Consider the following 72,089-nt stretch of genomic DNA (forward strand, 5'->3'; position numbering starts at 1 on the left):
AAAATTTTCCATTCCATGCTTTCTCGGGAATCATAGTCTTTTCTGTTTTATTATGTATTGTTTCAATTTTGTCTTGCTGTATTTATTTAGAGATGGTTGAAATCCTTTAGATGTTTTAGTGACCACTTTCTCTTTCATTTTAATATCTTTCCTGGTTTAATATCTGCTTGTGCTATAGGTTTTAAACTAACTTTTCTTCCTCCTGATATACACATCTAAGTGTGTACCCTCTTTACCCTTAACACATCATACCTTTTGACTTAGGGAATGCTTGATACACTGTCCCCTCTCCAAAAAGGAGGATTGCTCAGGCTCAGTGGTGCCCAATGTGGGTCATAAGAAGCATAAGAATTACAAGAAGAATCAGCAGCATTCCAGAGCTGTTCATGAGAAGGATCCTTCCAGAGCTCCTTTGGTATCCCGAAGGGCAGGAAAGAAAAAGAGTCTGGTAAGACTTCTTTAGTTGGGGTAATTAAATGGGCCGACACATCAAAGGGCCAAGCCAGGAGACTGATGAGAGACATAAATATCTGTTCTGACTATAGTCCTCTTTTCCATTTGAAAGTTTGCCTCCACCTGTATGTGCAAGAATGTTTGTGGCAGCCCTCTTTGTAGTGGCCAGAAACTGGAAACAGAGTGGATGCCCCTCAGTTGGGGAATGGCTGAATAAATTATGGTATCTGAATATTATGGAATATTATTGTTCTGTAAGAAATGACCAGCAGGATGAATACAGAGAGTCTTGGAGAGACTTACATGAACTGATGCTGAGTGAAATGAGCAGAACCAAGAGATCATTATATACTTCAACAACAAGACTATGTGATGATCAATTCTGATGGGCGTGGCCCTCTTCAACAATGAGATGAACCAAATCCATTCCAATAGAGCAGTAATGAACTGAACCATCTACATCCAGTGAAAGAACTCTGGGAGATGACTATGAACCACTACATAGAATTCCCAATCCCTCTAATTTTGTCCGCCTGAATTTTTTATTTCCTTCAGAGGCTAATTGTACACTATTTCAAAGTCCGATACTTTTTGTACAGCAAAACAACTGTTTGGACAAGTATACATAAATTGTACTTAATTTATACTTTAACATATTTAGCATGTATTGGTCAACCTACCATCGGGGGAGGGGGGGAAGGAAGAAGGGGAAAAGTTGGAACAAAAGGTTTGGCAATTGTCAATGCTGTACCCATACATATATCTGGTAAATACAAACTGTAATTAAATTTAAAGAAAGAAAAAGAAAGTTTGCCTCCATAATAAGATCAATACCTGCTACAACCATCCAGAAGTGATAGTGCTGCCTGCATTCCTCAATGTGCAGACCATGCTAAGGGATGAAAATAACAGCAAAAAACAAAAAATGGAGAGTTGTTAAGGGACAGGTCAGTTATCCTAGAGCCTCCACAGCTGGAGATCATAACATCTGAAGGAGTTGCAGGAAAGCCTTTGCTGACACAGGTGTTGTGAATTGGGAATGAGATAAATTGGAGGCAGAGGGAAGAGGAGAGAGGTCAGAGACCAGCAACTACCTCTCAGTCTCCTTGTATCATCCTCTCACAAGAGGAGATCCATTCTGCATGTCTGGGTTGGATCTCCAGCAGCCACTGTCAGGTGGCTCCCGTGTATTCCAACAGCTCCCATATACAACATAAGTGAATAGTTTAGATGACTTGCCCAGGGTCACATAACTAGTAAAAAAATCTAAGACTGGATTTGAATACAGGTCTTCCTGATTCCAGGCTCACTGATGTCTCTAAAGCACGAGTATTGACACTAATTGAATCATTTAATAATAGATTTCCCTTCTAAGTTTCCTTCAGGATAGTTGGCTTTTCATTCTGACCTTTGGATAATGTGAGATTGTAATTGATATTCCTCTGGATTTCAATTCCTTTTATAGGGATTGGGGCAGGGGAATTTTTGAGTGATAAGACCTAGAGAAAATGTTTAATCTTCTATCTGATTGGTCATATAACCATATGGTCATAAGACCAGAAATCTTAGTCTATCTTTATTGTATAACATATGAATGGATGAATAAGAGAAAAAGCATTTATTGAGTGCCATATAGTCAAAGTGTTTAATCACTTTTCAGTTATGTCTGACCCTTTATGACTCCATTTAGGCTTTTCTTGGCAAGTATACTGGAGGAATTTGCCATTTCCAGATGAAACTTAACCCTGTTAAGTGACTTGCCCAAGGTCACACAGTTAATAAATGTCTGAGGCCATATTTGAACCCAGGAAGATGAATCTTCCTGACTCATGATGAGCATTCTTTATTTCATTACCTCAATGTTCCTAATGAAGCTAGTGGTGGTCAGGAAGCTACCAGAATAGTAAATGGAGCCGTAGAATTGATTGAGAATGCTCAGCCAGGAACAGTGGCTGAGGTGATTTGATTTTGGTTCTTGATTGGGATGAGAGGGGGAAGGAGAAGAGAAGAAAAGGAAGAAAAAGTAATAACAGCTAGGTGAAATGCTCCAGGAAGTCACTAATAAGAAGTTTTCCTAGAGTAATTGGGATAAGATTGGGATTTTCAGGAAATTGTCTTCTGGAATGGACAGTCATTGATCAGTGGGGCCCCAGAGAAGAATTTTTCTCCCAGGGAGGCAGCTAAAATAGGAGAGTTTTGCCAAATTTTCTTTGCTAGTATTTATATCTTAAAAATCAGTAAATCCTAACTGCAGACTTTGATTTATTCTTTTGTTGATTGTTTAGACATTGTTTAGAGAAAATGATAGGAAATTTTTAAATAATTAAATTGAAAAGTGTTTTCAAAAATTGATAAATGGTCAAAGAATATGAATAGACAACATTCCGATGAAGAAATTAAAGCCAGTTATAGTCATATGAAGAAATGTTCTAAATCATTATTGATTAGAGAAATGCAAATTAAAACAACTTTGAGGTACCACCTCACATCTATCAGGTTGGCTAAGATGATAGAAAAAGTAATGATAAATCTTGGATAGAATGTAGGAAAAGTGAGACACTAATACACTGTTGGTGGAGTTGTAAAATGATCCAATCATTCTGAAGAGCATTTTGGAGCCAAAAGACCATAAAACTGCATATCTTTTGATCCAACAATGTCACTGAGCCTGTATCACAATGAGATCATTAAAAAGGGAAAAGGACTCACATGTGCAAAAAGGTTTGTAGTAGCTCTTTTTGTAGTGGCAAGGAATTGGAAATTAAATGAATGACTATCAATTGGGGAATGGCTGAATGAGTTATGGTATATGAATGTAATGGAATAGTATTGTTCAATAAAATATAGTATACTATAAACATTGATAAGCAGGCAGATTTCAGAAAAGTTTGGAAGGACTTAAATGAATTGATGAACAAAGTGAGCAGAACCAGAACATCATACATGGAAACAGCAAGATTATATGATGATTAACTTTGATAGACTTAACTCTTCTCAACAATACAGTGATCTAAGACAATCCTAATAGATTTGTCATAGAAAATATCATCTTCATCCAAAGAGAAAACTATGGAAACTGAATATGGATTTAAATATATGATTTTCACCCTTGTGTGGTTGCTTAATTGATTTATCTTTTTTGTTTGTTTGTTTGTTTTCTCCATTTTGGTCAGATTTTTCTTCCACAAAATGACAAATATGGAAATATATTTTAAAGGATTGTATATATCAGATTGTTAGCTGTCTTGGGGAGGAGCAGAAAAGGGAGAAAGGACAAAAAATGTGAAACTCAAAATCTTACAAAAATAAGTTGAAAACTATCTTTACATGTATCTGGAAAAAATAAAATACTATTGAGAAAATAAAAGCATAATTGTAGGTACTTCATTTAAGCAATTAGCACCCTTACTAAAGGCAGTAAAATCTTTGATTTTAGAGAAGACGTCAGTGAAGTCAGAACATGTCAAAAAATATTTAGTAAGCAACTACTATGTGCCAAGTGGTATGCTAAGCACTAAAATAAAAGGATAAGCAGAAAATAGTCCCTACTCTCAAGGAACTTACAGTTTAATGAGATAGATAATGGCTAGATAGCCATAACTAAATAACCAAGATAAATATAGAATAAATTGGAGATAATCAACAGGGGTAAGGCACTAGCATTAATGAGTGTCAGAAAAGGATTCTCAAAGAAGATAGAATTTTAATTTGGACCTGAAAGAAGCCAGAGAAACCAGGAGGTAGAGATGAGGAGGGAACAAATTCCAAGCCTGGAGGAGTAGCCAGAAAAAGATGACCAGTCAGTAGATAAAGTGGAATAGCAAGGAGGCCAGAGTCAGTGGATCATAGAATTGATCACTATACCACTCTGTGGAATTAAGAGATTGTTAAAATTGAGAAAAGTCAGATTATGAAGGACTTTGAAATCCAGATAATTGTATTTTTGATGGAGTACTAGAATTTATTGAATAAGGAAGTGATGCAGTCAGATCTGTACTTTTAGGAAGACTAATTTGACAGCTGAATGGAGGATGGACTAGAGTGAATATAGACTTGTAGAATGGAAATCAACCAGTAAGGTATTGTAAAGGCTAGATATGAGATATAAGAGCTCAAACTAGTGTAGTGGCAATATCAAAGGAGGGAAAAAAGCATATAGGCAGATATGCAAAGACAGATTCAACAGGAGTAGACAACTGATTGGATTAGGGGTGGGTGAAGAATAAGTATTTAAGGGATGATACTTAGTTTAAAAGGATGGTAGTTCCCTTGATAGTAACAGGGAAAAGTTAGAATAAGTTTCAGATATATTGATCTGAAGATGTCTACAAGATATTTAGTCCAAGATGTCTATGTATTTGGAGATATAAAACTGGAAGTCAAGAAGTAGGCAAACAAATCCAAGGATCATTTGCATAGAGATGTTAAGATACTGGCAAGATTTCCAAATGAAATAATATTGTAGGAAAAGAGAAAAAGTCCCAGAAGGAATACTTGCAGTTGGAGGAGGCATGGAGAACCTGGATAAAAATCCAACCAAGGAGATAGGAGAGACGTGGTCAGATAGATAAGAAAACACAGAGAGAGCAGTGTCACAATATCTAGAGAAGAAAATATAAAAAGAAGAGGGAGATGGACTACATTAAAGATCACACAGATAGGATTAGGATTGTGAAAAGATTATTAAACCTGTCAGTTAAAAGACTACTGGCAACTTTGGAAAGAGCAGTTTTAGTTGAATGAGGAGGTTAGAAGTCAGACAGCAAAGAGTTAAGAAGAGAAGAAAGGAAGTGATAGCATTAATTATAGATGTCCTTGCTAATTAGCTATAAAATAAAAAGGGATATTGGATAATTACTAGCAGGGATTAACAGATCAAATTTTTTGAGGGCTTTTTGAAAATGGAAGAGATAGGATGAATAACAGCCTTAGAGGTCATAAGAGAAAGGGAAAGATGGAACGATAAAAGATTATAATCAGATAAAGGCATTTTGAAAATCATGAACATGAATATTGAACACATGGATGATGGTAAGAAGATCAAGGTTAGAACTATCTTTGTGTGTAATTAACATGGGATAGAGGAGTAAGTTGTAGGAAATAAATAAGTTGAGGAACTGTGAGGGTTGGATGTTTAAGGGAGAGTCAATATATATTTATTGAATTCCCCTAGTATATATAAAGGAATTAGGGAGTAGAGAAAGACTGTGAACCAGGTATTGAACTCATCGAGGAAGGAAGAAGTGTGTCCTGGAGGTCTAGTAGACAATAACCAACAGAAACTTAATGGAGTAATAAATATAGATTGCATAAACCTCAAGAGATGTTGGTGAATAAAGATGCTAGAAGGAGAATCCAGACATGGAAATGGGAAGTAAGGAGTATCGCAATCCTCATTCCCCCTCCAAGACCAATAAGTGGGTTGAGATATATGAATGAAAGTGTTATCAGTACTAGAAAAGGTAGCCAAGGAAATTGTTCATCTGCTGGGCAGTCAAGTCATAATGAGTCCATGTTATGGGAGCAATCTGCTAGTGGCTGCTGGGGATTTAATTCTGATCATTAGAATTGATCCCTTCATATCAGAGGATGGTAATGATATAAGGAGACTGAGAGGCAGGTCCAGAAGATGATAGAGTAGAAGTAAGTGAATCATTGAGTAATAGGTTGAAGTTTATCATCATCCCTAAAGGTCTGGTTTCAGAGTGGAGTCCTCCAAGGGCATCAGGAACAATGTGTGGATGAGGATGTTTGTGAGGGTGTTGGTGGAGGGGTAGGGAGACAAAGGAGCTAATGGGGAGCTGTTGGAGGCCAGAAAGGTTGCCTGTAGTATCATGGGATGACTGATCCAGAGAATAATAAAGTGAAGAATGTCTGCAGCTTTCCTTTTTTAAAAAAATCTATTATTCTCTTGGAAAAGAAAAATAATATAAATTGAATATGCTTGTGAGAATTAATTGAAATTCCCACATAATCTCTAAAGTGAATTACATAACAAAATAGAACATTTATAATTTTAGGATCTAGAGCTAGAAAGGTGCTTAGAAATCATGTTGTCTGATACCTGGAACTTAGGATATACTTTATAAATAAAATATTTGTTGACTGACATAAGTTATATGTAGCAGACCTATGGATTCTAACTTCTGACTTCAAATACAGGACTCATTCCACATAATCCATAATTTTGGATTATCTATGCCTTAGCTTTCTCATCTCCAGAATAAAAGAGGCTAGATTAGGTCTCAAAAGTTCCTTCCAAATGGAATCCCTAAAATCCTATGATTGTGTTTTAGAACCTGATGGTGCCGTGTATGCTAATTTCAAGTATACCACTAGATGTCAGACTTGCTCAATCCACAGTATGGCATTCTTTTCGATTCTAAATTGAGAAATCATTTTACAAAATCACAGAATATTAGTTAGAAAAGATTTTGGAGAACATCTCTTTCTACATGTATGTGAACAAGACCCTCCTAAAATATATCTGAAAAGTGATCAATAAAAGTTTGCCTAAAGACTTCTAGTTACTGCCAACCCACATTATACTTTTTCATAGCTTACTTTTAGAAAGTTTTTTTCCTTGCAATGAATTAAAATTTATTTCTTCAACCCATTAGTTCTGGTGATGGAGTCAGAGTAGCAATTCTTACTTTGAAATATGAAGTTCAACTGGAAGTTGAATGGATGTCCATCAAATGGAGAATGGTTGGGTAAATTGTGGTATATGAAGGTTATGGAATATTATTGCTCTGTAAGAAAGGACCAGCAGGAGGAATACAGAGAGGCTTGGAGAGACTTAAATCAACTGATGCTGAGTGAAATGAGCAGAACCAGAAGATCACTATACACTTCAACAACAATACTGTATGAGGATGTATTCTGATGGAAGTGGATATCTTCAACATAAAGAAGATCCAACTCACTTCCAGTTGATCAATGATGGACAGAGGTAGCTACACCCAGAGAAGGAACACTGGGAAGCGAATGTAAATTGTTAGCACTACTGTCTATATACCCAGGTTACTTATACCTTCGGAATCTAATACTTAATGTGCAACAAGAAAATGGTATTTACACACATATATTGTATCTAGGTTATATTGTAACACATGTAAAATGTATGGGATTACCTGCCATGGCGGGGAGGGAGTGGAGGGAGGGCGGGGATAATTTGGAAAAATGAATAAAAAATAAATAAAAAATTAAAAAATTAAAAAAAAAAGAAATATGAAGTTCAAGACGCAAGGCATTTGTGACAAATTCAAATGACATTCTCTTTGCCAAAAGTTACCTTTATTTATGAGAAGAGGTTACAGACAAAATGAAGAGGTAAAATAGACAAGAGGTGGTAAATATGAAATAGTTTCAGAAGAGCAATAAAAAAGAATATTATAATTAGCAAGGAAAAGGGTTTTAACAATCAACAATAAAAAAGGCAGGTTCCACAAGTAAAATGTATGGGATTGCCATACATTTACATACATACATACATTTACATACATAGAGGAGGGAGTAGTGGGAGGGAAGGGAAAATTTGGAAAAATGAATACAAGGGATAATGTTATTTAAAAAATTGCTCATGCATATATACTGTCAAAAAATTTTATAATTATAAAATTTTTTTAAAAAAGAGAAAGAGACAGAAAAAAGGAAGAAAGAAAGAAAGAAAGAAAGAAAGAAAGAAAGAAAGAAAGAAAGAAAGAAAGAAAGAAAGAAAGAAAGAAAGAAAGAAAGAAAGAAAGAAAGAAAGAAAGAAAGAAAGAAAGAAAGAAAGAAAGAAACATAGAAAGACAAGTTCCCTAGTAGAACTCACAACTAACCAAGAGAAAAGAGAGTATGCCATGAGGTGGGAATATGCTATTGATTGGCAGACTAAATCCACAGAGTAATTTAGCAGACTAATCCTAAAAAAGGGAAGAAAATTACACATTGACTTGTGGACTAATCCTAAAAGAAATTTAGCACCCTAAAAGAGATATAACAAGGAAAAAGACATCATAAGGCATGGAAGGAGGAGGTGAAAAGAAAGGCACCATGAGGCAAGATGCCATGGCAAGCTAAAAAGGGATTTTAATAGACAGATTTGTAGGGGAAATTTAACTTTGGGGGTTTGACATGATACTTTGGGTTTCTCTTTAGATACAAAAAGATGGGGTTTCCAAAGACCTCCACTGGGGATGGAACTGTAATCCACTTGAACAAAAGATTTACTTAGAATAAAAGGTTTACTTAAAGCTGAGATGATCACTTCAATGCTCTTTCCTGCTTGCTCCAGGGAGTATTATAATTTTATCAGTACTTTAGGCTTTCTCTACTAATCTACCTAGCAGCTCAGGACTAGAATTTCCTCTCTGGCTCAAGCACCTCAAACCAAATCCTTTCTTCACAAGACAGTTATTAAAATACTTTAAAACAACCATAAAGTTCCACCTTACTTGAAAAGACTAAACATGAAGCTTAGGCATTTCTCTTGACAAATCTTCATTCAATTCAGCAAAAATTTACTAAGCATAAATGAGGCTAGAGATACATTCCTATAAATTCTTTTGCCTCCAGGAAATGACTTTACATCATCTAGCATGAAAATACAGATGTTGTGACGTATTCTTTTATTTCCTTACATGTATACTTGTTGATTCCAGTTCCTTTCATTTAAAAACTTTTTTATTTTCCCTTGCATGAAGTATTGAAAAGTGAATTGGGCAAAACCAAGAAAAAGTTGTAACAGTAATATTACTCAAAGAATAATTGTATCAACTAAGTTATTCTAAAAACTATAAATACTTAAATCAACTACAAAGGACTTATGGAGGAAGCTGTTATTTGCCTCCAGAGAAAGAACTGATATATAGAAGTATCCATAGAATAATTTTACATATTTTATAAATTTATGTCAAATGATGGCCGCCTTTAGTGCAAGGTGATGAGGGAACCAGGGATACAATTTAGAACTTAAAATATAATCTCCCCTCAATATTAGTTTCATTAAACACACACACACACACACACACACACACACACACAACTTTATATCCCTACTGCCTAACCCAAGCCCTAGAATATAATAGATGCTTAGTAAATGTTTGTCATATTGGATTGAGCTCTGACCTTGGTAACTATCTGGTATTCCACTCCTTCAACAAAACCTAAGATGTAATGTTCTTCTCTAAAATATAATGTTCTCTGTGAGCAGGTTTCTTGGGGGGCTTCTGGAGGCAGCCTTTGTTTCAATTCAGAGTCATAATCACCTCAAATTCAGCCAGGAGTCCAAATCCTTTATTTTTTCCTTTTAAGTCTTGTCTCCTTCCTTGGGCTCAGGTAGTTTTAATAGAGGCCTATCTCTTCCTTGATTCTGAGAGCTCCTGCCGCTAGTCCTTGGCCTCTGCCAGCTTCTGTCTCCAACCAGAAAAAAAGTGGAAGTTGGAATGAATCTGAGTCCGCCTCTGAGAGTGGGCCCATGGGTCTGGCCCTGAGAGCTTCTTGCTTATATGCCCCACACTGAGCATACTCCAATCATTACATCACTAGGAAACCATTATTTGTTGTAGGATTAAATCAATGCTAAATTAGATTTAATCATCGTCTCCTCAACTCCACTTAGTACCTTGTTTCAAGTTCTGGCCCATAACATCTCCTTGTAGGGTCAGATCAATCCTACTGAACCACGCTAAATTAGATAATTATTGTCTCTATCCATTCCACTGTTTCATTTTGCAACTGATATTCGGAAATGAGTGAATTCTTTCACTCCTAGAACCTGTGGCTGGTTTTAAGGGATTTTTGATAACTCTTATAGCCACTAACCACTACATCACCAGGAATCTAGACCACTCCATACCTCATCACTTCCATGGATAATCGATGATCACTGCAAACTCTACTTGCAGTGTAGTCAGTTAACAGTCTGCTGATCTGTGTTCCTTAAGGAAGATAAATTGATTGAGGAGTAAGATGTTAGTGAAAGAATCAGCCAAAAAAATCTTTTGGATCTGGACTCTCAGCCTGGACTAGAAGTAAAGCCTGCTCCAAAGTCAATCAAAGTTGCCCCACCTGGAGCAAGACCTATTTTACTTTGAGCAATAGCTACATTCCTGAAGAAGAAAAGATCTTGGAAATTACATTTTAGTGAATTAAACCTGATGTTAAAAATACCAGAGAAGCTTGTTACCTAATGAAAATACCCGAGTGATGAGTCTTTTTGTCAAGCAAAAAATTATTGCATTTAGTGAAAAGAGTTAATTTGAGAGAATTAAAATAGCCATCGAGTGGCTGGCTTCTGATTCTTATTAGTGATCAATGAGAAAATATTTGCAATAAAGATTGGAAACGAGACGGCTAGGCTGGGCGAGTGCGCAGGCGCAATCCGGGCGACCTCCCTGAGGAGGGGGGACGACATGTTCTCTTGGGCCCCGTGTCACCTCGGTGGATTCGGGAAAGAAGTGGAGGATGTAAAAGATGACTCTCGGGAGAGTAACACTGGGCCGAGGTCCGAAGAGGCTGCTCCCAGTGAGGGGTGGAGAACCCTGAGCGCTCAAGGAGGTGGGGGTGGGGGAAGGGAGCAGCCAAGGCACTTCCGGGATCTCGGAGGGGACCCTGTGACGGCCACAGCGAGGGGATTCTGCTCTCTACCATGCCTGACGGTCAGCCGACCAGCCTTCCTCTGGAGTGATGTACCGGGCGGTCATCCGACCTTCCCTTGGAGACCTCTACTGATGAAGAGCTAATTATTTCCCTACGTTAACCATTCCACATGATAAGATTGACTGGCTAAGAGCTGGACGGGATCTCCGAAGCTTTGAGTTTTCCACCTCAGAAGAACTTTCCTCAGTTTTCTGGCAAGTAAAAGTCTGAGGTGGGACTTGAACCCAGGCCTTCCCAAATCCAAGTCAAGTGCTCTATATACTATATCATGCTACTTACCAAAAAAAAAAAAAAAAAAAAGTGTTTTTTGGGTTTCTTTGTTTTTTCTTCAGATTTTTAAGCCATAAGTTACCTCTTTTCAACTTCTGCCCATTGCTCGGGATTCAGCCCTTTAGAAGGTCAAACAGGAAGAGGCTGCTCTCCATTCCCTGAGAAAGCCTGGCAAGTGTTAAAAACTTCTGTGTCTCTTGACACTTTAAGATGGCTGTCAGTCACACTGAAAAATCTGGCCGAAGGAATCCTGAGTGGACTGATTTCGGGGGTATGATATCTGAAGAAACTTCCCTGTCTCTCTACAACTTATTGTCTTAGAGCTGCTCAGAGTACTGAGATCGCGGAGTGATTTATCTAGGCCAGTGGTCCTCAAACTTTTTAAATAGTGGCCAGTTCCCTGTCCCTCAGACTGTGAGAGGGGCAGACTATAGTAAAAACAAAAGCTCACACTCTGTCTCCGCCCCTCAGCCATAACCCGGCGGGCCACATAAGCATCCTCAGCGGGCCGCAGTTTGAGAACCCCTGCTCCAGGGTCACACAGTCAGTGAGTGCAGGAAGAAACAGAAGATCTGAAAAAGCCCCGCTGTCTTAGCAAAGTCTGGGAAGCAGAGGGGCAAGAGAGCTGGATTTCCATGAAAGTGCTTGAGGAAAAACATCAGGCCCAGACCTCAGTCAGAGAATAGTGGCTGATATTTCATTTGATTCTTAGAACTTGGCTTGGTACAGACTCGTTCCCTTTTTAGATATAATGTAACCTGATGAAGTGATGTAACCCGTGTGCTTCAGTGACTTTCTCACAGTCACTCCGCAACTAAGTTTCGGAGGCAGATATTGAATGCGAATTCTTCTGTGCTCTGTGGTTCTTCCCAGGATGATAACTTCAGTCTTAGGATGACCTCAAATCAATCTTTAATGTTCCAGGATGCCAACGTGAAACTTACCAGGTTAGTTCAATTATGAGGCTCTGTCTCTGATACCGTTTTGTGACCGGTTACTAGAAACAAGGTACAAAACCAACTAGCCCAGGTTGTTTCAGTATGTAGATGTCAATTGGTAAGATGCAAGAACATCTGTAACTCTGGGATTTCCCTAAGACCGGTATAAGGTGTACAGTTGCGCTGTTGTGCAACAATAGTTCTGAGAATTCCTGGCAAACTTGAGTATAATTTTGGACAACTCAGGTGTCAATAATCCTTCCCCTCCACAGTGAATCATCGTTGCAGATCCACCCTCTTTCAAGTAAATTTAGAATAAAAAGTTTTTCAGCACTATAGGAAGAACTTTGTAGCATGAATATACAAGAGGGCTTGGGTAAGGAGGGAATACACAGTGTGATTAAGATGAGAGTGTAGATAAGGATGGGCTTGTAATGAGAATAGTAGACACTGAGGAATGGGGGAGATTGGATGGAGGTGTAGATTACACCTAGGAGAATGCTCTGGGAACCAGGATGCTGGAATCTTACTGAGGAGGAGCAGATGACCTTTCATACACACACAGATGCCCTTGTCCCAACACAAAAGACATGCATGCACAGCATCCAGGTCTGAATCGTGCCCCACTTGAGAATGTGGTTTAACAAATTTCAGTTTTTCATAATTATGGGAATTGTTCAGCTTTTTTGAACAGATCATTGTGCTGGGGGAGAGGACCCTAATTTCAGACCATCACCATAAGCAGAGCCCCACCACCCAGCAAAACAGAACTAGGAGGATGAAAAAGCAGGGGGAGGGGAGGTGACACCTCTCATTTATCCCATGGGGTTTAGATTATTTAGCATTATAGAGTGAGAGCTGGGAAGGACTTCAGAGATTATTTTAGTCCAACAACTTCAAACTGACCACCAGAGAGGTGAAAGGAATTGTCCAAGACCACACAGGCAGTAGGTTTGGATGTGAGATTTGAACCTAGGCCTTCAGCTCCAGAGCTAGTGCTCTTTCTGCGTCAGGAATGTGATTTCTAATAATTTGGCCACTCTGGAGAGTTTAAAAAAAAAAGAAGAAGAAGGATTCGATCTGCATTTTTCTGTAGAATGTGCTTAATTGCTCCCATTATTCTAGAAGCCCAATGAGAGCAAACAGTGTATTTCCTGTTAATATCAACTTTAATAGTTCCAAATAAAACTTAACTGTGGAAAATAAGGGAAGAGCAGCCTAGTTTGGAGGAGAGACTCCAAATGTCAGTTACTCAAGTGTGCTAGTAAGGGAAAGAGGCAGCCATCATTCTTGCTTCCTTGGAACTTGAAGATGTTAAGATTCTTTGGTCTTGTTTCATCTTGTCCAGAGAAGAGAGTGGCTGTCAAAAGGATGGGCCAGATGACTCACTGTAGGCGAGGAAGAATGTGGTTTGAATGTTTACGCTGCAACAGATTCCGCTTGGACACTGGGTGCTTTACATAAGACAAATTGTAAACGCTGTTCATGAGGTCAGACCTAGTAGGCTTTTCCCATTTCTTCAAGAGACTCTCAAAGAGGCCATAGTTGGTGGGGGGAGCTGCAACAGAAAGCAGCGTCAGCTGGTGAAATCATGAATGAACAACTGGCCCCAACCCATGAGGGAGAGAAGGGAGAGGGAGGTGAATGCCTCCTTGTAGTTTTCTCAGGTTAAACTGATATAAACTTGTGACTGGAGTTTAAGAATATTTAAAAGGAAGGAATCAGGTCTGGGAGATACTGGAAGGAAAGTCATGGAAGACAGGGCTGGGCTGGTATTCCCGAAGAGTCCCCTAGAGACTATAGGGCATTTGTGCCCAAAGACTTGGGAGTAGAAAGCCTGCTGAATTGGAGGGTAGGAAACATCCATAGCCTTAGCTCTCAAATTCAGTCAGCATTTAAGTGCCTACTATGTGCAAGAAATGGTACATTCCTTGATCCTTGCCAGAGATGTATTCATTCTCTTCTTCACTAAAGTGTTACTAGGAAGGAGGAGCTAGTGTAATAAGGAAAGCTCCTTGCATTTCTGTGTAAGTAGTTGTATATCCCAATACACATTAACTGAGTGAGAGGTGATGTTCAGTTTGTTCACTGAATAAATAAAGCTGGAGAAAGCTGTCTTGGGTCTGTAGCTTCATGTAAGTATAAAGTTATTTTCCCTAGGAGCAGACCCATTTCTAAAGAAGAAATGTGACAGAACCCTGTATTCTGATTAGAGGGGTGGAGGTGGGTAGAGGTGGGTGGAGTATGGCAAAGAACCTGAGGTTAGGGTAGGAACACAGACCAGTCCCTGTCCAGCTAGGACAAAATACCGAGTAGTTAGAGATAGCCACTCAGCACTGTTCAGCGTAACCAGCAAAATACTTGTGAAATGGGGGAAAGGGGCAAAAAAGGGAGCATGGTATCCTCATGCCTCATAACACTGCCCCTGAATGTTATATTAAGTGAAATTATATAAAATACCAAGAAGGGGAAAGTCCGACTTCTCTGGCAGCCACATCTGCTTCTGCCCATTCCAGGTACGGATTGGTGGCAAGGCAGGGTTGTAGCCATGCCTGTTGAAATGGTCTTCATATGTGCTGATCAGATGCCGATGTTGCGGTTCATTATGATGGGTTATCAGGTTCTTATACGGCAGGCCCTGGAAGCACAGACATATCACAGCAATTTGGGGAGGGTGGGGCAAGGGGGATCATTAGGGAATCCCAAACAAGTAATTCTGGAAGGGGAAGAGGAGAGGGTATGGAGTTAGCACAATTATGAGGATGTTATCTTTAAGGATTAAAAAATTGTTGCAGTTTTTCCAACTAATTAAGACTCCAAACCAAGGAAAACTATGTACTAATCTAATTGGTTTCATTATCTAAAGTTTAGCTTAGGCCTTGCTAATACCATCTTTAATAAGCATTTTGTTCTTTGGAGGAAATTTTGATTTTTCCTCTTATAGACTAAGACAGAGTAGGTCTAAACATTACTGGAATTTTAGAGGATCAGATTTCATTATTTTATTTAGTAGCATAAATATACTTTGTCTTGATATGTATGCTTTTAAAGTTCTCTGTCTAAAAAATTAAATCTGATTCTAGAAATGGTTATGAAGCTTTACTTAGTGTTATAAGTGCCAATTTTTAAAATCCAAGTACTAGAACCATTTTTGAAAGTTGAGTCATGGCAAAAAAAAAAAAAATATATATATATATATATATATATATATATATATACACACACACACACACACACACACACACACACACACACACACACACATACACACACACATAAATTGCTGATAATTTGAAAATAGTTACAACAAGAAGGATGTGAATAGGTAGCATGAAGCCAAGAACAGATGATACCTAACTAACTTTCTGGACCTAAGAAGTGAGTGACCTCTTAGGCAGCTTCAAGACTCTGAGTCTGTTAAAAAAAAAAAAAAAAAAAAAGACTTGTCTCTTCTCTGTACTAATCTTCAAATATATGGTCTGAAATGACTTTCCGGAATTTGTTTTTCATGTGAATGAATTCCTATCTAATGAATGCCAAGTTAATTCTCAGTTTGGATGCAATTTTTGCATGATTAAAATAACAATTAGGACTGTCAGGTAAAGTGGACAGAGAGTTAACTTAGTACATGTCCATGTAAGCTGAAATTGTATCCCTTTTGCTATATTCTGATTTTTCCTTCAGAAAGGTGAAATAGTGAGTATCAAGCCTGACATTTATACCATGTTTTTCAACTTGTTACTATGGGAGGACACAGAGAGATCTCCATAAATTGTCTTCTGCCACAAAGGTTTTATAGGCTTCCTCAGCTGGAAACTGAGAGAATGTTTTCTTTGGTAGCAGTTATTTACTGGGGAAAGAAAACTATATTCTCTTTTCTTCCCTGGAGAGGAAGGTTTACTTAAGTTGGTGAGTTTCCTAAGAAATCCTTTTTGTCTCTGGGAAAGTGTCACAGAGAAATGGACTGATTTATCAGGAGGATAATCTTGATTTTCATGCTCTCCCTGATGGCTGGAGAAGACAGTAAAGTTTGTGTTTGCTATGGTCTGAAAATGCCAGCGAAGCCCTATATTTCAAACAGCAATTCCATAAATAAGTCTCCAGTACAATGTTAAAGAGAGAGGGGGTGATGGCGATGAACAATTAGACAAGGATTTCCAAGATCTACATCCTCAGTGCCACCTGATTCTTCATTTTTAAGGCCAGGGAAAATGAGCTATTGGAGCTCCCATTGATTAGAGAACAAATACGGATTAGGCCCAATAGTCCATCTTAGCTATGCTGAGAAAGCTCATGGGAAGGGAAGAAAATATGAACAAAAGGTTTCCTCACTGGGAAAGCGAAAAAAGATTCTCACCATCCCCTTGGTTGGGAGTAGTGGTGATGGTGTTGGTCTTCTGCCAAGAAAAAGGGAAGGGATGTTTCTATCTTAATGATTTTTATTTCTTTCCATCAGTAGTGTTTTAAGTGGGAGCTCAGGGAAATATTTGGGATAAATAAGCAAGCAAGAGACCTTGGAGACTGTCTGAGGAAAAGAAGGGAGATTAATGGGAACAAAAGGTCTAGGTTTTAAATCTACCTTAGGTTTAAGTGGATTTAGGTTTTGACTGAGGTCAGAGAGATCCATAGATTCAGCCTAGCTCAATTCAATTCAACAAAGATTAAACTCCTACTATATTTTAGATATTCAGGGCACCAAATACAAAGATAAGAAGAAAATGATCCCTGCCCTCCAGAAATTTACCTGCTAGGAAGAGTAGAAGAGAAAGAAGAAATATAGCAAATGTGCAAATTATATACAAAATAATTCAAGGAGGAAGAAAAAATGTCTTATGTAAAAGGTGGTATCTGAGCTCTGCTTTGGAAGGAAGGTCATACTGGGGAAAGTGTGCATTAGACTTATCAGTTTGGCAGTCTTACAGAGGATGGATTGGAAAGAGAAAAGACCAGAAGCAGAGAAAGCCAATTATGGGCTGGCATAATAGATCAGAGAAAAATCTCAGAATCATTATTTTGTCTTAACCTATGTCTAGTCAGGATATTTCAACATTCATGGTGAATCATCCAGCTTCCAAGACTTTGCAGTAAGGGGCAGCCTATCACCCCCTAAGGCAACCTATTCCACTTTTGGATGGCTCTAATTGTTGATACATTTTTAAAATATATCCAGCCCAAATTCACCTTCTTACAACTTCTTGTCTTTCCTCTTTCTTGTGCCCTCTGGGGCCAAACAGAACATGTTTATTGTTTTTTTTTCTGTATGAAAACCAGTTGGGCAATTGAAAATAACTCAAAAGTCTTCTGGGTTTTTTCTTTGTCAGCATTTCCCTCTACTGATCTTTATATGGGAGGAAAGTGAAGCTCTTTGCCCTTCGGGTTAGACTAGCATGATTTGGTCTTGCCAGAGCAGGCTGATTCTTTGTCATCGCTGCTTTTCCTAAATTTACAACGCATTAATAATACATTCTAGAACTTTTGGGGAATCACATTCACACTCTCTGGACTATAGGCTGAAGACCTCCTCTTCTCCTTATTTGAAAATGAGAACATTTGTCCTTCTCTAATCTTACCTCTTTCATTTGTTCACTACAATCTTTCTTTTTTAACATTACTATCAGAGACTCAGCAAGCACATTCCAAGAGTGTGCTAAGTACATGAGCAGGAATTATCTGGACCAGATGACTTGAATTTATCAAGGGCACTTCAGTGTTCTCTACCAATGTCTTATTTAGATTGGGTTTCAACTTTTTGTTCTGTTCTTTCTAATTCAAGGGGCATCCTTCTTGGATGAAAGTAGAAACGAAATTACTGGGCGGCTTTACCTTCTTTAAGATGTTAATTATCATTCTTTCTTGTTCTTTTCTCTCATTTTAAGCCAATACCTCTCACAGAGTGAGTCAGTCAATGTTTATTAAATGGCTACCATAAGCCAGGCACTGTGCTAAAAACAGGGGGTACAAAAAAAGAGGCAAAAGACAGTCCCTGTTCTCAAAGAGTTCATAATCTAATGAGACAAACAGGTACAAACAAGCTAAATGGAAGATGAATAGAGAATGATTAACAAAGAGATAGCACTAGGAATGAGGTTCGGAAAGACTGGAAGAAAACATACATGAGATGTTTACAGAAAAAATCCAACTCCATGATACCAAGGACAAAGACTTATCTCCAGTTTTATATCTCTCAGCACTTAGCAGTGTGCTGCACACAGAAGATCCTTAATAAAGAAGGTATGAGTTGCTTACAAGAGAATATTGTGAACATATTTTAATTGCATTTGACTGGGTTTCAAGAGAATAGTTGCTTTGCTGTTTTTAATAGGATTTTCTTTCCTTCAACTTATTTTGAATATATAATCGAAATCATAGTCAATTAGTTTTAGATTGAGTATTGCAATGTTTCTCTAATTGTAGTTCATGGAATTCTTATATTTTATGTTATGCTAATAGGTGTTCTTTGAAAGCTTTTCAATTTTAGAAACATTTTCCCCTCTAACATATCAAGTATAAAATAATGTGTATTTCTAAAGGAGTGGAGTAAGTAAAAAATGGTGATTTGGATTTATGCTTTTTGAGGCATTCATATAGGGAACCCATAGATTGTTTTGATAGATTAAAAGGAGAAGACATTTGAAAAGTAATATGCAAGTGCATGCACTCTTTGCAATGCTGTTTGGAAATGGGTGATCCAGACATAAAGTGAAATATATAAGGGGTGTATGGAGTAAGACAGAGTCAAGTTGGGAGATGATCCAAGGAGTGAAATGGGAAACTTGTGAGATGTGGGGACAGTGCATACTTCTATACACCATTTTACTGATGGACTGGGAATCAGGAAACCCTGGGTTCAAATCTAACCCCAGACACTAGCTCTCTGTCTTTGAGCAAATCATTTCACTTCTGTTTGCCTCAGTTCCTCAACTGTAAAATGAGGAAAACAATAGTATCTACCTCCAAGGGTTTTTGTAAGGATCAACTGAAATAATATTTTTTTTCCTTTTTAAAAAAATAACTTAGCTTTCAACATTCACTTCTGCAAAATCTTGTGTTCCAAATTTTTCTCCCTCCCTCCCTTCCCCTACAAGCAATCCAGTATAGGCCAAACATGTGCAATTCTTCTGAACATATTTCCACATTAGTGAGATAATATGTGTAAAAAATCACTTAGTCCAATGCCTGATCCATAGTAAATGCCTTGTAAATGCTAGCTACAGATAATAGTGGTGATAATTATAATGACATCAGGTGTCCCACTTGTGCCATTGTTCAGAGAGAGTGTGTCAGGGGCAAGTTTCAACAATTGCTAAAAGCTGAAAAGGTCTGCCAGGTATGAGGATGCTCATCACTGAGTAGAAGGCACCCCTCTTCTTCCCAGAGGCACTGGAAGATCAAGAAACAAAGAAGAGACGAGCATAAAAATAGAAGAGACTGAAGACTACAGTGAGATGGGAAGCCCTGTTTTACTCTTCTTCCTTTTGAAGTTTGGACATTCGGCAGGAGATTACATTATAGAGTGAGATTGAAGTTGATCGGGTATTATAAATGACCAAAGTGTGAGAAAAACCTCAAGAATGGAAGGTAATACTGCTGTTCTCAGAGAAAACTGGACACTGGGCTGGAGAAAAGTAATGTAAGCAATGGAATATTCATGCTTATATGGGCAACCCCACTTTTGATGACAACTCAGCTGACATGGAGTGAAATTCTGGTTTGAGAGTTAAACAACATATATTAAACCCTATGCTTGTCTTAGACTATGAGTGACTTCACTGCTCTCAAGGTCTGTCTTAGTTTCCTCATCTCTAATCTGAGGGAGTTGGACATAATCCTCACTAAGATACCTGCCTGTTCTAAATATTAAGATGAAACTAATTTTATAATATTAAAAGCATCATCTGTTTCTTCTTCCTGTCCCTATTTTTCTGTCACCCTTTTGAAGTTTGTTTTTCTTTGACAGTTACTTCCTCTTCATTGACTTACCTACCAAATTGTGAGATTATATGTCTTTGTAAGATTTTAGGGCAAGAAAAATCCTAGAAGGCTTACCTCATCTGTTTCTTTTTTTCAGGTAGGATCTTTTTGAACTCACCCAGAAAATGGGTAAGAATTTTGTTTTGGCAAGAGGACTAAGGCAAAGATCCCTACATCCTAACCCGTTTGAGTTTATTAGAAAAGAGGAGAAATATATTAGAGTACTGAAAGAAGAGTCAGCAGATGTGACCACTGGACCTTGATGTGACCTTGTATCAGTCTACCTAAAATGAGAGAACTGGAGTTCTTGGTTGTGACTTGTGGTCATTAAGTGTTTGATGGCCTGACCCACCAACTTCTCAATCTTCCTTTTCTTATCTGGACACTATGTACATCTCATCTCTGAACTTTGCTTTTTGACAGACATGGAATTTACCCCATGCATGGAAGGCATTCCCTCCTTACCCTTGAATCTTTGGAATTTCTCACCTCCTCCAGAGCTCAGCTCTAGCAATATCTTTTACATGAGGTCTCTCATTTGCCTCCAGCTGCAAGTCCCTCTCTTGTCCATTTCTTCGATTTGTTTTATACTTACTCATATATGTCCATGTTTTCCCCTATATACTTCTTATATTTGGTAGAATAGGACAAAGTTGGTTTCATTTTTCTATTTGTATCCTCAACAGGCTCTATCCAGAAAGATACTTAATAAATGCTTATTGCTAGTTAATGAGTGACTCATGAAGACTGCTTATCTGAGAACAAAACTTAATGAATGCTGAACCATCAAATGGGCCCAATTAAATAAGACATAGCTAAAAGGTACTTTCATGGAACATAGAGTCTCATGGACGTAAATGCTAACTTTTATTTTTATACTAATGATAGCACTTGATATAATTTATGAGTGGCTGTAGTACAGATTCTCATTATCCTTTAAATGATTAATTTTTAGTTTTTTAAAATTTTTCTGGGTGAAGATTCTGTCTGCCTAAGTCTAAAGGAAACCTTTACCAAAGTCACGTGATAGAGAAAAAAGATCACCAGAGGCCCTAGGGCTAATGCTTATCTTTGATGAGTATTATCTGTATGACTGGATTAGAATACTTAATTTCCTGGAGCTTTAGTATGGGAGTTAGACAAAATGCCCCAAGATTCCTTCTAGCTGTGATCCTGTGATGGGAGCTGCTGAACTGGGCAGTCCTAGGTCCTGACCTTCCAAATTCAATGTCCTCTTCATTACATTATGTTGAAAAATTTAGGTTTATCCACTTTAAATTTTACAGAGTACTTTCTCAAAACCCTATGAAATTATACCCATTTCCCAGAAGAAGAAATTGAAACTGAGAGATGAGATATCATGTTTAAGCTAGTAATGAAGTTTATATTTGCAGTAAACCATGTTTTGTTGGTAGGCAGACTTTGAAGCTCAAGAGTTATTACTGCCACTTGTTTACAGTCATGAATTTATATAATCATTGACTAACCATCTGAATCCTTTGTCAGCCTAAGTGATATCAGAGAGATTTCCTACTCTTAATGTGTACTTTATTGAGAAGGGCTCTGGTATATCTGAAAGAGAACTGTTTTGGGGATGAGTTAATGTGGGTTTCAATCCTGATTCCATTGCTTAGAATCTCTATGCCTATGAGCCAGTCACTTCAGTTGCTATTTCAGCTTTCTCATTTTGGGGTAGTGGTAACCAATGTTTTATAAACCTTAAAGTGCTATAATATATTATATACTATATATTGATACTATAATTACTATAATATATTGATAATATTATAGCAAAGCAACATTTGTCAAGTAAGCATCTTATAGGGTATGCCTGGATTTTAACAGTGTGAAGTTTCACCAGCCTGAAGGATCCAGGATGGCAAGAGAACACTGTCCTGGGATGGTAAACATGGTGCAGATAACTCATCAAATGGATAATCCATATATAGGGTTGTTTCTGTAGACTAAAAAAGGAATTATATGTTGGTTTTAAAATTAATAACTATATTCATGTGCTCTTGTCAAGGGTTACAAAACATTTTATATACATTCTCTTAGTTGATAAAATTTTGTGGACGTAGGTACTAAAGATATTATCTCCATTTTACAAATGGGCACACTGAGGCTCAGAGTGGTTAAATGGCTTGCCTATAATTAACAACTAATAAGCAACTAAAGCAACATTTGGATGCAAGTCTTTTTTGATTTCAGTTCTCTTGGAATAACATAAAATACTGCCTCAATATCCTCATCTACATTATTGAGAAATTATTTTCTAGTGTTGCTACCTAGTAGCTATTTGACTTTGGGCAAGTCATCAAATCATAGTGTTTTAAGATGAAAAGGCAATTTTGAGTACATCTAGCCCATCTTCTTGCTCAAGAGAGGAATCCTTTCTGGGATCTCCTTGTGAAAAAGTCTGGTGTCTACTTAAACTATTAAACATTAAAGGACTCATTATTTCCCCAAATAGCCCATTCCATTCTTGAACAGCTTTAATTGTGAGAAAGTTCTTCATTATGTTAAGCCAAATTTGTGTCTTAGGATTTCATGCTTCTCTTACTGAAGCTACATGGAATAATGTAATCCCTTTTCTTTATAAAAGCCTTTCAAACATCTGAACATATCTTTTCCCTTTAAGAACCTGGTTGAGTCCCAAGTCCTAACATTTTGGAAATCATCTCCCACTCCTTAATTTTTCAGAGACCATACATAAGCATCTTCTTTCCACTCATTCTAATTTGTATTATAGTTATTTGTAAATATGTAACATCTCCTCCTACTGATTATAAATTCCTAGAGTTCAGCATTTTATCTTTGTATCTCCTACTTTTTGGATAGAGCCTTGTAAATGTTGAATTGGATTCTTTCATTCCCTATTTTACACTCAAGGAAACAGACACTTAGGTGACTTAACTAAGGTCACTCATAAGTAAGTAAATGGCAGAGCCAGGATTCAAATTCAAGTTTTCTGACTTCAGTGACTTTTTGTCATGATAACATCTACCACATAAATGTAGAAGGGACCTTCTGTGGAGTAGGGAATTAGACTGGATAAACATTTGAATTTCATCCAACTCTAAATTATGTCATTACATTATTTTATAACTAAGTATATTTTTCAGATCCCTTATCAGTCTGAATTCTTTTATTCTAATAAATGGCTCCTACTATCTCTCATAGTATAATATTAATATTTTAGGGTTTTCCCAATGGTAAGTGAAATATAAAACTTTATAAGATATTAGCTAAACATCCTTTCTGAAATAATACTAGGATAGCAAAGTGTCTCAGTGGATAGAATGCTAGATCTGAAGTCAGGAAGATTCACTTATATGATCTCAAATCCAACCTCAGACCCTTACTAGCTATGTGACCCTGAGCAAGTCATTTCACTCTGTTTGCCTTAGCTCCCTCATCTATAAAATGGGCAGGAAAAGAAGATAGCAAACCATTTTGCTGTCTCTGCCATGAAAACTCTAAATGGGATCACAAAGAGTTGGATGACTAAACAACAAAATTAAACATATCCTATTGAGAAAAAAAATAAACTTATATAGACCTTGAATGTTTATAAGGAGCTTATATATTTATATATTACATAATATATAATATAATTATATACTATAAATATGTGCCATATTGTATTCATAATTTACATTTGATTCTTTTATATGAAATATTTCTAAAAGGAAGTACATTATGAGGTTTGCTTGAGAGAACTGCATAATATTTAGAAGACTAGATTTAGGGGAACATAATAGTTTGTCTTAATATATGTAAAGAGTTATTGTTTGGAAGAGGGTATTTGCTGGTCTACATTAGGGGTCTAGGCCTGGATTTTCTGTCCCTTGACTGCCCCAAATTCTGGAAAATGGTGAAATTCCTATTCCTCTTACCTCTCTTCTTCTCATAGAATACCATTTTGTTATACAATCTGCTTTGTGTTCTGGGTACCAGACGAAGTCCTTTTGGAAGGTGCTCTCAAAACTTGATTTTGAAGCTTTGACGAACTGAAAGAGACCAGAACATTTGTTTAGAATCTGTGATCTTCCTCTGATAAATCTATACTCCCTTCCTTTTAGCAAAGAACACCAAAAGCTACTGTGACAGGAAGTATTCTGTGGCATGTCCAGAATCCAGGTTTTATCCTGCTCCTCAGTGTTTAAAATTGCTATAAATCAGGAGGTCCAAGGACATATAAAACAAAGCAGATGTTGCTAACATGTTTGGTTCATCAGCTGTTGTTTTTTTCTTCTCCTCTGTCCTCTTTCTTTAAAAAAGAAAACTTTCTTTTTACCCTGTTTATTCTCCTGCACCAACCTTAGGCCTTCTAGGGGCATCTTTGCCATTGTTAAGACTTGCTGATCATCCTCTTGAAGGGTCATATTCATTTTCCAGTCAAATATTTCCCTTTGTCCTGGTTCTTGTGAAACCCATACATACTCAGTTATTCCATAGTAATCTGCAGGTGCCTCTGTAGTAAAAAGTAATCTAGATTATCAGAACTTTGGCATTACTTCAAACAAGCTTTTTAACCTTTCATAATTTTATTTCTTATCTTTTTTCAGAGAACATTTGCCACTCTGCAATTTATCTGCCATCTGTTGAAATCAACAACACCTTCTCCGTAATCCAGGGTAGCAGTTTCATGATGTGGAAGTTTGTTTTGACTCCCTTCCTTTCCCTCATTCCATTCATCAGTTGACAAATCTTGTCATTTTGCCTTCCAAACTCCCACATTTGTCCTCTTTTCAACTTCTATTACATTTATTTTCATTTAGCTCCTTTTTTCCCTATTTATCAAACTTTTGTGATATCCTTCTAATCCTTGATCCAGTCTATCTCTTCTCCCATATAGCCTTCACATCATATGTATACTATATATAATATATCTTACTCACTTTAGTGATAGTGCAGTAGAAAGTATGCTGGCTTTAGAGCCAGAGGACATGACTTCTGATGCTGATTACTTTTGTGATCTTAAGAAAATCCATTAACTTCTTTGGGCCTCAGTTTCCCCAATTGTAAATTGGGTAGTTGGATTAAGTGGTCTCTGAGATCCTTTCTAGGCCTACAATCCTGATCCCATGAGCTCTCCCCTCTATAGCAAGTGAAGGCACAAAGTCTTGTTCCTGGTATTAAGGACCCTGCACATAAAAATAGGGACTGGACCTGTGATTTCACTGGGGACCTGTTTTGGGTCACAGAGTCAATTTAGATCAGAGGAAGGACCAAGGATGAGTCTTCCTGGTTTTGAGGCCGACTCTTTTATGCCATCTCACTAACATGCAGCAAGCACTTACAAGTTCAATACTTGTTTCAGCCTTCTCCCCACTCCCCTCACTGTCCCTGAGTCTTCCTCAATCTATTCAACTTTGCCTTTAACCCACGTTAGACCCTCCTGTCCTTAGGATTTTTATTCAGTTCAGCAGAAACTATACCAGGTACCAGAGTTCCTAAGTACATATTGACCCCAAGAATAGCATAATGTCTTTCACTTTGTATTTTATTAAGGCCACAGACATCATTCCCTGAATTTCTCACAGACTACATATAGGAAGGACCCTTTTATCTCATGATCCTTTTCTCCCCCTTAAGACCACCCTATCTACCTTTGTCTCCTACCTTCACTTAGCTCCTTACCTTTCTTCTCTCTTCTCCCCAGTTTCCAATGAGTACTCTGGTTGAAAATGTTGGCTCAATTCGCCAACTGGGAGTAGACCATGATTGTGGGGATGTTGTAAGCATAGTTACAATTTTAATCAAGTTTCCCAGACCCTGAGATCTGGGATAAAATTAGGAACAGCACAAAAGTGCACCACTTGTAGTGTCTGTATTGGTACCTAAGGGATTCGCTATGGTTTTAAATTCTTTCCTAAGAGGGGACCATGGAGTAAAAATTCACTGTGGTGAACTTGGGGTACCACTTTCCCCTTGACAAGGAGAATCAAAAGTGAATTCTCTTTTGTTTACTGTCTCTATGGTGATTGATTCTGAATATACCTAAGTTTTAAAAGAGAACTGTTGATTCCACTAGAACAAAAGAGCAGTTTATTTTTACTCTCTATCTAAAATACAAGGCTCAAGTGGACTGATTTCTATATTGTAATGCTCATAACAGTAATATCTCCCTTTTTGAAATCGATAGCAAGTGAAGATTTGAGGTGGTTATAATTGGTTACATTAAAACTCTTCTTTGCAGTTTGTCTTAGTTCTAAAATCCTAGGCTTTACTCTTGCTCTAAAGAAAGGATTTCATGCAAATGAAAGTCCGATTAGATGGTTTATAGGTTAGAGTGCTGAAGCTGGGGACACATTTAGTAACTTTGTGGCCATAGCAAGTTGCAGCTTTTCTGAGGCTCAGTTTCCTCTTCTGAAAAATGAAGGCAACAAGACCAAGAGCATCTCCATCACAGTATTGTTGTAAGGTTCGATTATATGATATATGCCAAGAGCTTTCAGGGATGTACAAATGGTGTCGGGATAATCAAGGGAACCTTTGATTTGCCCAACCAGGCCACTCTGTAGAACTGGAACGAACACTTTCTAGCTCTTTGCTGAGGGGCCTGCCTTGGCTGAGTTGATATAACAACTTCTGATTAGTTCTTGGTGATTGCAGTTTGTCTTAAAAGTGATCAGTGACTGAGGATCAGAGACAGTGGATCCGAGCTGAGGATATGATGCTACTCTCCCTTAGCACATTCTTTTCTCCCTTAAACTTCCAGTAAAGGGAAGAGATGAATTTGCCACCCCCAATGAAAATACCAGATTTTAGTATAAACATTATGTTTCAGCTGTGCAGTATATTGCTAGACTCTGCTTTCTTAACTGTTCTGTTACATTATATTACATGTTCATAGCATTCACATTCTTTTTACAATTATTAATTGTGTATTTCCCTCTATCATATCCTTTTATACTTTTTTTATTCTTGTTCTCTCGCCATCTTATTCTTTTCTGAAGAGGCAAAATTAGTGTAATCAATACCAATTATCTATAATTATGTGGTGTTGGTGTGGTTCGAGTGGTCTAGGTTCCTATTGGTCTAGAAGTTAGTGGCAATAAGAGAGTTGTTTTTTTTTTAATTAATTAAATTAATTTTTACAAAAATTTTATGCATAGGTAAGTTTCCAGCATTAACAACTGCAAAAGCTTTTGTTTCAACTTTTCCCCTCCTTCCCCCCACCCCTTCCCCCAGATGGCAGGTTGACCAATACATGTTAAATATGTTAAAGTATAAATTAAATACAACATATGTATACATGTCCAAATAGTTATTTTGCTGTACAAAAAGAATTGGACTTTGAAACAGTGTACAATTAGCCTGTGAAGGAATAGGCAGACAAAATATAGGGATTGGGAATTCTTATGTAGTGGTTCATAGTAATTTCCCAGAGTTCTTTCGCTGGGTGTGGCTGGTTCAGTTCATTACTGCTCTATTAGAACTGATCTGGTTCATCTCATTGTTGGAGAGGGCCACGTCCATCAGAATTGAGCATCATATAGTATTGTTGAAGTATATGATGATCTCCTAGTCGTCCTCATTTCACTCAGCATCAGTTCATGTAAGTCTCTCCAGACCTTTCTGAAATCATGCTGCTGGTCATTTCTTATAGAACAATAATATTCCATAACATTCATATACCACAATTTATTCAACCATTGTCCAAATGACGGGCATCCACTCAGTTTCCAGTTTCTTGCCATACAAGGAGGGCTGCCACAAACATTTTTGCACTTGTGGGTCCCTTTCCCTCCTTTAAGATTTCTTTGTGATATAAGCCCAATTTTTTCTTTACTTTCTTAATTTTTCTTGGAGTTTTTTGTATTCATTTTATTTTATAGAATTAGTTAGATGAAAATGTGAATGACTCCATATGTATAACCTATGTCAAATTGCTTGCTTTTTCAATGAGGGAGAGGAAGGAAAGGAGAAAGAGAATTTGGAACTATAAATTTTTTTAAAGTGTTAAAATTATTTTTACATATAATTGGGAAAAATAAAATAATAATTTTTTTACCTGAAATGTAGCATAGTTGATATTAACAAATGTTTATTGACTTAATTTGTCTACTGGTATACATGTTATTCTCCCCTTTTTCAAGGAATTCAGTTCCTGGCTTACTAGCTTCCTCTCTGCCTTAACTTTTGTCCTTATTCCAGAGGATTTTAGTCTTCATATTAATGCTTTTTCAAACACTCATCACCTCATAGTTCCACAATCTCAGGAGATTCTGTGATCTACTTCTCCATTCTGCTGTAAAAATGAACAGGGATGGTCACACCCTAAATTTCACCATTACCTACAAGTATTCTGTTTCCATGATAAAAAGTTTTGACATGGCTTAACCTGATCAAAGCCTACTAAATCATTCCACTCCTTCCTGTGCCTTGCCACCCCTTAATATCATTTTTTTCCTACATCATGATCCCCCAATCCCTTTACCCCTCAGCACTGTCAGGCCATTATCCCAGCTCACTTTCATCATCTCCCAATTTCAAACCAGTTATCTACACTTGAATTCTTCTCTCCTTGTCCCATCATTTCTCATCTTTCTCCCAAACCCAGCCCAGGATTACTACTACCATCAATTTCTTCAATTCCTTATGTGTGACTGAATGGACTTGGAGGAAATCATAAAATCAAGTTGACTGGATACATTATAAATTTGTTATCTAACCTCGACTAGGCCTTCACTATAGCAGTGTAATCATTTTTTTCCTCTAGATTTCCACAGAAGCTATCACAAACATTTTCTTCTCTCTACAATCATCCCATGATTCCCTTTTACTCTGCTCTCACAACCAAGGACCTCACCTTTCACCTTTAGAAAATTAAAGCCATTGGCCTGTGAGCTTCCTCTTTGTTAGGATTACAAGGTGATAACTCAGGTTGTCTAAACAATTTTCTAGCTCAGAGTTCACACCTTTAGTTCACACCCTTAAAAGGAGTTTACCCCTTTAGACTCTTTCTGAAAAGGAGTTTACATATTTAAAGGAGTTTATACCTTTAAAGAAGCAAATTCATTGGCTGTAGGAGTTCCCACAAGTGCCTGGGAGTTCTTGCTAGCCCGATCTCTGCTGGGATAAAAGAGGAGGGCAGTCTGGCAAGGAGTCAGTCTAGACTGGGAGATTGAGTTGTGATGGCAGTCTGGAAGGAGAGTCTAGACTGGGAGAAGAACAAGACTTCCTAGGAGAACTTCAGGGAAGCTCAAGGAGATTCAGAGCCAAGATTCAGGAAGAAGAGGATTCGAGATTCTACCTTCCCTCTGGAAGCCTCCCAAGAAACCTGCTCACAGAGGAAAAAATTATACAGAAAAGAAACCTCCTCCCAGAGAAGGATTACAACTTAGAGACTACAGGACCTTTACACCTCTTATTTTTTTTTTATTTCAACACCCTTAAATCATTCCAAACTCACTCCTCCTTTCTTCTGTTCTCTGATAATTAGGTAACTCTTTCTCTCTCCAAGGCTGATCATTCTTCATGTATCCTTGATTAGGCAATCAATACTTATTTAGCACCTACCAACTGCCAGGCACTATGCTAAGCTCTGGAGATACAAAGAAAGAAAGGCAAAAAATATTCCCAACTCTTACAGAACTCACAGTCTCATGGGAAATACAATATGCAAATAATTATGTACAAATAACATATAAGATAAATATAAGTATTCAGCAGAGGGAAGGCACTAGAATTAATGTAAATATGGAAAAAAAACTGTCTCTGCAATTTTAGTTGTAAATTGAAGAAAGACAAGCCAAGAAGTGGAGAGGAAGAAGGAAAACATTTTAGATATGAGGGACAAGTGAAAATACTCAGAATTGGGAATGGGGTGTCTCGTGCAAGAAACAATAAAGAAATAGGTGTTACTAGTTCACAGTGTAAGTGGGACAAGAAGAACAGAAGGTGAAGAAAGTATAAGATATAAGAAGATTAGAAAGGAAGGGAGGGACTGAGTTCTGAGATTTTATATTTAATCTTTGACAAGGAGCCATTGGATTTCCAAATGGGCAGGTTCATCAGACTTGTTTTGTAGGAAAATCACTGTGACAGCTGAGTGTAAGATGGAACTGGAGAGAAGAAAATATTAAGGAAGAGAGAGTGATTGACAGAGTTAAAAGTTGTGTGAAGCTCAAGAAGGATGAAAATTGAGAAAAGACTATTATATTTGCCAATTAAGAGATCATTATTAATTGGAGAAAGCAGTTTCCATTGAATGATGAGGTTGGAAGTCAAAATATAAAGAATCAAGAAATGAGTGGAAAAGTGGAGGCGTCAGTTGTAAAAGCAGGAGTGGATGAAGTGAGGGTTTCTTGTTGTTTGAGGACGAGGGAGACATGAGAGTGTTTGTAGTACAATATTTAAGTAGCCAGTGGACAAGGAGAGATTGAAAATAAATGGTCACATCCAGTCCTATATTCTCAGTAGATTGCTCCCTGAGTCATCTCTTATCTCTTTAATCTTCAATTTTTCCCTGATCATGGGTTCTTTCAATGGTGTCTACAAATGTGCCAATCTGTCTTCCTCCCTTCCTTAATTTTTTTTAATTAACCCTTGCCATCCTCTCTAGTTACCTAGTGCTAACCCTATTTTTTCCCCTTGCCTACATGTATAAACTTGACAAAGTTGTCTATACTTGCAGCCTTCGTTTATTTACTGCTTCTCAACACTTTTCAAACTGGTTTCTTACCTCACCATTCAGTTGAAACTGCTTTTCAAAGTTAGCACTGGGAGGGTTCTGAGAAGATGGTGGGACAGATTGGTAAATTTAAAACTCTCAGATTTCCCCCATAAATAGAACAAATTTGTGCCTCAGGGTGAACATATACAGGTAAAAAATCAAGAAGACTTGGGGCAGAACAGGGTTCCTCCAGATACAACTGGAGAAGATCTGAAGACCCACCCCAGGTTGGGGATTAACCTTTCTGAAGTACAAACACCTCGGGGTTAGCTCTGCAGAAACATCAAGTGGGTAACCACTGGGCTAGCTGGATGCTGGTGGAGCCTCAGCAGGAACCACAGAGATTTTTCACCTCCCAGACTTTTTGTGGAGTCTGGGTTAAGTCTGGAAAAACTGAGTGAACTTCAATTGAGTGGGAATGCCAACCCCAGCTGTGCTGCTGAGATGGATCCCTGGGAGAGAAGGAAACAGCACCTGGTGAGTACAGAGGTAGTGGAACAGAGATGCTGCTGGCTATAGCACTTACAGGAGAGAGGAGCTCTTGGTTTGGGGTTCCTGCTCAGAGTGGAGAACTGAAGGGAAGCTTGAGGCACCATTCTCCCTACCCCACAATTAGAAGCAGTTACACTAATACCTCTTGTTAAAAAAAAAACAAAAAAACAAAAACAAAAGCTGGCAAAGAAGAAAGAACCCAACCATTGAAACATATTGTGGGAATAGAGAAGATAGAGGTTCATCTTCAGAGGAGGACACTTTAGTGAAAAAAGCTTCTACTCCAAAAAGTAACATGAAATGGCTCCCGCCCTGAGAGAATTTATAGAAAAGCTCAAAAAATAATTTAAAATGAGAGACATTGAGGAATAATTAAAAAACGTTCAAGAAAAACAAGATTATGAAAAAAAAGGTAACCAACTAGAAAAGGAGGTACAGAGTCTCAAAGATAAAAATAATTCTTTGAAAGTTAGAATTGGACCAGGGGAAGCCAGTGAAGCTATGCGAGACCAAGAAACAGATTATAAAGAATGAGAAAATAGAACAGAATGTGAAACATAAGAAAAATGACATTTGGAGAACAGATCAACAAGAGAAAATAAAATAATTGAACTGCCACAAAGTTGTGACCAAAAAGAGAACATTGACAAAATAATGCAGGAAATAATCTAAGAAAATTGTCCTGGAATGATAGAACATGAGGGGAAAGTAGAAATAGGAAAAAATCCATTGATCACCACCTCAAAGATCCTTTGTGGAAAATACACGGGAATATTACTATCAAATTTTGAAACCCCTAGATTGAAGAGAAAATTTTGTAAGAAACAAGAAAAAAACAATTTAAATAGGCTAGAGGTTTAATTTTTAAAAATTCATTTAATCAATCTAATATATTTTAATTATGTTATCTAATTGTATCTCATATGATTATGTTAATTAGGTAATTAACAAACAATTAAAATTGTACAGGACTTATTATCCACAATAAAGACTGCAGATCCTGGCATCATATTTAAGACAATCAAAAGGACTAGGCCTGCAGCAAAAAATTATCATATCCAGCAAAAGTATCTATAATCCTGAATGAGAAAAAAAAAAAGGACCTTCAATGAACTTGCAGATTTTTAGGACTTTCTATCAATCAAACCTGAACTTAACAAAAATTTTACCATATAGGAGCCAATATGAAAGATCAATTTTAAGGAATTTAATATGCACAAACTATTTAAACTTGAACAAATTATTTATGTTGTTTCATATATGTGTACATATATATACCATATATTTGAGATTCACATGAACAATAGGGTTGCTCAAAAGAAAGATTGGCAGAATTAAGATAAAAATAGTAATCATGTTATACAAATAAAGTGCAGAGGAAAAATAGGCACAGAGGCATTGGGTGGGGGAAGGGCTCATAGTTCTGAAAACCTATTCACATTGGGAATGGGTTCAATAGGCAACACTACATAAATGTATGAAGGGTACAGTATACTCCAAAATCTATAAAGAAATAAGGAGGGAGGACAGCTAGGTGGCGCAGTGAATAGAGCACCAGCCCTGAATTCATGAGTTCAAATCTGGTCTCAGACACTTAACATTTCCTAGCTGTGTGACCCTGGGCAAGTCACTTAACCCCAGTTGCCTCAGCAAAAATAAATAAATAAGAAATAAGGGGGGGATGGGCAGATGGGGAAGTAAAAGATAAGAAAAGCAAAGGAGGAATCCCTAGGTATGGGGGAAGGTTAAGTAATAGCAAGGTAAGTTATAGAGCAGAATTTAGAGTCAGCAGGGATAGGAAAGACATATGTATGTATGTGGGGGAGGGTGTATATATGTATATGTCTACATATGTGTAATATTCTTCTTTAAAATATAATGTTCTCTGGGAGCAGGTTTCTTGGGAAGCTTCAGGAGGCAGCCTTAGTTTCAGTTCAGTTCAATAATCACCTCAGATTCAGCCAGGAGTTAAAGTCCAAATCCTTTATTTTCTCTTTTCAAGTCTTGTCTCCTTTCCTGCGGCCTGGTTAGCTTTAATTGAGATCTATCTCTCTCCTCGGTTCCTGCTGCTAGTCCTTTGCCTCTGGCAGCTTCTGTCTCTAGCTCCCTCCAAAAGTCTCTAAATCTAAAGGTTTGTACTTCAGCCTCCAGCCACAACAAATGTGGAAGATAGAATGAATCTATCTCCTCCTCTGAGAACTTGTAGTGGGCTTTTCCTTCTGGCCCTGAGAACTTCTTGCTTATATATGCTCTCTTAAAGATGTGAATCTTGTGGAATTATAGTAAGTATTAAGTACATGTCAATTAGAGAATCATAATCTCATCAATTCCACTTAGTACCTTGTTTCAAGTTCTGGCCCATAACATCTCCTTGTACGATCAGATCAATCATACTGAATCATGCTAAATTAGATAATTATTGTCTTTATCAATTCCAGTGTTCTGGACTGTTTGTCACTAATGTTTGAAGAGATTGTATCAGAGTTAGTGCCAAGATTACCCAAACTTCAGTCCCATTCTTTCTGCCCATATTCCTTTTTTCCTTTTCCCCTCCCACTAGAAGGTAACCCTCCCTCCTCCCCACTTCCCAGAATCCTGGCTCTACTCAACTTTGGGTCCATTCTTCTCTTCTCAGTGGGGGTGGACCAATCTCCTCCAGACTCTCTACCTATCAGGGCAGATACCATCATGTACCCTAAGAACTCCTGGACTTCTCCATCCACTGTACAGTTGAATCTTTCTATATGTATTGTATCCTTTGATTAGAATGTGAATTTCCTGAGAACAAAAACTAATTTTTTTTCTTTTGTTTTCCCAGCATTTAGATACTTTTTTATTCATTTTATTCAATTGTCCCTTTTAATCACCCAGCAGGAAGAAGTATTAATTCTCTTTGGACAACAGCTGTGTTTCATAGGATTTAACAATAGAAGGGACTTTAGACTAAAACCCTAATAAGAGAGATGCTAGTGGGACTTTTGTTAGGTTCTTACTAAGTGCTAAGTTGGTACTTAACAATTCTCTAGCTCAGAGTTCACACCTTTAGTTCAAACAAGCAAATTCATTGGTTGTAAATATTTCCCACAATCCCCTGCAGTACCCACAAGCCCATTCTCTGAGAGGATAAAAAGAGGCAACATTGAGTCTGAAGAGCAGTCTGGATTGAGTCAAAGAGAAGACTTCCCATGGATTCTCAAGTCCAGCAATCTCACACTTTTGGAGGGGAAGGCTCCAGAAGCCTCCCAAGAAACCTGCTCACAGAGGAAAAAAATTATACAGAAAAGCAACTTCTTCCCAGAGAATGATCCACAATTTCTGGAGACAACAGAACATTACAGGACTTTGCCCTAGAAAGCTAAAATTTGTGGGACACTGACAATATTTGTATTCTGTAGACAGTGTGAACTGAAAACAAAATCATAACTAAAATAGGTAATAAATAAGTTCATTACTTTTTTTTTAATAAATACTTATAAAGTAAAGATAATTAAGTTTTAATAAGTTTATTAACTCTCCAGAGGAGGAGGAGAGCCTAAAAAGTGAGTGGTCTATTCTGTTATGCCACAGTCTCTTTGAGTTTTCCTGCACTAGTTTTCCTTATTGTCCTTAGTGTCCCTGAATTGTTCTACTTCAGTTTCCTTAACTGTTCTGACTCAATCCCCTTAGTTGTAAAATCTCCTTCTGGTTCATTAAGACTGAGGACCATTTGCTCTAAGGTTATAAATTGTCAATGTGAGACTCAAGATGAGGGGGAGATCAGACTTCCTGGCTCCTAACTCCTTCTGCCCTCAAGAATTTATGGCACTATCCCTCTAAATATTCTGAAAGACAAGACTATCCCAGATACCTCATTGACATCTTTACTTCTGTTTATTCTGACTCTGGATTCTAGTAAGTATTTATAGCCTCCCCACATCCTGTCAGAACCAAATGGTTCTGAAAACTTCCGGCTCTTTTCTTTCTTTGTTTAAAAGTACTATAAAAAGACTTGGGATTCTCACATTCACCACTGGATACTTTGAGACCAGAGTTCTATCCAGTCAATTATATTCTCCAATTAATAAAATATTAAAAACTCTCTAATCTCTATCTTGCCTCAGTTTCTCTGGCATTACATTCCTTCTCAATGTCTGTAAAAGACACATTATATAGGAATCAAACAACGGTATAAGAACATAATAGCTGATTGAAATGCATAGAGGCGGTTTCCAGTTGAGACTAGTGGATTGACTGAGATATATAATGGAGAAAATTCCTTATATTCCTTGCATTACTCTTTGGATCTGATTGGGTTTCTGTTTAGCATAACCTGGTCTCAGGATAGGACCAGAATCTTTAAGTATTAGATAAAGTCGATCTCTAAACAACATGTCTCAGCCAAGCAGGACTAGATTCAAAATGTTGAGGTGGAAGACACCCCAACAATGTTACTGTCACAGATATGGCGAAAGAATATGCAAACTCAGTTTGCCTCCAAGTTAAAGAGCAAAGATTTATTACATTGCTGACAACAGGCTAAGTTCCAAAAGAATTTAGCAAAGAACCAGGAACAAGAAGATAAATTTACAGGAAAAGGGAGAAAGACCAGGTGCTTCATGTCACTGATATACTAATTTTACAGCTTCATGGTAGAATCAAAGAGTATTGAATTCTATGGCTTAGTGGTGGAGTTGCAGTCCATTATTGAATTCTGTGGCTTAAATTGTCTCAGAAACTTTGTTATCACTGACCAAAAGGTCAACAGCCAGCATTGTTTGTGAAATAGTAGCACTGTCAAAGCCAGGTAATCTTAGGATTATTTCTATGTCCTCCTAGGGTTACACTCCTCCATTCCCCCTCAAGCAACTGGAATTCAAATTCATTTGGGTCAAAGGAATGAAAGTCACTTCTCCTGGAGCTGCTTCAGCCCAGAAGGGGTGCAGAGCTGTCCCTATCTCGCTGAGTCCAGACTGGGGAGGGAGACCAGTGACTTGAAGATGGCTGCAGCGGCATCCAGGGGTCTCAGAATTAGGTAATCACTTGTATTCAGGTTGAACAAATATTTAAATGTTCATGGCCTGGAGCCTAGAAGAGACAAAGCTTATAAAAAGGTTGAAGAGTAGTTGACATGAAAACATGAGTAACAACACCCTTGCAAGTAGAGGCTTTCTGTTCCTAGGGTAAAAGACTTGGGAGGGTCATTTATAAAAACTAAATCAGTACCACAGGACAGATAGTACAAACAGATGTTATTTCCACACCAGGAACAAACTTAAATAAAATCAATTTTTTCATTGACATAACACAAAATATCTCATTAAGTTACATCCTAATTGCACTAAAATTCTCTTCTCTAAACCATACTGAAGATGTTTTAAATTTTGTTTCAATAATTGATACCACTACACACCTGTCAGATTAGCTAAAATGACAGGAAAAAATAATGATGAATGTTGGAGGGGATGTGGGAAAACTGGGACACTGATGCATTGTTGGTGGAGTTATGAAAGAATCCAGCCATTCTGGAGAACAATCTGGAATTATGCCCAAAAAGTTACCAAACTGTGCATAACCTTTAATTCAGCAGTGCTACTACTGGGCTTATATCCTAAAGAAATACTGAGGAGAGGAAAGGGACCTGTATGTGCCAAAACGTTTGTGGCAGCCCTCTTTGTAGTGGCTAGAAGCTGGAAGATGAATGGATGTCCATCAATTGGAGAATGGTTGGGTAAATTATGATATATGGATGTTATGGAATATTACTGTTCTGCAAGAAATGACCAACAGGATGAATACAGAGAGGCTTGGAAAGACTTACATGAACTAATGCTGAGTGAAATGAGCAGAACCAGGAGATCATTAGATACTTCAATAACAATACTGTATGAAGATGTATTCTGATGGAAGTGTGTATCTTCAACAAAGAGAAGATCTAATTCAGTTCCAATTGATCAATGATAGACAGAATCAGCTATACCCAGAGAAGGAACACTGGGAAATGAGTATAAACTGTTTGCATTTTTGTTTTTCTTCCCAGGTTATTTTTACCTTTTGAATCCAATTCTTCTTTTGCAACAACAACAAGAATAACAAAAAAATTCGGTTCTGCACATATATATTGCATCTAGGACATACTGTAACATATTTAACATGTATGGGAATGCCTGCCATCTAGGGGAGGGGGTGGAGGGAAGGAGGGGAAAATTCAGAACAGAAGGGAGTGCAAGGGATAATGTTGTAAAAAATTACCCATGCATATGTACTGTCAAAAAAAATGTTATAATTTTAAAATTAATAAAAAAATTGGAACAAAAAATGTTGTTTCACTAATTAATGGAATAACAGGTCCCATAGACAGTGTAACAATTTAGGGATTTAATTTCATACAGATATATATTTAGTAACAGGCAGATGACTAGGCCAAATACTCATTTAATACTCAGTAATATCTTACATACTTGTATTGTGCTCATGGCTACTACTGACCACTTGCTCTGATTATAGAATTTTGCTATAAGAGGAAAAAGCAGGGACATGATTATAATAGCATCAAAACAGGTCCTTCAGGCTTCAATCTGAAAGTACATACACGACAGGGTAAAGCATCACAATTGACAACCAATTATGTGGTAACAACTTTACCTCATAGCTAGACTCAGGAATAATCAGATGGGAAACAAAGAAACAGAATTGGAAAACTGAGCCAGAAGGATCTGACTTTGAGCAGAGGTCAAAGTTGTCCTCTCAGCTCTTGCCCAAATAGATATATACCTGTTCAGAATAGCATCCTACTAAATAATTTATGGCATTTCTCTCAAATGGTAGGTAATTGACTCAATGATCATCAGACAATCATACCCAAATCCAAAACTCAAAAAGAATATCAGTTACAGTCCTAAAATATTTGTCTCTAATATTAACTTCTACTAGTCAAAGCTTAGGGCTAGATACATTATTTTTACTTTCATGAAATTGCAATGAGCAATAAAAATTTAACAGAACTCACACAGGGCATTTTGTTTAACATCTTTAACATGGTTTTTTCCCCCTTTCTTCTGGAGTTTAAACTTCTCCTGGTGCAAGGACCAATCTTTAGAATAATTTGTACATGTAATAAAAAAGCTTATGGATTCTTAGTAAACACATTTCTTGTCTGGGAACTATACATCCCAAACAAGCTTATTTTTCATGGTTGATGACTTGCCTACATTGTGGGTTTAAAGAAAACTAGCAAGCTTACAAATTAAGGGGAGTTGACAGAGACCCCAGAGAAGGGGGCTGAGCTTGCTATTGCACACCCCTCTATTGGCTTCTATAGGCTGTGCTGTTTGATATCCCTCCCCACTCTGTGAAGGGGAAAAGGCTGCTGCATACCTTGATACTTGAAGGTGAACTAATAAGGCTTTCAACTTATCCCTCTTGTTCCACACACAGTAATTACTAATATTAGGTTTAACATGATGATAACTCCAAATAACTTAGTTAACAATCAGAATTTTCATGATAGCCAAATAGTCTTAGCTGTAATTTCCTCTTAATTTCCTAAAAAAGGTAGAAGTACCCAATTCCCTAAATTATATTTACAAAGGATTATAAAACAGTTAGCAAGGCTGATGAAATAAATAAACTTTCCATCTTCTTTTAGTTGTGAACATTTATACAGTTCCCAAACTGTTGCAGCTTTGGAAGTTCTGATGGAGGATTCTAGATAGCTAGATGATGCAGTAGGTAGAATTCTAGGTCTGGAGTCAAGAAGGCCTGAGTTCAAATTTGGCTTCAGATACTTATTATCTTGGATGAATCAATTAATTTAGATCCCTTAGAAACTAAGAGCTCAGCTTCAATGTCCTCAGCTATATAATAAAGATATAATAGCACTTATCTTTCAGGGTTGCTGTGAGGATGAAATAAAATAATGTTGGGACTGTAGGAATTTAATAAATGCTTGCTCCCTTTCTATCATCATTTAACTAAAACTGTTCTCACAATTACCAATGATTTAATTGCCAGATTTAATGTTGTTTTCTCAGATCTCATTATTGTTGTCTTCTATATAGCATGAGATATTGTTGATCACTCTCTTCTCCTTGATACTCTTCTCCCACTAGGTTTTCAAAACAGAAGGAATATTCTTCACTTGGTATAGATGAGATGATGACACTTGATAGCAATGTGAAACAACAGCTAATTAATTCTTGCTTTGTTTCTGTCTTCTCTGCCAAGAAGAATAAACCTTTGCTTTGGAAATAGCAGCTATTAAAGATTATTAAAGAGATAATAAGAAAGCACCTAAATATCCTTGATGAATTTGGGTCACCTGGTCAGAGAAACTACAGTAGTTTTGAAAGTTTTGATAGAACTGGCAGTTTGATTATTGAGCCATTGTGAGTAATATGTGAACTATCATGGAAAAAGAGATAGATATATAAAGAGAGAGAGAGAGAGAGAGAGAGAGAGAGAGAGAGAGAGAGAGAGAGAGAGAGAGAGAGAGAGAGAAAGAAAGAAAGAAAGAAAGAAAGAAAGAAAGAAAGAAAGAAAGAAAGAAAGAAAGAAAGAAAGAAAGAAAGAAAGAAAGAAAGAAAAAGAAAGAAAGAAAGAAAGAAAAAGGAAGGAAGGAAGGAAGGAAGAAAGAAAAGAAGAAAGAGGAAGAAAGAAAGAAAAAAAGGAAGAAAGAAAGAAAGAAAGAAAGAAAGAAAGAAAGAAAGAAAGAAAGAAAGAAAGAAAGAAAGAAAGAAAGAAAGAAAGAAAGAAAGGAAGGAAGGAAGGAAGGAAGGAAGAAAGAAAGGAAGGAAGGAAGGAAGGAAGAGAAGAAAGAAAGAAAGAAAGAAAGAAAGAAAGAAAGAAAGAAAGAAAGAAAGAAAGAAAGAAAGAGAAAGAAAGAAAAAAAAGGAAGGAAGGAAGGAAGAAAGAAAGATAGATAGATAGATAGGAGAAGGGCAACACTGAAGAGAACAGAATTGACTTCAATTCCTGGCAAAATTCTAAAGTGACTCACTCATTAAAGATATGACTAGCAAATATACAGAAAAAAAAAAAGTGATTATTGAGAACTAGCTTAGGGTCATCATACCAAACTAACCTCATTTCCCTTTTTTTTTTTTTTTTTTTGGACAATTAGTTAAGTAAATGAGGAGAATGTAGTAAATTTAATTTCACTAGATTTTAGCAAAGCTTTTGATAAAGTATTGATGAGGTTTGTATCCCCTCGATTCCCAGTGGTGATGAGGTTAGTGGCAATAAAAGAGTTGTTAGACTCCCCTTTTGGTTGGCCCACAGTTCAAAATGAAAGAATTCACTTAATCCCGAAATATTAATTGGCAAAAATGAAAGTTTATAGTTGGATAGAAATTAGTTTGTTAAGAGAGTAATTTCTATAGTGGCAAAGTCCTATTAGGGAAATGGAGTCTAGCACTGAGAAGAGGATGACTTCTCAATGGGCAGGATCCTAGCAAACCACTTGGGCCTGTGCAAGGAGTGAATCTAGAAACTGCCCTTTAAAAGGAATTTTGAGACTTCAGGATTCAGGTTCCCAGGCTTAGATGCTTATCAATATACAGCCCAGATCTCCTATTGGAATTAACAATACTTCAAAAGGGTGCTTTTTGACCAGGATTTCTAATTGAATCAAAGGCTCTGGCATCCCTGACAGATAACTTATCTGGGGGATATGCCTTCCCCAGGAGGGGCTGAGACTCCAACAGTGATCACAGATAAAAAGCGAATATAGTTTCAGAGTGATAATCTTAAAAGGAACACAGCTTCAGTAAAGAGAACAGTTTCCTTCCCCCTTCAGTATCATATACAATTCTTGTTGAAAAAATAAAGAGACGTAGACTGGAAGACAATACAATTTGATGAATTAAAAACTGGTTGGATAGCTGAATCCAAAAAGTAGTTGACATTTTGGCAGATCTCTAGAAGAGTACACTAGGGATCTGTTTCAGACCTTGAATACTTTTATTAAAACTTTATTGTTAGGATTTTTTTTTCGTTGTTCTATTGAAGGTGAGTCATTGGGAGGGAGAAACAATATTTTTAAAAATATTTTATTTTTTCCTCAATTACATATAAAAATAATTTTTAACATTCATTGTTTTTTCTTCATTTTTGAGTTACAAAGGCAGATGAGTCCTTTGGGATTCTCTTGGATCATTGAATTGCTGGGAACAATTAAGTCATTTATTCATTGCACAATATTGCTAATATTGCACAATATTTGCTATTTCTCCTGGTTCTCACTTAATTCTATATTAATAAATGTGATTCCAGGATTTTCTGAAATCATACTGCTGATTAGTTCTTAAAGCACAATAACATTCAATTGAAATCATGTATCACATTTCTTTATCCTTTCCCAAATTAATTGACTTCCCTTCAATTTCCATTTCTTAGCCACCACAAAAAGTGCTGATATGCTTTGGACATAGTTCCAAATTGCTGTACAGAACACTGAGTCAATTTACAACTTCACCAACAACACATTAATGTCCCAGTTTTCCACATCTCTCCCTACATTTATCATTTTCTTTTTCTGTCATATTAACTATCTCATAGGTGTGATAGGAACCTTAGAATTGTCTTAATTTGCACTTCTCTAATTGATAATAATTTAGAACATTTTTATATGATAACAGATAGCTTTGATTTCTTTGTCTAAAAACTGACTTGCTTATATCCTTTGACCATTTATCAATTGCAGAATGACCTGTATCTTTATAAATTTGACTCAGTTCTTTTTATAGTTGAGAAATAAGGCTTTTTTTCAGGGATATTTTCCATAAATTACCATTCCTTATTTCCAATTTTCTGTCTTCCTTTTAATTTTGGTTGCACTGATTTTGTTTGTGCAAAAGCTTTTCAATTTAATATAATCAAAATTATCCATTTTACATTTTGTAATGCTCCCTATCTCTTATTTGGTCATAAATTCTTCCTTTATTCATAGATATGACAGGTAAATTATTCCATGTTCTCCTAAATTACCTAAGGTTATTTCCCTTTTATGTCTAAATCATGTACCCATTTTCATGTTGTTTTGGTATACATTGTGAGTGGCTGGTGTCTATTTCTAGTTTAGGCCCTATTGTTTTTCAGTTTTCTCAACAGTTTTTCTCAAATACTGAGTTTTTGTTCCAAAAGCTTGAATCTTTGGGTTTATCAAATACCAAATTACTATGGTCATTTACTACAATATATTATATACCTAATCTATTTCAGTATGAAATTGTTTTGATGGCTACCATTTTATAATTCATTTTGAGATCTGGCATGGTGAGGTCACCTTCCTTAACTTTTTTTTTAATTGATTACCTTGATATTCTTGATCTTTTATTCTTGAAGACAAATTGTGGTTGTTTTTAGCTTTATAATTTTTTGATACTTTGAAAAGTATGATACTGAGTAAATAGATTAATTTAGTTAGAATTGTCATTATTTTTATATAATTTCTTTTGGTTTTCTAATTGATATGATCAGTGATGCTGATATTTTTTCCTAGTACTGAACCAGCCTGTGCTAATAGTTTAAATCCTGCTTGGTCACTGAAACACACTGTTTTTATTTTTTACTTTTTAAATTTTTCTTGGAGATTTTTTGTCTCTGTTTTTCCTCACAATATAACCAATATGGAAATATGTTTTGCATAACTGTACATTTGTAACTTAAATCAAATTGCTTGCCTTCTTATTGAGAAGGGGAATAAAAAGGGGAGAGAATATGGAACCCAAAATTCTATAAAAAATGAATGTTAAAATTGTTTTTTACATGTAATTGAAAAATAAAATATTTGGAAAAAGGAGAAAATAGATTGAGGGAAAAGGACTGAATAATCATCAGATTCTATGAAAATCATGACTCAATAAAAATGGTAGATATCTTATTTTAAGAAATCATAAGAGAACACTATCCAGATCTCTTATAACCAGAGGACAAAATGAAAATCCCTGAACACTTTTGAAATCTTAAATTAAAGACACCCAGGAATGTTGGCTATCACAATAAATATTCAGAGTTTTCAGACCAAAGAAAAAAATACTACAAACAACCTAAAAGAAAGAAATCAAGGACTAAGGAAGCATAGTCAGATTTAGACAAGTCTTTGTTGCAACTATGAAAAAAGGAGGAAAAAAAAACTTAGAAAATGATATTCTGAGAGGTTTTCAGAAGCAAGCAAACAAACAAAACAATTTAACTTGTACAAATCTGAATATAATCTTAAAAGGCAAAAATAGATCTTTTATTAGGTACAGATCTTTCAAACATTTTTTGATAAAAAGACCAGAGTTGATTAAAAACTTGAAAGTGAAGGAAAGATGTGAGAAGGAAAGGAAAATAATGAGGAAAGTAATAAGTATTTACTAAGTGCTTGCTTGCTTGTTGTCTTTCATTCTCAAAGAAAACCAAAATGACACCATTATGTTAATATCAAAGTACATTGTGTCCAACTATGGATGATTAAACCAATAAGAGCTCAGAATGCTCTGCCATAGATCAGACACAAACCATCCCTATGAATTTGGGGGGTGAATTCTCTAACTTTGTGCATCTCACTTTTTTTTTGGAGCTACTTCAATTCTGCTTTGCTCATAGAACAGAACACCATTTTTGATAAGAATATGCCATGCTGGGTGGTCCTGTGCTGATGTGTTCCATGGTCATGCAGTCAATTCTAAAGTTCTTGAGAGAGCCTTTGAGAGTATCCTTGTATCACTTTTTCTGACCATCACATTAGTGCTTGCCCTATATGAGTTCTCCATAAAATAGTCTATTTGGCAAGCATATGTTTGACATTCTAATAATGTGGTGAGCCCAGTGGAATTGTATTCTGTGCAGTAGAGTTGAAATGTTTGGCAGTTTAGTTTGAGAAAGGACTTCCTTGTCTGGTATCTTATCCTATTAAGAGATGTTTAGAGTCTTCCTAAGACAATTCAAATGGAAATGAGTGAGTTTCCTGGCATGGTGCTTGTATAATATCCAGATTTTATAGGCATTGTGCTAAGGAATTTATAAATATTTTAATATTCATATATATATATATATATATGACATATACATATAGCTATAATTATAATATATATTTATATAATATAAACATTATGATATTTATAGGTATTATCTCATTATCATAATATCCCCGAAAGGTAGGTTCTGTTATTATCTCTGTTTTATCGTTGATGAAACTTAGAGGCAAAAAGCAATCAAGAGTGTCACACAGCTATTAAACAATTAAGATCTGATTTGAATTCAGGTCTTCCTGATTCCAGATGCAGTATTCAATGCCTCTGAAATGCAAGCACAAATTTCAACAGAAAACAAGAAAGATTTTGTTTGTTTTGTTTTTTTACATTTGAGCATCTGGAAGAGATTAAAGAATGATGAATTGCTTATACTTTAATAAAAGAGTTTTTTGTTTTGTTTTAATGTTATGAAAGACAAAAATAGCCTGGAATGGGAAAAGATTGGTTGCTTTGAGTATTTTAAAAGAGGAAAACAAAGGAAAGGAGAGGAATATAATTAGAAAGAAATAAAAGGCATGTATCATTTCTTACCTATGGAAATACATGAGAAGACTATCCAAACCAAAGAGGAAGGAGGCATCTCACTACCACAAACCCTCTTGTTTCCTCTTTTACAGTCACCACCTTAATCCATACCTTTGCACTTTTCATCTCTTCTATTCCAAAAGTGTTCTAATTGATTTCTTTGCTTCAGGTCTCTCTCCTCTTCAATCCAACCTCTATTTAGTTGCCAAAGTGATTTTCCTTAAGTTCAGATCTGATCATGTCACTCAGTAAACCATGTGCCTGGGATCTGCTATAGCCCCATCTTTGTGGGTTTTGAAACCCTTCACAATTTTGGCCCCAACTAACTTTCCCAGCCCTTATTATATATTATTCTCTTTTACACACTTGGTGGTGGGACCAGTTTTTTTTCCTAATCTTTACCACAAAAGGTATCTCTTGAATGATGTCTTTGCATCTGATTTTTTTAATGACTAAAATGTATTCCTTTTTCAGCATTTACCTTTCAGAATCCCTTATTTAAAACTCATCTCCTTCTGTGTAACCTTTCATCTCTCCTTTCTATGAATCCATCAATAAATAAATATTTATTAAAGCACCTACTATGTACCAGGTACTATGCTAAGTACTAAGTCACAGTCCTCAAGGAATTTATGGTCTAATAGAGAACACAACATGCAAATAAATATATACAAAATAAATTATATTTTGGATAAGATGGAGATAATTCACAGAGGGAAGGCACTGAAATTAAGAGCAGATGGGAAAGGCTCCCCATAGAAGGTGGGATTTTGGTAAGAATTTAAAGAAAGCTAGGAAGGCAGAATGCCCAGACCCAAAAAATGGAGTACCTTGTTTTCTGGAATGTCCATAAGGCATGTTGCTAAGGTGAAGAATACATGTCAGACTGGAAGGTAGAAAGGGGATAAGTTATGAAGGAGTTTGATTGCCAAATAGAGTATTTTATATTTGCTCTTGAAGACAATAGGAAGCTAAATAGTATACTTCCATTTCAAAGATTTTGGGAAATCCAGAAGAGTGGAGTTTTAAGAAGGAAAAGGGGTTTTCTCCCAAAAATGTAATCTAAATTTCTATATTTAAATTTCAATTGTATATGATTAAAATACCTTTCAATACGTGTATTTGGAAATAAGATTTTAGAAATATGTGTGCATTACTACTGAAGTATTGATGAAATTTGTATCCACTCGATTCTCAGTGGTGATGAGGTTATGGCAATGAGAGAGTTTTTTAAATCCCTTTTTGGTTGGCCCACAGGTTCAAAGTGAAAGAATTCACTTATCCCTAAATATTAATGGCAAAAATGAAGGTTTATTGTTGAATATAAACCAGTTTGCTAAGAGACTGACGTCTAGAGTGGCAAAGTCCTATTAAGGAAATAGAGTCTGGCACTGAGAAGAGAATGACTTCTCAGCGGGCTGGATCCTAGTAAGCTGCTTGGGCCTCTGCAAAGAGTAAATTTAGAAACTCCCCTTTAAAAGAGTCTTGGGGCTTCAGGAAGCCAAGGTTCCTAGGCCTAGATGCTTATCAGTAGCCCAAATCTTCTATTGGAATTAACAATACTTCAAAGAGGTGCCTTTTGACCAGATTTCTCATTGGATCAAAGGTTCTGGCATCCTGGAAAGATAACTTATCTGGGGGGATATGCCTTCCCCAGGAGGGGCTAAGATTCCAAAAGAGATCACAAACCAAAAGGGAATACAGTTTCAGAGTGATAACCTTAAAGAGAACACAGTTTCAGTAAAGGGAACGGTTTCCCTCCCCCTTCAGTATTACTATTAGAAATTTAAATCAGTATTTTATTTGATTTAACGAATAAGAAAGGTTGATTATAAAAGCAACTGACAAGATTTTAAAAAGCAGTAAGAACTTTGTATTGGAATTTACAGGAGTCAGATTTGTGGGGCTATGCTGGTAAAAATTTCAAAGTGAAAAGCCCTATGTCTTAAGGTAAAAACAGGCACTTGTTTCCTTCTTGGCTCACAAAAAGAGAGAAAAGATTTGTGTGAATTGGGAAACAGCCAAAGGTAATTGATTTTGAATGGAACATCTAATTAGAATTTAGGGAATCTCACAAACTAGTTTATTTTAAAATAACTTTTCCAATTGGTGTGTATACTAAAATTAGAAATTTGACTGTGAATTACATGAAATTCCTATCTATTTTTGTGATAGATTATGTTATATTTGCATTTTAATACTATCTGGCTACACTTATGAAAATTGTAAAATTATTAAATTTATTTGGTGTTATTGTCATATAATTGAAATCTAAAATTGATAATTACTTTTGGGAAAAAGGGGTATTGGTGATCTAAGAACATAGGCCACAGCAACTTTAAGGGTAGAAAGAAGGAAGCAGATTTAGCCCCTGCTCTGGAGTCCTTTCCTCTAATTTGTAAACTTGATAGCTTCTTTGAAACCATTTTGCTTGCAAGGTCATCAACCCTAGGGGGAAAAAAACCTTGATTCTTAGGTATAAAATTACCTTGCCCTGGTGAAATATTTTTGAAATCATTCACTTTTGAATTTTTGAATATTCTAGATTAGGATTTGGGAAAATTAATCTGAAACTGAGGGTTGAAAACTGTGTGCTAGTTATTTGTATAATATCATGGTTTTATGTTAGATCAATTGGCCCTGGAAAATGAGGCTTGAGCTTTTTTGGTTGGAGGGAAAATAACCCTACTTACTCATGCTCAGCTCCCCTTCTGATTTCCCTACTGATTAAGTGAAATTGCTTCCATTATTTAAAGGGATAGATAATTTCTGTAATACGGAAGATACACTTAGGCAAGGTGATGAATATCAAGAGTTCTGCTGCTTAGTAATGGAAGGAATTTTTTTTTAAATAAAGCTTTTTGTTTTCAAAACATATACGTATTTTTCAACATTGACCCTTGTAAAACCTTATGTTCCAATTTTTTTCCTCCCTCCCTTCCTCCCATCCTATCCTCTCCCCTAGAGGACAAGTAATCCAATATATGTTAAACATGTGTAATTCTTCTATACATAATTCTACAATTATCATGTTTCACAAGAAAAAATTAAATCAAAAAGGAAAAAAATGAGAAAGAAAACTAAATTCAAGCAAACAACCAAAAAAATGTAAAAATACTATGCTGTGATCTACACTCAATTCCCACAGTCCTCTCTGGGTGCATATGGCTTTCTCTGTCACAAGTCTATTACAATCACCTCACTGTTGAAAAGAGCCATATCCATCAGAATTGATCATCTTATAATCTTCTTGTTGCTGTGTATAATGTTCTTTTGGTTCTATTCCACTTAGTAGAAGTTCATCTAAGTCTCTCTAAGCCTTTCTGAAATCATCTTGCTAATCATTTTTTCTTTTTTCTTTTTTCTTTTTTCTGCTGAGACAATTGGGGTTAAGTGACTTGTCAGGGGTCACACAGCCAGGAAGTGTTATGTGTCTGTGGTGAGATTTGAACTCAGGTCCTCCTAACTTTAGGGCGGGCATTGTAACCACTACACAACCTGGCTGCCCCTTGTTGATCATTTCTTGTAAAACTATACTATTCCATAACATTCATATGCCATAACGTATTCAGATATTATCTAAACTGATAGGCATCCATTCACTTTCCAGTTCCTCTGCAAGGAACTTCTAAAAGAAGTTTGTTAGATTTCTGGTAAACTGTAAATTCTGAGAGTGGTTATTTCAAAGCCCATTCCTCCTGCCAACAAATTATTTAACATCATCATTATTTAAGAGTATCATGGTCTCATTTTTTTAATGAGTCTGATAACAAATATGTTCCCTAGCTTTCTTGAAGTACTTAGAGTAGGATTTTAAGCTGAACAATGTTGGTCCTTTTTACAAACAAAACCTCTGGTTTTCCTGCACTTAGTTTTGATTGTGCCCTGCAGTCACTTGTGACAAGAAAGTATGTAATGAAAATGCCTGCTATCATTCTAAATCTGAAGCCTCTGATGTGAAACTTGGCCATCTGAGAGAAAATCTCTTGGGAGTGTTACTGATATCTGTTAGGATTCTTACAAGATGCTAAGTCACTGGAATGGATATAATTATCTAATTTAGCATGGTACTTAACAATTCTCTGGTTCAGAGCTCACACCTTTCACACCTTTAAGAGAGCATACTTTTAAGGAGCTCTCACAAGCCCACGGAATACCCACAAGCCCATTCTCTGGAAGGATATAAGGAGGCGGGATTTAGGGAGGAGGAGTCAAGATTTCATTCCAACTTCAACATTCCTGCTGGGTAGAGTCACTCGGACAAGAGTTCTTGAGAACCCAAGAGAGAGAGAGGCCTCTAAGAAAGCTAGCCGAACCCCAAGTGAAGGAGACAAGGCTTGAAGGAAAAAAATAAAGGATCTGGAGATAAGATTTGGAAAGAGACAGTAAAGGACTTTAACCCTGGCTGTATTTTGGGATTATTGAACTGGAACTAAAACTAAGGCTGCCTCCAGAAACTCCCCAAGAGACCTGCCCCAAGAGAACAATTACATTTTAGAGAAACAGAACACTACAGATATCCTTTTGGGTTTGGAATTTGTATATGAATGTCCAATGGATCATTAAGTCAATAATCCACAATTCAGGAGAAATGGTGTAAGTTACTCAAAGGGATGCCATCCTGAACTATTTCAGGGGAACATCTAGATCTGGACAAGAGTTGGGAGGACAATTGTGGCCTCCCTTTAAGGTCAGATTCTTCTGACTCAGTTCCTCAGTTGGTTCCTTTCTATAAGAATGATTACCACCTGTACCTGAGTCTGGCTATGGAGTGAAATTACAACTGCATGTGTGGTACTCATTTGTGAATTCATACCTTGGATTCAAATAGAACTAAGGATGCTTTGTCTTGCTTTTTCTCTCTTACAAAAAAAATTCTACATTCAGAGAAGAGTTTAGCTTAAAAGCCACGAGCAAAGTGCAAGTATGTAAAATCTTGCTGTTTTCTATCTGAAAATGCAGTCATTAGGCAAATGACTGTTCAAAAGTACATGAATATTTGACCTAGTCATCTGCCTGTTACTAGAGATATATCTTACTAGAAATATGTTTGTGTATGGTCTTTAAATCTTTAAAATTGTAAGGACATTTAGCTACTGTTGCAACTGTTTTTGGGTCTCAGCTATTATTTTATTGATCATTGAAACTAAAGCTGAAACATTTTCCGTGTAGTTTGGAGAAGAGAATTTTAGTGTACTCAGGTTTTCTTAGAGGGATATAACTTATGGAATATTTTGTTACATCAATGGGAAATTCAATTTTATTTAAATTTATTCCTAATGTGAGAATAACTTGTTTGTCCTGTATGTTTTATGGCACAAATACATTTTTAAATAAATAAGTTATTTGATATTCATAAACCAAGCTATAGGAAATTGGCTTCCTGATGCAGCCACAATTTATATTAGCCTTTCTAGTACATCTTATAACAGTCTTTTATTGACTAGTCTCCCAAACTACTTCACATTAGTTAGGTTGGATTTTGGTCAATTGTGGCTGTATTGACCAACTTCAGGGATATAACTCAGAACCCATTTGGATATTTTAATCAATTCCTTGGCTCACTGCTTCCCAAACTGAGAACCTCTCCAAATTGGGACCCTGTAGGATAATTCGGCTCTATGCCCATTTTCAGCAGAAAGTAGTTTCAAAAGATTAGATCATCTTTCCATAGGACTTTGAGTCCTGTTTGTTTGGGAGTAACTGGAACTAATTGGAGAATGGACCCTAAACTGCCCACTGTCTGAGTGAATTCCCAGTAAGAAGTTCATTTATCCCATGAAGAGGTTATACAGCACTAATGCTACCTCCTCCCCCCTACTACAATAGTATTTGGGATTTAGGATGGGAAACAGCTGTTCAAGATTTGGGTAAATATTACTAAAAAAGATAAAACTGACTGATTAAAATCCTGGTTTGGCAAATGGAAAGGAATGGCAATGTTACTCTTCCAAGGGGAAGCTGATAGTAGCTGTGGTAATTTTCACAGCTGTGGAATGCTGTGGAATCCTTTGCAATAGACCATTAGTACAAAAGCTGATTGAGACATCTGTGACAAAGGTGACAGCAGTAGGTCTATCTACCAATTTGCAATGGGGCAGGGTCAAATCAAAATAATGGTTGAAAGGGCACACGACCATTTCCCAATGATGAGCTATGTGAACTGATGCCAAAAAGGTTTGAAGGAGAGGCAACAGAAAAGGTGTAAAAAGGTGTGGAGGCCAAATCCTTATTAAAAAAGAAATGGGGGAATTGTAAGGAGTATGAGAATTTAGGTTTCCACAAATATTGTCAAAATAGAAGAGAGGGATGAAATAGCTTCTCAAGGTGTCTCCAATCAATTGCTATGTAAGTCAAAGAACTGGCTAAACAACAAAAAAGGGTCCAGACCTAAACCAGCCCAAACCAGCTAGAGTCAATGACAGGTACAAGCATTTTCATGTATGGAATAGGCAAATTAAAAGGATTGTAAATCTAATCAATTGTAACTCAGATTATAAATCTTACCCAGATCAATCTGAGCCTTGACCAGAAGGAGAGAGAACTTGTATATAAAGCTTGTTCTTGCTTCTGTATTGAGTGTGTGTCTCACTTGGGAGCACAATTCCTTCTCATGAGAATTGCCAAATAAAGACTCAACTTTATAAGAATTCAAGCCATTTTCCAATTGATAATTGGTCTGAGGATATGAACGGACGATTTTTAGATGAAGAAATTGAAACTATTTGTAGTCATATGAAAAGGTGCTGCAAATTACTACTAATAAGAGAAATGCAAATTAAGACAACTCTGAGATACCACTACTCACCTATCAGATAGGCTAAGATGACAGGAAAAGATAGTGAGGAATGTTGGAGGGGATGCAGGAAAACTGGGGCACTGATTCATTGTTGGTGGAGCTGTGAACACATCCAACCATTCTGTTGAGCAATCTGGAACTATGCTCAAAAAGCTATCAAACTGTGCATATCCTATGATCCAGCAGTGTCTCTGCTGGACTTATATACCAAAGAGATCTTAAAGGAGGGAAAGGGACCTACATGTGCAAAAATGTTTGTGGCAGCCCTTTTTGTAGTGGCCATAAACTGGAAACTGAGTGGATGCCCATCAATTGGAGAATGGCTGAGTAAATTATGATATATGAATGTTAAGGAATATTATTATTCTGTAAGAAACAACCAGCAGGATGATTTCAGAGAGGTTTGGAAAGACCTTCATGAACTGATGCAAAGTGAAAAGGAGATCATTATACATTGCACAACAAGACTATATGATGATCAATTCTGATAGACATGGCTCTCTTCAACAATGAGATGATTCAAACCAATTCCAATTGTTTAGTGAGGAAGAGAGCCATCTACACCCAGAGAGAGGACCGTGGGAGCTGACTGTGAAGCACAACATAGCATTCTCACTCTTTCTATTGTTATTTGTTTGCATTTTGCTTTCCCAATTTTTTTCCCTTCTTGATCTGATTTTTCTTGTGCAGTAAAATCACTGTATAAATATGTATACCTATATTGGATTTAACATATATTTTAACATTATTTAACATATATTGGAATACCTGCCTTTTAGGGGAGGGGGGAGGGGAGGAGGGGATAATTTGGAACAGAAGACTTTGCAAGGGTCAATGTTGAAAAATCATCCATGCATATGTTTTGTAAATAAAAAGCTGTAATTTTATTTTATTTTTATTTTTATTTATTTATTTATTTATTTTTGAGGCTGGGGTTAAGTGACTTGCCCAGGGTCACACAGCTAGGAGGTATTAAGTATCTGAGACCACATTTGAACTCTGGTCCTCCTGAATTCAAGGCTGGTGCTCTATCTACTGTGCCACCTAGCTGTCCCCAAAAGCTTTAATTTTTAAAAAATATATTTAAATTCCTCACTACAGAATAAAATGTTGAGAGAAATTTTTAAAAATTTAAAAAAGAGTAACGGTTGTAACACTATTCCTGGCCTAGCTTGCAGCTGGGGAAGCAGTAGGCTTCAGCAGCTTGTCCTCGGCTTACTCCCCTGCCTTGTTGAATTCCAAGGGGTCTTTCTGATCATAGCAGTAATCAAGGCTTGAGGTGATAAGGGCCTGCACCAGAGTCGGGGCAATGTCAGAGGAGAGAAGGAGGGATATTCAAGAGACATTGTACTGTGATGGACTTAGCTCTTTTAAACAATGTGGTAATTCAAGGCAATTCTAATAGACTTGGGATGGAAAATGTCATTCACATCCAGCAAGGGAATTATGGAGCCTGAATATGAATCAAAGCACAATATTTTCACTTTTTGTTGTTGTTTGCTTGGTTTTTTTTCTTTTGTTTTTTTTTTCCTCTTTTTGTCTGATTTTTTTGCAAGCGTGACAAATATGGAAATATGTTTAGAAGAATTGAACATGTTTAACATATTGGATCATTTATTTGCTGTCGGGCGGAAAAGGAGAAAAATTTTTGAAGACAAGATTTTGCAAAGGTGAAAGTTGAAAACTATCTTTACATGTATTTGGAAAAAATACTATTAATTTTTTTTTTTAAACGAGATGTTGCAAAGCTGAAATCAACAGACTTTGACAACAACTTAGATATGGAGAGGGAGAGAGAGAGGAATTCAGCATGACTCCCAGGTTGCAAGCTTAAGGGAACTAGGAGGATGGAGTTGTCCTCTAAGTAATAGGGAAGATAGGAGGTGGGGAGGGTTCAAGAGGAAAGATAATGAGCTCCATTTTAGATTCGTTGAGTTTAAGATGTGTACTGAAAACTCAGCTTGAGATATCTGAAGAGCAGTTTTGATGTCACATGAAAGGTCACCAGAGGCTTTGGGTCAGGAAAGGTGGATTTGAGAATCACCAGTATAGAGATGACAATAAAATCCATGGAAATTGATGAGGTCCTGAGTGAAGTAGTATAGAAAAAAATAAGGGAACCCAGTACCAAACTCTGAGGGACATCTAAAGTTAGAGGGAATGTTCTAGAAAAGTATCCAGCAAAGGAGACAGAGAAGGGGCTTTCAGAGAAGTAGGAGGAAAATTGTATGGTTTTATACTTAAATACTAGAAAAATCAAATATTCAACACAAAGTTTTTATTTTTTAGAAGTTACATTCTTCCACCCAAAAGTCATCCCTCTATAACAAATAATAATAATAATAATAATAATACAGAAGAGCTATTCAGCAGCATTTTCCAGAACATCCCTGTCAGCTCATTGCCATAATAATCTTTGATGTCTGAGAGATGGCCTGTGACAATTAAAAATGTTCAACAGATATTCTGGACAATTTAATCATTATATAAATAGGAACTAAAGCTTATTAATAAAAGCAAAGTCAAATGACTTTGCTTACTTAGACCAAAGACCCCTAATGGCAGTGAAGTCAAATTTTATATGCCCTTTGAATAGGCCTTTCTGAGGGATGGCAATCAATTTGGATTGATTAACACTATGGGAGGTGTGGGCTGTATAAAATGAAGGTCTTAGGGAATGTGACTTAGGTTACTCAAATACTTGTCAGAAACATTAATTTACCATCACCTTTTTTGATAATAGGGAAGAAAACCTTTCCTCAGACTTGTCTGAGCAACACAATGACTATTCCTGGTCATTCTACAAGCCCCAACTTAGAATATCTTTTACTGTCTGATTAGGTCTTGACCTGGATAAATCTTTTAAGGGTTTCTGGTTTTTAGATAAGGACATAAAACGGGAGAAAATCTTGGTCCTAATACAATAATTAAATACAAGAAAGAAATAATTAGCTTCTTATAGGCCAAATGATCATCCTTTTGTTTAAATGCTGGCATTATTAATAAAACGTTTAAATTACCCCAAAATTATGTCTCTTTCAAACCATTTTAGTCATTCCAATGCCTGGCACATAATAGAGTAAGAACTTAATAAATGTTCTTGAGAGAATGACAACAGAATATCTGCATTAAAGAACTTGGACATTTTAGTTATTTTGCATAAAATGCCTGGTTGTTTTCAGCCTAATTAGATCAATTCATAGCTTTACCAATATGTATGTATTATGTACCCCTCCAACATTGACTATTACCATCATCTGTTATTCTTTCCCATTTATTGGTTGTAATTTGATGCATTAAAGTTGTTTTGATTCACATTCCCTTATTATTAATGATTTAGAGCAGCTTTACATATGGTGATTAATAGCTTGCAATTCTTCCTTAGGAATTGTTGTTCTCCTTTAACTTATCCCATTGGGAAATGGCTTTTGATATCACATATTTCTATTGGCTTCCTATGTTTCTTGGATATCAGATAAAAATCACATTTTAAAGCACTTAATTGGTGCATTGGATAAAGCATCAGCCCTAAAGGCAGGAGAACCTCAGTTCCAATCTGGCCTCAGACATTTAACACTTTCTAGCTGTGTGACCCTGGTCAAGTCATTTTACTCCAATTGCCTCAGCAAAAAAATAAAATAAATTTTAAAAATCACATTTTAATAAGGAATAAAAAAGTAACTGATTTTTTTAGTAAATCTATGGATATATACAGTTTTCCTCATAATATTTTCCCAATTGCATGTATAAACAATTTTTATCATTAATATTTTAAAATTTTGAGTTTCAAATTCTCTTCCTCCCTATCTTAACTTTCCCCTCCCAGAGACGGTAATTTTATATAGGTTATATGCAAAACATTTCCATATTAGTCAGAAAATTTTTTTTTGGAAATACTTTTTTGTCATGTGATTTTTTTTTGCTGAAGATTATATGACACAAATTTTTAAAATGTGCACACTTTTAAAAACTGGGGAATTGTTTTTCCCAATTCATTTTTTTTTAAATTTTTTAAATTATATATATATATTTTTTTATAATATTATCCCTTGTATTCATTTTTCCAAATTACTCCCCCTCCCTCTATTCCCTCCCCCCGATGACAGGCAATCCCATACATTTTACATGTGTTACAATATAGTCTAGGTACAATACATGTGTGTGAATATCATTTTCTTGTTGCACAATAAACATTAGAATCCGAAGGTACATGCAACCTGGGCAGACAGATATTAGTGCTAACAATTTTCATTCCCCTCCCAGTGTTTCTTCTCTGGGTGTAGCTACCTCTGTCCATCATTGATCAACTGGAAGTGAGTTGGATCTTCTTTATGTTGAAGATTTCCACTTCCATGAGAATACATCCTCATACAGTATTGTTGTTGAAGTGTACAGTGATCTTCTGGTTCTGCTCATTTCACTCAGCATCAGTTGATTTAAGTCTCTCCAGGCCTCTCTGTATTCCTCCTGCTGGTCATTTCTTACAGAGCAATAATATTCCATAACCTTCATATACCACAATTTACCCAACCATTCTCCAACTGATGGACATCCATTCATCTTCCAGTTTCTAGCTACAACAAAAAGAGCTGCCACAAACATTTTGGCACATATATGTCTCTTTCCGCTCTTTAGTATTTCTTTGGGATATAATCCCAGTAGTAGCGCTGCTGGGTCAAAGGGTATGCACAGTTTGATAACTTTTTGGGCATAATTCCAGATTGCTCTCCAGAATGGCTGGATTCTTTCGCAACTCCACCAGCAATGTATTAGTGTCCCAATTTCCCCACATCCCCTCCAACATTTATCATTATTTGTTCCTGTCATCTTAGCCAATCTGACAGGTGTGTAGTGGTATCCCAGAGTGGTCTTAATTTGCATTTCTCTGATCAGTAGTGATTTGGAACACTCTTTCATGTGAGTGGATATAGTTTCAATTTCTTCCTCTGAGAATTGTCTGTTCATATCCTTTGACCATTTATCAATTGGAGAATGGTTCGGTTTCTTATAAATTATGGTCAGTTCTCTATATATTTTGGAAATGAGACCTTTGTCAGAACCTTTGTTTTTAAAAATATTTTCCCAATTTGTGACTTCCCTTCTAATCTTGTTTGCATTAGTATTATTTGTACAGAAACTTTTTAGTTTGATGTAATCAAAATCTTCTATTTTGTGATCAATAATGATCTCTAGTTCTCCTCTGGTCATAAATTCCTTCCTCCTCCACAAGTCTGAGAGGTAGATTATCCTCTGTTCCTCTAATCTATTTATTATCTCCCTCTTTATGCCTAAATCATGGACCCATTTTGATCTTATCTTGGTATATGGTGTTAAGTGTGGATCCATATCTAATTTCTGCCATACTAATTTCCAGTTTTCCCAACAGTTTTTTCCAAATAATGAATTTTTATCCCTAATGTTGGAATCTTTGGGTTTGTCAAAGATTAGATTGCTATAGATGTACCCTTTTTTGTCCTTTGTATCTAATCTGTTCCACTGATCTACCGGTCTATTTCTTAGCCAATACCAAATGGTTTTGGTGACTGCTGCTATATAATATAGCTTTAGATCAGGTACACTTAGACCACCTTCCTCTGAGTTTTTTTTCATTAGTTCCCTTGCAATTCTCGACCTTTTATTCTTCCATATGAATTTTGTTGTTATTTTTTCTAGGTCATTGAAATAGTTTCTTGGGAGTCTGATTGGTATAGCACTAAATAAATAGATTAGTTTGGGGAGTATTGTCATCTTTATTATATTCGCTCGGCCTATCCAAGAGCACTGGATGTCTTTCCAATTATTTAAATCTGATTTTATTTTTGTGGCAAGTGTTTTGTAATTTTTCTCATATAATTCCTGACTTTTCTTTGGTAGATGGATTCCCAAATATTTTATACTCTCAACATTTGTTTGGAATGGAATTTCTCTTTGTATCTCTTGCTGTTGCATTTTGTTAGTGATATATAAAAATGCCGAGGATTTATGTGGATTTATTTTGTATCCTGCCACTTTGCTGAAATTTTGAATTATTTCTAGTAGCTTTTTAGCAGAGTCTTTGGGGTTCTCTAAGTATACCATCATGCCATCTGCAAAAAGTGATAGTTTAATTTCCTCCTTTCCTACTCTAATTCCTTGAATCTCTTTCTCGGCTCTTATTGCCGAGGCTAGCGTTTCTAGTACTATATTGAATAGTAATGGTGATAGTGGGCAACCTTGTTTCACTCCTGATCTTACTGGGAAAGGTTGCAGTTTATTTCTATTGCATATTATGCTTACTGACGGTCTTAAATATATACTCCTGATTATTCTAAGGAATAATCCATTTATTCCTATACTCTCAAGAGTTTTTAGTAGGAATGGATGTTGGATTTTGTCAAATGCTTTTTCTGCATCTATTGAGATGATCATATGGTTCTTATTAATTTGATTATTAATATGGTCAATTATATTAATAGTTTTCCTAATATTAAACCAGCCCTGCATTCCTGGAATAAATCCTACTTGATCATAGTGTATTATCTTGGAGATGATTTTCTGAAGTCTTTTTGCTAATATCTTATTTAAGATTTTAGCATCAATATTCATTAAGGAGATTGGTCTATAATTTTCTTTCTCAGTTTTCGATCTACCAGGTTTAGGTATCAGTACCATGTCTGTGTCATAAAAGGAGTTTGGTAGGACTCCTTCATCCCCTATTTTTTCAAATAATTTATATAACATTGGGGCTAATTGTTCTTTAAATGTTTGGTAGAATTCACATGTGAATCCATCTGGCCCTGGGGATTTTTTCCTGGGGAGTTGATTAATAGCTTGTTCTATTTCTTTTTCTGAAATGGGACTATTTAAGCAATTTATCTCCTCCTCTGTTAATCTAGGGAGCCTATATTTTTGGAGAAAGTCATCCATTTCACTTAAGTTATCAAATTTATTGGCATAAAGTTGGGCAAAGTAACTCCTTATTATTTCTCTAATTTCCTCTTCATTGGTGGAAAGATCCCCCTTTTCATTTGTAAGACTATCAATTTGATTTTCCTCTTTCTTTTTTTTGATCAAATTTACCAAAGGTTTATCTATTTTATTGGCTTTTTCATAAAACCAACTCTTGGTTTTATTTATTAATTCAATAGTTTTTTTACTTTCAATTTTATTGATTTCTCCTTTTAATTTTTGTATTTCGAGTTTAATTTTTGGTTGGGGGTTTATAATTTGGTCTTTTTCTAGCCTTTTAAGTTGTAAGCCCAATTCGTTAATCTTCACTTTCTCAATTTTCTTCAAATAAGCCTCTAAAGATATAAAATTTCCCCTTATTACTGCTTTAGCTGCATCCCAAAGATTTTGATATGATGTCTCATCATTATCATTATCTTGGGTGAAATTGTTAATTGTTTCTATAATTTGCTCTTTCACCCAGTCATTCTTTAAGATGAGATTATTCAGTTTCCAATTACTTTTTGGTCTATTTACCCCTAACTTTTTACTGAATGTAGCTTTTATTGCATTGTGATCTGAGAAGAAGGCATTTATTATTTCTGCCTTCCTACATTTAATTTTGAGATCTTTATGTCCTAATATATGGTCAATTTTTGTATAGGATCCATGAACTGCTGAGAAGAAAGTATATTCCTTCCTATTGCCATTCAGTTTTCTCCAATGGTCTATCATACCTAGTTTTTCTAATGTTCTATTTACTTTTTTAATTTCTTTCTTGTTTGTTTTGTGGTTTGATTTGTCTAAATCTGAGAGTGCAAGGTTGAGATCTCCCACTATTATAGTTTTACTGTCTATTTCTTCTTGCAGTTCTCTTAACTTTTCCTTTAGAAAGTTAGATGCTATTCCACTTGGTGCATATATGTTTAGTATTGATATGGCTTCATTATTTATGCTACCTTTCAGCAGGATATAGTTTCCTTCCTTATCTTTTTTAACGAGATCTACTTCTGCTTTTGCTTGATCTGAGATAAGGATAGCTACCCCTGCTTTTTTGGCTTTACCTGAAGCATAATAGGCTCTGTTCCAACCTTTTACCTTTACTCTGTATGTATCTCCCTGCTTTAAGTGTGTTTCCTGTAGGCAACATATTGTAGGGTTCTGCTTTTTGATCCAATCTGCTATCCGTCTCCGTTTGATGGGATCGTTCATCCCATTTACATTTACAGTTAAAATTACTAATTCTGTATTTCCTGCCATCGTATTATCCCCAGATTATGCTTTTTTCCCTTGACCCCCCTGATCCCCCTCCCTGATATTTAATTTACAGACCCCCCTTGTGACGCGCAACCCTCCCTCTTTTTTTTTTTTTTTTTTTTAGGATCCCTCCCCCCTCCCTCCAAGTCCCTTCACTTATTCTCCTTTTCCTTTTCCCTTTTCCTCTCCCCCCTTTTAATGAGGTGAGAGAAAATTCTCTGAAAAACAAATATGTTAATTATTTACTCTTTGAGCCTCTCCTGATGAGAGTAAGATTCACACAATGATTCTCCCCCTCACTAAGTTCCCTCAGATATGGTGTATTTTCTATGCCTCTTCCTGGGATGTAGTTTCCCTCTTTTTATCACTCCTTCCCCTTTTTCTGAACCGACCTCCTTCCCTTTACTACACCCCCCTTTTTTTCCTTTTATATCAGTAAAATCAAATTATCCTTGAGTATTTTTTATATACCCACAACAGAGTTACAGTTCTCAAGGGTTCTGTGTACCTTTTTCTGTTTCTCTTCAGTCTTGTGGATGTAGATCAAATTTTTTGTTTAAGTCTGGTTTTTTTCTTAGAAACATATAGAATTCCTCTGTTTCATTGAATGACCATCTTCTTCCATGGAAAAAGATGCTAAACTTAACTGGGTAGTTCATTCTTGGTTGCAATCCTTGATCTTTTGCCTTACGGAATATCAGGTTCCAGGCCCTTCTATCTTTTAATGTGGAGGCAGCCAGATCTTGGGTGACCCTTATTGTGGCACCTTGGTATTTAAATTGTTTTTTTCTAGCTGCTTGCAGGATTTTCTCCTTTGTGTGGTAATTCTGCAGCTTAGCCACTATATTCCGTGGTGTTCTTTTTTTAGGGTCTATTTCAGAAGGAGTTCCACATCTACTTTCCCTTCTGTTTCTATTATCTCTGGACAGTTCTCTTTGATAATTTCCTGTAAAATAGAATCTAGGCTCTTTTTTTGGTCATAGTTTTCTGGAAGTCCAATAATCCGCAGATTATCTCTCCTGGATCTATTTTCCAGGTCTATAGATTTTCCCAGTAAGTATTTGACATTGTTCTCCAGCTTCTCATTTTTTTTGTTTTGTTTGACTGATTCTTGGGTTCTCTGTGAATCATTCATTTCTATTTGTTCCATCCTGACTTTTAAGGAGTTATTTTCTTCTTTCACAGTTTTTAGTTCTTTTTGTAAATGCCCAATTTCATTTTTAAATGAATTATTTTGCTCTATTGAATTTTTTTCCATTTCCCTAATTTTTTTTTGAGAATTATTTTCTTTTTCCAATTCAGAAATTCTATTTTCTTGAGACTTTTTTATCTTTTCCAATTCAGAAATCCTACTTTCCTGTGTTTTTTTAACCTTTTCTAATTCATAAATTTTGTTTCCCTGCATCTCCTGTGAATTCTTTATTTTTTCCAACTCCAATTTCAGGACGTTGTTATTCTCTATCATAGCTTCCCTTTCCTTTCCCCATTTTTCTTCAATCTCCCACAATTTTTTAAGAGTTTCTTCTAGGAGAGAGTTATGTGATGGGGGGCAGGGATCGTTCCCCTTTGGGTTGTTATCTGCTGACTCTCTGCTGTTAACTTCCTCGGGGTTGGATACCCGCTCTTTCTCTGTATAGAAGGAATCTATGGTTTTTCTAGCTTGTTTGCTCATATTTAAAAAAATCTTTTGGGGTCTGTCCCTGGGGTAGGAAATTATTTATTTACTTCTTTACCAGCTTCCTCCCAGACCAGATGGATGCAGCGGCTCCTGCGCCTGAGCTAAGATAGAGCTCTGGGAGAGAGTTCCCCACCCCCTCCCTGGAAGTGCCTCAGAGGTGATTAGCACTACTGTGCTTCGAGGGCGTAGAATAGTGAAGACAGCACAAAGCCCAGCCTATGTGTCCGGGTGGGGCGTGGATGTCTGCAGCAGGTGACGTGAGAAGCCCCTGTGCTCAAACTGGAAGTGTCTGCCAGAAACCGAGGTCCCTACTTCAAAGGTTCCGCTTCTCTGGGACTTCCTGGAGCTGAGTTCCACTCCCTCCAGCTAAGCTAGGCAGTGTGTGTTGCCTTGGGCCGTATCCACCCACTTGTCAGTCTCTTAACTATTCTCAGGAGGTAGCTGAGGCCACACCCCCTGGTGCCAAGAGATCCGCTGAGTCACCCCCCCGGATCGGGGAAAATCTAATCTGAGTTTTAAAATATTTTGTCTTTCTCTTCTGAACTGCTAAATAATTAGCAGAGAAGAGCTAACAGCCTGTGCCAGATTCCTTTACCTCAGTGGCTTCTCTGATCCCAGAGCCCTTCCCAGCGCAATGGGCGCAGTGTGCCACTACCCCACCGTCTGTGCTGGTCTCTCCTATTCCTCCCCTGGGAACTGACCTCTCCTGTTGAAACTCCAGATTCTCTTCAGCTGGTAAGTCGTGCTTCCAGTCCTTATGATATCTATCAGTCCTGAGCTAATTCTGAGACTTAATTTATCTAATTGGTTGTGAGGGAGTGAGGACGTTCACAGAGACGTGTGTTTCTTCTCCGCCATCTTGGCTCCGCCCCAAATAATTCTTCCCAATTCATTTTTTTAAAAAATCTTCCAAATAGAGATTTTTTGTGTGGCTTTTAAACCCATTTGTTGAAAAGTTAATCTTCTGGTTAGTTTGCAGATATAAATAATCAATTTCAGGGAAGATAAAAACTTATTAGCTGAATTTCAACAAAAATTATTGCATACTTGGTTTATGGGAATAAAACAAGAATATTATAAATTAGGGCAAACAATTAATTACTTCTTTCATCTGAAGCTTCAAATCTTTGTGTGGTACCTTTGCTAGCTGTGAAAGCCATTAAAATATCTTAATAAAATTATGCTAGAATCATGTACTTATATATGTATCTATCTATCAATCTATCCAATTTATGTATACATGTTTCTGTAATGCATAAATATGTATACATATATATTTATGTATAAGGATAAAGATTGTACTGAGAATTTTACTGGTGTTAGAAGTTCCCTGTGAGTATTTCCTAATCTTTATCATTTAAAAACTTAGAAAGTTGCCTACAGGGGAGCATTTGGGTGGCACATTGGATAAAGCCCTGACCCTGGAATCTGGAGGAACTGATTTCAAATCTGGCCTCAGACACTTAAGACTGTGTAACCCTGGACAAGTCACTTAGCCTAAAAGAAAAAAAAAAAAGTTGCCTTGAACACTGAGATTCAGTGATTTGCCCAAAGTCCTATAAGGAGTATGTGTCAGAGGGAGGATTTAAATTCTGGCCCTGGGCCATTTCTCTAGAACCAGAAGATACAAATACAAAGAATAAAATTGTCCCCACTGACCAAGAACTTCATCTTTTCAGCTCCCCCATTTAGGCACAAAGAAGCCACTAAAAGTCACAGACAGCCTGTAGGACTTTCCTAGGTTACCAGAGGCACCCAGAGGATTCATCACCCTGGTACTATCCATGCCTTTTTCTGGGCATTTTGATTTTTATATCAGGCACATGCCAATATAGATTTTAAAAAGATGTTGAGGATTTCCAGCCTAGTCTTCCCACTGCCATGTCTATGGACAAGCACTTTTTCAGTCTTTCTTCACTATTCATGAATCTCTTGTGTCTAAGGCACGACTAAATTCCCAATCTCTTCCCCGTTAGCCTCAGAACTTGCCCTATCCCCTAAATCAATAAAATGAAACCCAATAGCAAACCTAGCTTTAGATAGAGTCCATACTTGCCAGTCTTTCCTAAAAATCGTTGGAGTGGGATTCACAGGTTCTTTATAAAATGGACAATAATATTCAGAATTTTTAAGGAACAGGGGAAACAAAAGTACTTTTGGTCAAAGGTGAGAAGCACTCCATGAAAACCATCTTCAATGTGGTGCCAGCTCACGGGCACCCCCTGGTCTTCCAACCTCTTCTTGTACAATAGGGTATCATCCCGTAAGACATCAAACTCACAGCTCACAAGCAGGGTTTGGGGGAGTTGGGCAATGATGTCATCGTCAGCAAGTAGGGGTGAATTTATTGTCCATAGCAGCTGTTTGCTTTCCATATAAGCATCTTCATTAAAAGGGCTGGGTGACATGGGCTGGTAGCCTCTCTCTTTAAACCTCTTCGGAATATTGTCCACATTCACCATTTTCTCACATTTTTCCCGCATCTCAGGGGGCAGATGGGCGCCATTCAGAACAGCGGTTTTCCAAGATAAGGGGATATCAAGATATTGGAATATGCAGAAAATGGCAACATTCTGGGTGAGGAATACACTATTTTTGTACTGCTGATATGAAGGCAGCTGGAAATTAAATCCCTGGAGATAAGGATAGATCAGAATCTGTGCTCGTATCTTGGGGAGATCTGGTTGGGTCATGATGGTTTGGCAAATAGAAGCCGTAATTGTCCCTCCAGAACTGTCTCCACACAGGATGACATGAAAAGGATCAACGCCATAGGTTTCCAAGGTTCTCAGAAAGTGGACGGAAGCAGCCATGCAGTCATTCAATGCAGAAGGTTGCCTGTGCTCTGGAGCCAAGCGGTAACTAAGGAGGCATGAAAGAACATGTCTTATGACTGACAAAGAATTAAGGGGTCAAAAAATCAGTATAATTGATGTTCTGATGGCCCCTTTAAATGTTCTATTTCTGCATAGGAATTATGGGATGTGAGAGCTGAATGTACCTCAGAGACCATCTAATCCAAGTCTCTTAACTGGTTCCACAGAGCTCTGTGGATAGAACTTGAATGGGGAATTTTTTTTTAATTCATAAAGTAAAATATATTGAATTACAAATGAAATTAATTATTATAAAATATACTTATCATTTTTTTTAAAGTTCATGAATCTTAGATTAAGAACCTTTAATCAAGAAAAAGGGATTCTCCCTTTTTGATTACTCTCAGGCCCTCCTCTCTTCTTCCTCCATTTCCTATATCTGACTACTTCTTCCCTTCTTCCTCACTTTTTCCCTTACTCACCCAATTGACAGAACCACTGAGTCAGTTTCTCTGGACAAGTAGCAGCACAGACTATTGTAGTCATCTGGAAGATAAGGAATTTTCATTAATAGTCTGGAGTATAATAGTCTGGAGTTAGTTTCTTTCTCCTACCCACTGTTGTTTCTCTCACACTTTTTCATTCTGCAACCCTAGGTATAGAGCAGATACTAAGTGATACATACATCATTTGTAGCATATATTTAACTCAGTCTCATAAATTTGTTTCATTTTGTTGCATAATCTCTCTGTTGATAATTCCATCCCTCGTCATGTTTCATGTTTCTTTAAAATGATATTTCCTGGCTGGCTATGCCTACATGCTCCCAGAATATCCAGATAAAACATAGTTTTAGGCAACTGATTTTTTTTTTTAAAGCTGACTGGTTGTGTGGTCTTTGTGAAAAAAGAAAATCTATTCATTGATTTAACTAAGCTTTTCTCTTTTTCACTAGTTGGTGTGGAAACTTCAGATTTTAAGGCCTTAAAAGGGAAGCTTATGGTTTCTTCATCATACTTAGAAGATTGCTCTCGCCAGCACATGACTAAGGTCGATGCTTAAATAACTCTACATAAAAATAAGGTGAGGAGAACAGGAATATGAAAGAACTTACTTGTTACTGCTATTAGTTCCTTTTTTGTGTGTATATTTCTTTTTTTTCTTAACTTTTTAATTTATCTTAAACTTAAATAGAAAAAGAAAAAAGTGTTATGTGCAATTTAACTATAATGTAAAGCAATAAATTTCATTTCAAGAAAGTCTATATGAAACAATCTGTTCAGAGGTATCCACCTTTTCTTTGATTCCTTGTAGGATTTTGTTTGTTTTCCACTGTGTACTTTTTACTGTATTCTCTTTTCCCCCTTACTCTCCTATTATCTCCAAGAAGGTTATGAACATATATATATATATATATATATATATATATATATATATATATATATATATATATATATATATATATATTCTGCATCACAGCAATATTCCAATCTTCTACAATCTGGTTATTTTAAATAATCTAAAACAATACTGATTAATATGATTGAAATATAATGGTTTCCTGGTTTGTTTTTCCTTTTGATTAAATCTACTTTAGCTTTAATTTTGAGATCATGATTACTACCTGTGCTATTTTTATAATACATTTTACTTCTGATCTTTATGTTTGTGTGTCTCTCTTATTTCCTATCATTCCTGACCCTTTACTTCTACCAGCTGTTTTGCCTTCCTATCCATCCTTTTAATGATTCCTCCCTTAAACTGTCCCCTCCTCTCCCTATCCTTCTTTATCCCTTTCCTGTTAATCTATATACTATTTTATACCCCCTATCCTATTCTCTCATGTTCTTATTTCTTTATACATTTAGAAGATTTTTATTCCCTTTGAAATGTATATGTTGTTCTCTCTTGAATCCTGATCTGAAAAGTAGGGTTCCTTCTAAAATTCCCTCCCTTATCCTCTCCCCCTTCCCTAATCCTTTATCCTCTTTGTTTTTTTTCTGAATTTAAAAGACTTTTATACACTTTTGTTATATGTATATGTATTTCCTCTTTAACCCATTCCTGATGAGTATAGCATTCTAGAACTACCAGCCCTCCTCTTCATCTAATTCATCTATCAATTCTTCCTTTCATACCTCATTTATATAAGATATTTATTCTTTTTACTTTTTCCTACACTGAATCGCTTTTTCAGAATCACATCATACTTAGCTCTACCCCAATTTTTCTTTCAAATAACCTGATTGGTAATGACATGTGGTTTATATTTCCATATATAAAACATAGAGAGTTTGCCCTTATTGAATCACTTAACTATTAGTCTTTGGTGTTTACCATATATTTCTCTTGAATCTTATATGTTGAATTTTCTATCAAGTTCAGGACTTTTTGAAACAAAATTCTGAAAGCCTAGCAAGTATTTGAATGTCCATTTTTTAAAATTCAGAATTATGCTTTAACTTTGCTGAGTATAATATTTTCAATTGTAACCCCAATTCTTTTACATTTCCATATATAGTGTTCTAAGACTTGTGGTTGTTTTATGTCTCTTGTTACTTGTAATATTTTCTCCATTACTGAGGGTCTCAGAACTTGACTATAATTTTCCTTTAGGTTTTCCTTATAGGATGTCTTTCAGGTGGTGATCAGCAATTTTTTTCTGTTTACACTTTTCCTTTTTGTTCTCACAGTCAGGACAATTTTCTTTAATTATTTCTTGTATTGTTGTGTCAAAAAAAATTTTTAATCATAACTTTCAGGTAGACCAGTTATTCTTTTTTTCTCCTTGATCTGTTCTCTACACCATTTTTCTTCTGAGATGTTTTCGATTCTCTTCCATTTTTCATTCTTTATATTTTGTTTTATTATTTCTCTATCTCTTATAATCTTGCTGACTTCCTTTTGCCCAATATTAGTTTTTAAGAAGTCTTCCTTAAGATTTTGGTCCTCCTTTTCTAGTTGCTTAACTTTCTATTCATTATCTTCTTATTTTTCTTGGATTTTAAAAAAGTTTTTCCTTAGTCTCATTTAATTTTTTATATCTTTTTAAAATTCTTCTATGAATTCTTTTAGAGCATGTGACCATTTAATATTACTTTTTGGGGTAGGAAAGCTTTTTTTCCTTTAGTATCCTCCTCTGAAAATGCACTTTGGCCTTCTTTATTTTCATAGTAACTTTATATTCTTGGGTTCTTCTTCTTTTGCTTGCTCATTTTTCTTTTTTTAAATTAGTAGTTTGTTAATGCAATTATGTGTAGTTTTTGAATGTGGGGGATGTTGCTCTGGCTTCAGGTTCTCCTTAATTTCTCCCCTCTAGCTTGGAACTGAAACCAAGAATTTTGCTTTCTTGCCAGCACAGTCCATGTCCCACTGACTGCATTTAATGGATGTGTCCTGGTTCCTTTGTGGCCTGTGTCTAGCCAGCATAACTGGATCATATGTCCCTTATCAGCAGAGGGTGCCTCAATTTTCCCCAACTCAGGCATACATCTCCTTACACTGTCCAGGAAATGAAGATTCCTATTTCTGGGGCCAAAATGATCTCCCAATCCAGCTAGTTCCAGTATTCACCACTTCCTCTTTCAGGGGAGTTAACCTGGATACATTTACACATTCCATGGGCCAAGCCTTCAAGCTGGCAGTTTTCTTCGGATCTTCTCCAGTCATACCAGGAGAAACACTGTTCTGCCCCCATTTTTGTTTATTTTTCCCTGCTCTACATTCACTCTTAGGTTCTATTTTGTCTTGTTTGTGGGGCATATCTGGAGAATTTGGAGTTTTCTGACCTATTATATCATATTCCCAGAATCCTCTCTGCTAATTGTCTTTTGCTCTCAGATCTCAAAACTAGTATATTTTTGCCCTTTTAGAAATGCTAATCTCTCAAATTATTACTTGCCTTGGGTAAATGGCTAAGACTGTCTAATTGCTTTATGGGCTCCATGGAGGAAGGTGGCTTTCAGGAAATGTAGAAGGTATAAATGGGAAAATTAATGGTTATAAATTTATAGGAAGGGACTTATAGAGGCTTCCTTCTATAAAACATTGGAATGAATTAGATTATCTCTAAGATCCTTTCTACGTCTAAATCTTATTAGAATGCTGTAAATTTTAAAATGAGAAGGTACAACTGATTCTTAAGAACTTTTCTAATTCCATGAGTCTCAGGCAAAGATAAATAGATAGAAAAATAGAAAGAAAGAAAAAAAGGAAGGGAGGGACAAAAGAAGGAAGGAAGGAAAGAAGGAAGGAAGGAAGGAAGGAAGGAAGGAAGGAAGGAAGGAAGGAAGGAAGGAAGGAAGGAAGGAAGGAAGGAAGGAAGGAAGGAAGGAAGGAAGGAAGGAAGGAAGGAAGGAAGGAAGGAAGGAAAGAAGGAAGGAAGGAAGGAAGGAAGGAAGGAAGGAAGGAAGGAAGGAAGGAAGGAAGGAAGGAAGGAAGGAAGGAAGGAAGGAAGGGAAAGAGAGGGAGGAAGAGTGAGAAGGAGAAAGGGAGGGAAGAGAAGGAAAAAGAAGAGAGAAAAAAGGAAGGAAAGGAGGGAGGAAGAGATAGTTTTAAAAAGGAGAGAAAGAGAGAAGGAAGGAAGAAAGAAAAAAAATGGAAGGAAGGAAGGAAGGAAGATAAATATTGAGTAGGAGAATGATATGGTCCAAACTATATTTCATTCAAATCTAAAGTAGAATAGTGGCCGGGTCAGTAGAGAGAAGGTCTAAGAGATGTGAAAGTAGAATCCAAGATCTGGCAATTGATTGGATTGGATCCAGTTGCCAATCCAATGGTGGAGGAGGCAGGGGGAATACAAATATAAGTCAAAGATGAAGTTATTAAAACCTGGATGTCTGGAAAGATGGTGGCACTTTCCATAGTAAAAGGGAAAATTTGGAAGAGAGGTGAGTTTGTGGAATAAAATAATGTAATATCTATAAACAAAATCATAGGCCATTCACATCTGCTTATCCTGTGGGGGGACGGGAGGAGCAAACAGAAAGGGGGGTATCTTTTACTCACTAGTCATTATTCTCAAGTATAGAACTTCCACTGTGAAGGAGCCTACAGTAGTAGCTTTGAAGTGATCTTTGGATAAGGAGGAGAAAACAGAATTTTTCGCTTTTTTTAAATTAAAGCTTTTCATTTTCAAAACACATACATAGTTTTCAACGTTCACCCTTGCAAAACTTAGTATTCAAATTTTTTTTCTCCTTCCCTTTCCCCCACTGCCTCCCCAGATGACAAGTAATCCAATATATGTTAAATGTGTAATTCTTCTATATATATATTTACAATTATCATGCTGCACAAGAAAAATTAGATCAAAAAGGAAAAAAATGAGAAAGAAAACAAAATGCAAGCAAATAACAAAAAAGGTGAAAATACCATCTTGTGATCCACACTCACTTCCCACAGTCTTCTCTGTGGATGCAGAAGGCTCTCTTCATTGCAAAACCATTGAGATTATCCTGAATCACCTCATTGTTGAAAAGAGTCATGTCCATCAGAACTGATCATCATATAATCTTGCTGTTGCCATGTACAGTGTTCTCCTGGTTCTATTCACTTCACTCAGAATCAGTTCATATCAGTCTCTCCAAACCTCTCTGAAATCATCCTGCTAATTGTTTCTTGTTGTTGTTGTTGTTGTTTTAATTGGGAAAACTTTTTTTTTAATTTCACTTTTTTTATTATTATAATTTTTATTGACAGACCATATGCCTGGGTAATGTTTTACAACATTATCCTTTACACTAACTTCTGTTTTGACTTTTCCCTTCCCTCCCTCCACCCTCTCCCCTAGAGAGCAAGCAGTCTTATACATGTTAATTATTATATTATATCCTAGATAACAATATATGTGTGCAGAACCAAACAGTTCTCTTGTTGCACAGGGAGAATTGGATTTAGAAGGTAAAAATATTGAGTACGGGAATGACATGGTCCAAACTATATTTCATTCAAATCTAAAGTAGAATAGTGGCCGGGTCAGTAGAGAGAAGGTCTAAGAGATGTGAAAGTAGAATCCAAGATTTGGCAACTGATTGGATTGGATCTAGTTGCCAATCCAATGGTGGAGGAGGCAGGAAGAGGACAAATATAAGTCAAAGATGAAGTTATTAAAACCTGGATGTCTGAAAAGATGGTGGCACTTTCCATAGTAAAAGAAAAACAAAAGTGTAAACAGTTTACACTCATTTCCCAGTGTTCCTTTTCTGGGTATGACTGATTCTGTCCATCATTGATCAATTAGAACTGAATTAGATATTCTCTTTGTCCAACATATCCACTTCCATCAGAATGCATCCTCATACAGTATCGTTTTTGAAGGATATAATTATCTCTTGGTTCTTAGCATCAGTTCATGTAAGTCTCTCCAAGCCTCTCTGTATTCATCCTGCTGGTCATTTCTTACAGAACAATAATATTCCATAACATTCATATACCACAATTTACCCATCCATTCTCCAATTGATGGGCATCCATTCATTTTCCAGTTTCTAGCCACTACAAAAAGGGCTGCCACAAACATTTTGGCACATACAAGTCCCTTTCTCTTCTTTAGTATTTCTTTGGGGTATAAACCCAGTAATAGCACTGCTGGATCAAAGGGTATGCACAGTTTGATAACTTTTTGGGCATAATTCCAGATTGCTCTCCAGAATGGTTGGATTCATTCACAACACCACCAGCAATGCATCAATGTCCCAGTTTTCCCACATCCCCTCCAACATTCATCATTATTTTTTCCTGTCATCTTAGCCAATGACAGGTGTGTAGTGGTATCTCAGAGTTGTCTTATAGACCAATCTCCCTAATGAATATTGATGCTAAAATCTTAAATAAAATATTAGCAAAAAGACGGAGGGCGGAGCCAAGATGGCGGAGAAGAAACACACGACTCAGTGAACGTCCTCACTCCCTCACAACCAATTAGATAAATTAAGTCTCAAAATTAGCTCAGGACTGATAGATACCACAAGGACTGGAAGCACGACTTACCAGCTGAAGAGAATCTGGAGTTTCAACAGGAAAGGTCAGTTCTCAGGGGAGGAATAAGAAAGACCAGCACAGACGGTGGGGTAGGGGCACACTGCGCCCATTGCGCTGGGAAGGGCTCTGGGATCAGAGAAGCCACTGAGGTAAAGGAATCTGGCACAGGCTGTTAGCTCTTCTCTGCTAATTATTTAGCAGTTTAGAAGAGAAAGCCAAAATATTTTAAAACTCAAATTAGATTTTCCCCGATCCGGGGGGTGACTCAGCGGATCTCTTGGCACCAGGGGGTGTGGCCTCAGCTACCTCCTGAGAATAGTTAAGAGACTGACAAGTGGGTGGATACGGCCCAAGGCAACACACACTGCCTAGCTTAGCTGGAGGGAGTGGAACTCAGCTCCAGGAAGTCCCAGAGAAGCGGAACCTTTGAAGTAGGGACCTCGGTTTCTGGCAGACACTTCCAGTTTGAGCGCAGGGGCTTCTCACGTCACCTGCTGCAGACATCCACTCCCCACCCGGACACATAGGCTGGGCTTCGTGCTGTCTTCACTATTCTACGCCCTCGAAGCACAGTAGTGCTAATCACCTTTGAGGCACTTCCAGGGAGGGGGAGGGGAACTCTCTCCCAGAGCTCTATCTTAGCTCCGGCGCAGGGG

The 72,089-nt window shown here is 36.6% G+C and overlaps 1 protein-coding gene across 1 annotated transcript; it reads right to left on the bottom strand.

Annotated features, from left to right (window-relative positions):
- Positions 1-13,460: 13,460 nt before the first annotated feature.
- Positions 13,461-26,269, bottom strand: CFAP107 (cilia and flagella associated protein 107). Its single transcript, XM_074306226.1, has 4 exons — positions 25,923-26,269; positions 24,176-24,289; positions 14,766-14,943; positions 13,461-13,863 (listed from the first exon to the last, which is right to left on the bottom strand). The coding sequence occupies exons 1-4, from the start codon at positions 26,025-26,027 to the stop codon at positions 13,691-13,693; spliced, it is 570 nt and encodes a 189-aa protein (XP_074162327.1). The 5' UTR covers positions 26,028-26,269; the 3' UTR covers positions 13,461-13,690.
- Between the last annotated feature and the right edge of the window lie 45,820 nt (positions 26,270-72,089).

This window comes from Sminthopsis crassicaudata, chromosome 3 (genome assembly GCF_048593235.1).
Source record: "Sminthopsis crassicaudata isolate SCR6 chromosome 3, ASM4859323v1, whole genome shotgun sequence".
NCBI lineage: Eukaryota > Metazoa > Chordata > Mammalia > Dasyuromorphia > Dasyuridae > Sminthopsis > Sminthopsis crassicaudata.

Bases quoted from the DNA above. Each gene is read 5' to 3' on its own strand.
- CFAP107 (XM_074306226.1), bottom strand. From the start codon at position 26,027: ATGCTTACAACATCCCCACAATCATGGTCTACTCCCAGTTGGCGAATT. The intron at 24,290-25,922 runs GTAAGGAGCTAA...GGTCTCTTTCAG, and splicing joins GGGGAGAAGAGAGAAGAAAG to TTCGTCAAAGCTTCAAAATC. The intron at 14,944-24,175 runs GTAAGAGGAATA...CTGTGCTTCCAG, and splicing joins ATTCTATGAGAAGAAGAGAG to GGCCTGCCGTATAAGAACCT.